This window comes from Quercus lobata, chromosome 1, assembly GCF_001633185.2.
Source record: "Quercus lobata isolate SW786 chromosome 1, ValleyOak3.0 Primary Assembly, whole genome shotgun sequence".
NCBI lineage: Eukaryota > Viridiplantae > Streptophyta > Magnoliopsida > Fagales > Fagaceae > Quercus > Quercus lobata.
The window spans coordinates 19,137,360-19,209,448 of record NC_044904.1 but is presented as its reverse complement, the minus strand read 5'-3'; the positions used below and the strand labels follow the sequence as shown (position 1 = coordinate 19,209,448).

General features: G+C 35.6%; 4 protein-coding genes across 6 annotated transcripts; 2 read left to right on the top strand and 2 right to left on the bottom strand.

Annotated features, from left to right (window-relative positions):
• The first annotated feature begins 150 nt into the window (after positions 1–150).
• LOC115982259 (ubiquitin carboxyl-terminal hydrolase 8) lies at positions 151–14,392 on the top strand. Of its 2 annotated transcripts, none has more exons than XM_031104808.1 (13): positions 151–384; positions 653–931; positions 2,294–2,435; positions 6,120–6,179; positions 6,253–6,348; positions 7,192–7,530; positions 7,692–7,832; positions 7,922–8,092; positions 8,951–9,208; positions 9,332–9,480; positions 10,716–11,270; positions 12,547–12,820; positions 13,858–14,392. In XM_031104808.1, exons 1-13 carry the CDS (start codon positions 287–289, stop codon positions 13,972–13,974), a joined length of 2,679 nt encoding a protein of 892 aa, XP_030960668.1. In that variant the 5' UTR covers positions 151–286; the 3' UTR covers positions 13,975–14,392. The 2 variants fall into 2 exon arrangements, with proteins under 2 accessions (XP_030960668.1, XP_030960674.1); XM_031104814.1 differs by having other exon boundaries at positions 7,213–7,530; positions 13,858–14,341.
• Positions 14,393–40,035: 25,643 nt separating this feature from the next.
• On the bottom strand, positions 40,036–49,210 carry LOC115982245 (putative axial regulator YABBY 2). Of its 2 annotated transcripts, none has more exons than XM_031104790.1 (6): positions 48,717–49,210; positions 46,387–46,506; positions 45,874–45,979; positions 44,957–45,005; positions 44,732–44,807; positions 40,036–40,421 (listed from the first exon to the last, which is right to left on the bottom strand). In XM_031104790.1, exons 1-6 carry the CDS (start codon positions 48,789–48,791, stop codon positions 40,299–40,301), a joined length of 549 nt encoding a protein of 182 aa, XP_030960650.1. In that variant the 5' UTR covers positions 48,792–49,210; the 3' UTR covers positions 40,036–40,298. The 2 variants fall into 2 exon arrangements, with proteins under 2 accessions (XP_030960650.1, XP_030960657.1); XM_031104797.1 differs by lacking the exon at positions 48,717–49,210 and adding an exon at positions 48,182–48,696.
• Positions 49,211–54,084: 4,874 nt separating this feature from the next.
• On the top strand, positions 54,085–55,562 carry LOC115950402 (golgin subfamily A member 6-like protein 6). Its single transcript, XM_031067609.1, has 3 exons — positions 54,085–54,591; positions 54,684–55,130; positions 55,203–55,562. The coding sequence occupies exons 1-3, from the start codon at positions 54,085–54,087 to the stop codon at positions 55,560–55,562; spliced, it is 1,314 nt and encodes a 437-aa protein (XP_030923469.1).
• Positions 55,563–59,494: 3,932 nt separating this feature from the next.
• Positions 59,495–60,558, bottom strand: LOC115950395. The gene is made up of 2 exons (XM_031067602.1): positions 60,201–60,558; positions 59,495–60,084 (listed from the first exon to the last, which is right to left on the bottom strand). Exons 1-2 carry the CDS (start codon positions 60,556–60,558, stop codon positions 59,495–59,497), a joined length of 948 nt encoding a protein of 315 aa, XP_030923462.1.
• Between the last annotated feature and the right edge of the window lie 11,531 nt (positions 60,559–72,089).

Here is a 72,089-nt window from a genome sequence, read left to right as displayed (position 1 = left end):
TTATTATTTAACCAAAAAAATAGAAATAATAATAATAATAATTAAAAATTAAAAACACATGCACACACATGTTAATAATTATTAAAATAAAAAAAATATTTTTTTACATTTTTTCCCTCCTTGAATCCTCTTCACAGAAAAACACTACATTACATTACACACCTGACACCACACCACTTGTTTCTCTCTGCAAATCCGCCATTCTCTCTCTCTCTCTAAAATGATGTACATTTTCCAAATCAACATCTAAAGCTTTTTTCTTTCTTTCTTTCTTTATCTGACTTCAATGGAGGGTCACTCCGATTCCACTCAGCGACCCAACTCGGACAACAACAACAACAACAGTAACAACAACGACCAACGAGTCTACTTCGTTCCCTACAGGTCTCTCTCTCTCTAACTCACTCACTCTCTCTTCACTTCTTTACTTCATTCATGGAATCTATTAACCCAAAACTCCAATTGGGGGTCCATGTGATTTTTCGATATGGTATTTACTATTTAGTTGGGTCTGAATTCCAATGCATTGTTTTCTTTCTGCAACCAAGCTCAGCTTTTTCTTGCTTTGTTTTTTGATCTGGGTGTGCCTGCATTGCTTTATGTGAATTGGGTTTTTTTTTATTTTTTTATTTTTGGTTCATTGTTCTTATAGGTGGTGGAAGGATGCGCAAGATTCAATGCGAGTTGATTCGGATTCGGATTCGCGTTTGGATTCGGAATCAAATAAGGGGGTAGTGTACTCGGCTTCGCCAGCTTCTTCATATGCAGGTCCTATGAAGCTCATTAACAACATATTCAGCTTGGATCTTGTTTTCAATCTGAGAAGAGAGGAGGGTTCAGATTCAGTGCACAGGGAAAATGGTGAAGTTGGTGTCTCCGGCCGGGACTATGCCTTGGTCCCTGGCCAAATGTGGGTCCAGGCACTCAGATGGTGAGTGCTCTTGCTTGCTTGTTATTGTTATTGAATTTGTGTTTGATCATTGATGCAATGCCACTTATTATGGATACGGTTTGAGGGAAAATTTTCAGCTACTCCTTGAGTACAGCGACGTGGTATTAGTAGCACCCTCTATCATGTGAGTGGAGGGAGTATCACGTCGGTGTACTTCCAGATTACTAAATATACTCAATCAGGGTTAAGATTCAAGATGCTACTGATTTTGAGTAATTTAATGAGCTGGCTGGATTGTTTCTTTGTAATTGAGGTACATTATGTTGGAAACTTGATGATTTTGAAAGTGCTTAATGAATTGATTAATTTTCGTTTTGAGCAAGTGCTATATGTTTTGTTTTATGTAGAGGTGACTAACTAATGTCACTATAATTGCCAATTATTTCCCGAGTAATGCTAGGGTGACAATGTTTTTCACAACTGAGATGGCATGTTGTGATTGGAGCAACATTACTTTTACTTGGTTCTGTCATTGACACCACTTTTATTATGCACCAATCATAACAAGCTATGTTTGCAGTTGTGAAAAATATTCTCTCTAGGTTAATTGTAATTACTCTTATTTAGGATTTTTAATTTGAAAGAGTATCACTCTTTTGCACGTTGGTCACTGTTTTCATTCTTAGCATATGGCTATATCGTTTGCTAGATTGGGAGCAAAATTTTTAAAATATTGAATCAAGCTGTTGTTAAATCTCAGACTGCGTGGTGGTTGATTAGTGTTATGTAAAAAATAATGAGTATTTGGAATATTTAAAGTTCTGGTATGAGTGGAAATCCACGTGTGGGATTCTCTCCTCTGAGCTATCTACATTCTAAATTGGAATTTTGTTTTATTTCGTTACATATAGCATGCACCTTATGCTTTCAAATGTTTATGTGGTGACTGTGGTCTTAACAAATAAGGTTTCCTCCACCTGACTGCTCCTGTTTTTTACCAATCAGCAAAAACAGGCATTTGATGAGCATGTGATTTCAGCTGCCAAGGATATAGTATTCTGGATTCTCTTTTGAATTCTTGTTGGGAACCCCATTTTATGGGTTCGTTCCTTTTTTGTTTTGTGGGTTGCTAGCTTTTTCATACTCAATCCATGGCACTAGATCATATTGGTAGATTTATGTTAAAATTTCATTTGATTGATTTAACTGGTGGTCTGTTGAGGCTTAGGTTTTGTGGCATTGGTTAATGAATCAATATGATGAATTTTTATGCTAATGCTTTCTTACAATTAAGATGACATGAATGCCTCCATAAGCCATTGTGGAACATCATTTGTCTGTCTCTAGTAACTGAAGCTGCTTTAGTATCTGAATGTTGGTTTTTTGTACTCTACTCTGTAGGCATAGTGATTCTAAAGTTGCCATGAAAAATGGTAAGAGCTTTTTAGCTTCCGAAGATGATATTACAGATGTCTATCCTCTAAAACTACGACTTTCTGTTCTGCGGGAAACAAATTCGTTGGGAGTAAGAATATGCAAAAAGGTCAGTCTATTCAATTAACCCAATCTTTCCATTTTTGATTCTTTGAGATATGGAACACCAATCCCTATTGATTTTATAATATTTAAACTAAGCAGCAATTCTATGTATATCATTACGGATTCTGGATATTGCTTATTATAATTTTTTTCCCCTTCATGCGTGTGCATAAATGTGTCTATTAAATAAATGCAATTTTGTGACTTTGATATGTTAATTGATATTGGAGTTTATTGAAAGTGTGAAGCTTGAGTTTTCAATAAATGAATAAGCCCTGTAGCTTTGTATTTTGCTGAAAATGTAATGCTTTTGAAATTAATTTCTTTTTGATGGTGAACTTTGATAACATCTCCAAACATCACTTTGACCTTTTTCCTTTTTTTTGATAAGTAAGAAAAGCTTGTATTAAAACCTCAGGAAACAAAAGGACAAACCGAGAGTACAAAGGAGGAAACAAAAAGAAGAAAAAAAGAAGAAAACAAGAAAACAAGCATAGCCAACAATGAACTAATTACAAAGAAGAGAACTAAGAAACAAAGGGATGGAATCACTAGAGGTGAGTCCCCAAGCCCTAGACCAATCAAAAAGAGAGCCACTAAAGTAAGCGAGCAGTTGGTCATCAGTTTTGTCCCTGTCCTCAAAAGTACGCCAGTTTCGCTCCCTCCAAATGCACCACATTAGGCACAACGGAGCTAGATTCCAAACTCTAGAAGAGTGCTTTCCGAGCCAGTTCCACCAGCCGAGAAGCGTATCTGCAATCGAATTTGGCAAGACCCAAGAAATCCCAAAAGATCTAAACACCAGGCTCCACAACTGAAAAGCTTTTCCACAATGAAGAAGCAAGTGATTCGCCGTCTCCCCATTACTACGGCACAAAATACACCAATCAACAAAATCAAAGCCTCTACACCGCAAAATGTCCCCTGTAAGAATCTTTTCCCAAGCTGCAGACCAGACAAAGAATGAGACGTGCATAGGAGCCTTAACCTTCCAAACACCTTTCCAAGGAAAGATAATAGGCAAGGGACATCGAAGCTTATCATAGAACGAACGAACATCAAAAACCCCCTTCTTTGACAGATTCCAAATCATACGGTCTCTTTGCTCAGAAAGAGGTAAATTAGAATCCAGGGAATGAAGGAAATCCTCCACGACACCCGACTCCCAATCATTCGGATTTCTAAGAAGGAGAACCTTCCAACTTCTCCGGGCCTCGATTCCCAGACGCTCGAGAGACGAGGCTACAGATGCCTCCTTATTAATAGCAATCCCGTACACCGCCGGGAAGGATAGATGGAGAGGTAAGTCCCCACACCAATGATCCGTCCAAAACTTCACTCTATCCCCCGCCCCTACCTCGAATCGGATGTGTTTGGAAAACACCTCCCAACCTTTCCGGATACTTCTCCATAAACCACACCCATGAACACCCCTGCCTAATTTGGACGAATTGTTATCCTTCATTTTTACATCTCTCTCTCTCACAGATTCCCTCATTTTTTTGGAATGGTAAACTATTTCATTCGATGTATTTTCTATGTTGAAAATCCATATTACTTGATGTATGGATTTGAGATAATATACCCTTTTGAAATATTTCTGCTGATATGCTTAGCTGAATAACAATGTCTCTATTTTGCTAATCTCTCATCAATCAGGGATATTACAATATGAGTATGGATGTGTTTAACTTTAGTTTACTAATTTTACACTAAAGTGTAAACATGTTTTATTTATTTTTGTTTCTGCATCAAGGCAATTGAGGTAGTATCTTCATGTATGGGATGGTAATATACACTCTGGCTTTATGACATTCAATCTTGAAGTGGAGGTTCTTTCGATTTTTTGTTATTCTTTTAGGGTACGGAGTGCTCATCATCATGAGCATGAAGTAACCTGTTTATTAGTAAATTTTATTACTTACCAAAACAAAAGAACTGGAGGTTATATTTTACTTATCCAAAAAAGAAGTTATATTGCTGAAAACTTGTCCTGTTCAATCACTGGGCTTGTGCACTATTTTTAGTAGGTTAAATGTTGAGGAAACAGATTACATGTAATGCGCTGTAATAAAAGCAAATTACTGTAAGGAGGCTACTGTTGCATGGGTATAGCTTAATTTTTTTGGTTAATTTTCTTTTAATTAGCCTCTTTAGTCTTTACTAATAATGACCTCCCCTCTGTATCTTTACTAGACAGCTAATATTCACACCTCTCTTTCTCTCTATAAAATAAAGAGACAATTCTTGAAAGGAGGTTGGTCTTTTCAGGTTTGTCTCCAACTGAAAAGCTAGTATTTGATTATTCCGTACCACTGATTTCAACCCAATCTAAGGGACTCTTTAGGTTGACCAGCATTTCCTAAACTTGCCTAGGGGCTAAATTTCATAGTCATTAGTCAGGCGCTTCTCCAAGGTTACCAAGCTTTGACTCATGAATTTTTTTTTTGGTTAAAATCAGGCACTTTAATTTGTAAGGGCCTGCATCAACCCATCTTTGATTTAAAAAATCGGACTTCAATGGTGGATGTGACTGATGCGGGAAGCACAAACAAAGATTTATCTTAATTTAGTTTTATTTCTTTTTGGAGTCTATTGTAATTATATTGGTCAATTGTATTTTTATTTTAGGTCCTATCATTTTATTAGGTTTATTAGTAATTTTTTTATTATCTAGTCTAAGACCCTAGACTCTGGCCAACTCTAGGTGTTGACTCCTAGATACAAGACTCCTAGGTTATCTAACTTTATTTTTCTGTTGTTTAATTTTCCTATTGCACTAATTTGGTTTGTCTTATGTCAGACTCGGTTGAACATAGGCTACAGATCTGGAACAAATATCCAGCCCCTTTATAGCTGCCATCCAATACACACACACACATACATAAGGAATTGAGCATTGTAGATAATATCATATCTTCTCCTCTCTATTTTCCTTTATCTTTTTGGGGGTTGGGGGATGGTTTAAACTTTGCAACCGTGGTTTCATTCCACCTTCTCTACTTTTGCTGATGAACCAGCTTCCTAATAGGAGAACACATTTAGCATTGAGTGGCACTATTTTCATGGCTTGGTTCGTTCCATAAACTTACCAGAAAATCAAATTTTAAATTGTCTTTTAACAAAAAACTGATAGACATATGTATGTATGTATGTGTGTGTGTGTGTATATTAATCTTATAATTGAATGTGCATTTAATCAGAAACTCTAACAATTTGACTTATCAAAAAGAAAAAGGAAAAACATAAACAATTTGACACCTCTTTGTAATTGATATGAGATAGAGGATATTTCATATGTGGAACATTGAGTTATTGTGTAACATTCCAAGTTGGGTGCATCATGCCTCATTGATGTCATTTTATATTTGGATTGATTTAGATCTATGTGCACATATGCCTTATCTCAAATTGTAAAATGGGATGGATGGCATTGGGGACCTTGGGGTAGGATACCCAAGGGAAAAGTGGAGATCCTGCCCTTTGTAGCCTGAAATTTCGTGATAATTTAATTGTTAAGCATGGGCTTCTGTCATGACATTTTAGACATTCAAATAGTTTTGGGAATATCTTTAGGATGTTCGAAAATTTTATTTTCTTCTTTTCTCTTACCGTGATCTATGCCTTATCAATGTTGCATATATTTTAATTATGATGCTTACGTTAATATGCTGTTCTTTTGTCTTAGGATAATGCAGGGGAGCGCTTCAGAAGAGCCTGCAAAATCTTCACTGTAGAGTCTGAGCTGGTAATCAAGTATCTTTATTAGAAACTATATTATTTAAATAAGTGAATGGCTTCTAACTTCTGTTTCTATGCAGTTTCGCGTCTGGGACTTTTCTGGGCAGACAAACCTGTTTTTTACAAATGAAAAAAATAAGTTTCTAAAAGATTCTCAGCGGCAATCAGATCATGATGTAAGTGGTTGTTCTGTTTGATGACATTTTTTGTTTAGTTTATAATGCTCATTAATAATTGTGCATCTGACACCACTCTGTATTTATATTGTCACACTGTTTTAGATCTTTGAAAGTGAACATTAGCCCTGTTGTATTGGGAATCTGGCATAGGGTTCTCAAATAAACTGTGGTATGAACTGCTGTATTCCAATACAGTTGGTGATTTATGTATGTTGATGTACTGAGCTGCGATTTCTGGCAGTTTATATTAAAGGCTAAGAGCTCTGTTGATTTGGGATCCTTCAATGGGCATATTCCCAATTAAAAATAAGTATATTGAAACAAGTAGCTTCTTGTATTCTTTTCTTGCTGATAAAAAAAAGTAGCTTATTGTATTAATTGGTGGACATTAAAAAGAATAAGGTTTCAATATATTTATTGTTAATAAGTTGGCCCAATGTCTACTCAGTGACATGTTTCCTTTCATTGGTTGGTGTCTGGTCTGGAACTGTTGACTGTGATCTCCAAATTGAATGGAGCCGAAGTCCAGCACTTTATATGTTAAGAGTTCTTTGCAAATTGTTTGGTTTCTTAACTGTTATACAGAACCAGTGTGCTGAATCTTATGGGTGTCTCATATATTAATGATGCTTTGTTTAATTTCCTGATTCCGAAGTTCAGTGGGCAGTAGCTATTGTTAGTCCAGAGTACTAAATTATTTCTTAGGTTAATATGATATTCTCTGGGCATCTTCATATTGGTCTTGCATGGAATGTTTGATTGCAATGACTGATCTTCTGAATTATTGGCCTTTGTTTCATGTGATGTCCTATTGACTTATGGGCTCTAATGTTTTTCCAGTTGTGTTATGCATCTATACAGATTGTACTGGACTTGCAAATTTATGGGTTGTCAGACTCTGTGAAGTGCAAGGATGGAAAAAAAGATGAGAGTGTGGCAAATTCATCTTCTGGCCCTTCACTAATGATGAATGGTAGTGCTGGCAATATGAACTCTAATTTCGTTCGTGCAAGTTCTGGTGAAGCTGGTTCTTTGGGATTGACCGGGTTGCAAAATCTTGGAAATACTTGTTTCATGAACAGTTCTCTGCAGTGCTTGGCCCACACGCCGAAACTTGTTGACTATTTTCTTGGAGATTATGGTAGAGAAATAAATCATGACAACCCATTGGGCATGGATGTATGTTATCCTTTATTACAGTCCTTTTGAACACATATTATTCTGATAGTAACATGATTTATTGTAAGCATTGTTCCATGAGAAGGTCCTCATTTTGCTTAGAGTATCTGCCTTCATGTTTCAGTCTATTAAGTATTAATAAGTAAGCACTTCTTCCCTAGGGTGAGATTGCTTTAGCATTTGGAGATCTGTTAAGGAAATTATGGGCTCCTGGAGCAGCTCCAGTGGCACCAAGATTATTTAAGTCAAAGCTAGCTCGATTTGCTCCTCAATTCAGTGGATATAATCAGCATGATTCCCAAGTCAGTGAAGTTTATATGTCAAAATAGGGTTTTGGTTTTCTATTTTTGTATTCTTGGTTGTGGGTTTACAACGGTTGTTTTGGACATAGGAGCTCCTGGCTTTTTTGTTGGATGGACTCCACGAAGATCTCAATCGTGTAAAATGCAAGCCTTATATAGAAGCCAAGGATGGGGATGATCGACCAGATAGAGAAGTAGCTGATGAATATTGGCGGAATCATTTGGCTCGCAACGACTCTATAATTGTTGATGTATGCCAAGTAAGTATTTTCTTCCTTTTTATTTTGGCCCCTCTCTGTCTCCCCCTACTTTTGTTGGCTTGTAATCATCATTACATATACATGACATGTGTTCTGATGAACCTCACAGGTTCTTGGGTGATCAATCAAGCTTTATTATTATTTAGTAATTTTGAAACCTATGCTTAGGGTTTTTAAAGTTTAGAAGTTTTATTGTTTGGGACTTATGAAAGACCCTCTCCCACTGGTTTGAGCAGCATCATACTAATGTTGGATGCCGTTGGATCAATTCATGGCTTATGCATATGTTTGGGGAGACTGAGGTGTGATTGGCTCTGACCAAACCTAGGGAGTGGCTAGCAAATGAAAAATGGGAAGTGTTTTTTTTTTTTTTTTTTGAAGTTTGGCTCATAGATAGAGATAACATCTTGCATTGAACATGACATTAAGTTTGTTTGTATTGAAGACTGAAAACTTGAATATCTCAAAAATATTTGGTTATTAAATTTCTTTGAACCAAATGTTTATGAATTTTGATCCAATCAGATAAATCTGGTAACAATGAATATCATATGACTCAAATGAATGGAACTAATTGAAGGATAGCTTGATCAGATCAGAACATAGTTTTGTAACCATTTATCTAGTGATTCGACCCTGGTAGATTGTATGAATACTTAAAACAATAATTTTAATAAATTTGGATTGGATATATTTTGAAATAGGAATGGTTCTTCATATAACCTTGAACAGATCTGATTGCAATTCTTTTGGAGTCCTGGATGACAGTCTTTTGTTTTCCCTTAATTAATAGTTGCAATTATGTTGCCTGTGCGTTTTATATAGGCAATAATCTTGTTGACCTTATTGACATTGCAGGGTCAATATAAATCAACATTAGTTTGTCCTCTTTGCAGAAAGGTTTCTGTAACATTTGATCCATTCATGTACCTATCTCTACCTCTACCTTCAACAACAATGCGGACGATGACTTTAACACTTTTGAATACCAATGGGAATGCTGCACCGTCTCCATATACTATTACTGTGCCAAAGCATGGAAAATGTGAAGATCTTATCAAGGCTCTAGGCAGTGCATGTTCTTTAGGGGCTGATGAGACTTTATTGGTGGCTGAGGTATATTGCTACGTTTTTGGACAGTAAAGTCTTGCATGTGATTGCTGTTTGATTGGTGACTACTCTATATATTGATATCTATATATTTTCATTTTGATCTTTGACCTTTATAGTTCTGTACAGATCTACAACAACCAGATTATACGCTATCTTGAGGAGTCAGCTGATTCATTATCCTTAATTAGAGATGATGACCGATTGGTAGCCTACCGGTTATCAAAAGATACTGGGCAAGTCCCTCTGGTTGTATTCATGCATCAGCGGAGGGAGGAGTAAGTTCAATTTCTTTTCTAAATTTGTTTTCTTTTGTTGATACCCAAGAGTTATTACTTTTACTTGGGGTTCGATTTGCAATCTTAGGTATGAAAAATAGAATTTAGGAGATTTTTGCTTCTGGGTTTTCATTACTTAAGGAAAAAGGTGATAATTATACTTAAAAATGTAACTTTCAGAAATTTGGTAACAATTGTATCTATTTAATATGAAGCAGCATTTGTAAATGCACATGTATGAACTGATATTGTTGCAAATTTAATACATTAATGAAGAAGACATGATATACAGTTTTGTAGTGCAGTTAGTGCTAAATTCACATTTACACTTATTTCTTCACATGATATATACTTTTGTGGTCCAATCATGATATATTATTGATGTAATTTCTTGTAGTTCAGAGAATGCAAGCTTTACATAATATGTTAATATGTTAGGTGCTGGACCAGCTCCATGATATTTTTCAATGGTGTGCTTTGTTGTGTTGACGTGATTATTTGTTGGAAGTCTAATTTAAGAGTTGGTGTTCCTGACCATTCTATGGCCAACATACTGTGGTTTTTGCATCTTTTCCATAATGTACAACTACTGATTTCTATTCTTGAACTGGGAACATGGTGCTCCTCCAACTCTATAGAACAATGTATTTGTTTAGTATCATTATAAGATTGAATTAAGGTAAGTTGACTTATTTATAACTTTTATTTGACAGAAAATTTCTAAATTAGATTTTGATAAATTTTGGAAAATTCAGTTTCAGTTTTTAAAGACAACTGATATCAGGAATCTTGCGTCTAATTCTTTTATTTAGTTTTCAGATCTTTGTAGTTTTAGATTTAGTTCTTTGGTGGGGCTCTTGTATAGCCCCCATGTACTAGGGCTTCCCCTTCTTTCTTTTTAATAATTTTTTTAATAGTTATAAAAAATAAGTTTATGAAGATTTTGAGTGGGTGTGCTAGGTGTACAAGGTGAATGTAGGTGCTGAGATTGAACATCACCACCCTTCTTTGAATTTGAGACTATAATGTTTTCAAATTATGTCAGCCTTTAAGGAAAAGTTGGTAGATTCATCTGATACACTTGGAATTTTCCCTTGTAAACTATAAAACTACTTAGGTTGAACATTTGAGGCAAACAAGCATGTTGTCTCCTTGCATCCTCAATACTACCTTTTTCAGTCATCCTTTGATGTGAATGCTTACCCCTTATTCCAAACTCTATTCAATACTGTCAGGCAATACATCCATGGGAAACTAACTTCAAGTTGGAAGGCGTTTGGAATTCCTCTTGCAGCTAGGCTTTGTGAATCTGTTGATGGATCTGATATCTACAATCTTTATCTAAATTTACTTAGTCCATTCCAAATCCCTGCGGAAGATGCTATAGAAGATTATGATATCTCCAAGGGCACTGCTACTGAAGAAGTTTCAGGAAAAGAGGGTGCCAAAAGTCCTGCTATAGGTGGAGACGTGAGCCCCTCCAATGTGAATGGAGTTGACTCACCATCAGATGTTGAACTGCAGTTTTATTTGACAGATGAGAAGGGAATCGTCAAGCACTCCAAACTAGTAATGAATGAACCAGTGGCAGTGACGGGAGTGTCCAGGTTGCATGTGCTTGTATGTTGGCCAGAAACACAGATTGAACATTATGATACAGGCCTTCTTAGCTCATTACCAGAAGTTTTTAAGTCTGGGTTCTATGCAAAGAGACCTCAAGAGTCTGTTTCTCTGTACAAGTGCCTTGAAGCATTCTTGCAGGAGGAACCTCTTGGACCAGAAGACATGTGGTCAGTGTTTGCATCATTGATTTTTAACCTGAGCTTCAAAATTCTTCTCATGTTGGATATAGCCTGAGTTTTTTGTCTGACATAAGGTTAAAATATATATATATATTTTGATTGGTAAATGGTTTCTGGTTTTTTTTGCTTTTTTTTTTTATTATTATTAGTTTTGTATCATTTTTTTTTTGCTAATATTTAGTTCTTCTAACATTCTATGCTATATTGGCTTGCTTTCTGGTAGAGTGGGCATTCATGCATGTCCTGTCTTAAAATCTAGATTTTGATCTATTCATCATGATACTACCGACCACTTTTGACAGTAGAGATCTCATCATCATCGTTATCAAGAACTGTGCTTGGCTGTTTTTATACACTATTTTGTTCACACTCACTTGCCATTAGCCTCCCTACTTTTAATGCTTTTGACTTGCACTCTTGCCACCTTGGATTGCAGATGAACAAAAAATACTATACTTTATAGATAGCTTTTCCATATTCATTTGACTAACTTTATATATTTATTGATAAGTGCGGCCCTTTATTTCTTATATCCATTGTGTTGCAGGTTGTGCCACTAAGTTATCTCAATAGTTTCATTTATAGCCTGTTTGGAAGTTTAAAAAAGGAGGAGGAGTAGAGTAGAAAGAGGGAGAGTAATTCAATTACCTTATTTGGAAGTTTTTAAAAAAAAGAGGGGGAGGAGTTTGGAGGGGTTTCAACCACCTCTAACCCTTCATTTTTAATTCTCCCAAATTGGAGAGATTTGGAGGGAGAGTAGAGTAGATAAATTATTGACTAGATAAATTTTCCAATTTACCATTTCTAAATTAATAATAGACCAATGTTGCAAGTCCATTTTCAAATAGGGGTAAATTTGTCTATTTTAATAATTTCCTCTCCTCTCCTCTCCTCTTCATCCTAATTTTTAAAACATCTAAATAAGGGGAATGACTAATTACTCCCTTCCCTCTTACTAATTTTAAAAACATCCAAACAAGGTGGTTTCCCTCTACTTTCCTCCCGACTACTCTCCTCCCTCTTTAAACTTCCAAACAGACCATTAAATGTGCTCTTAGTGGTCAAATTATTTGTCTGTTGCTTGACTCATGTTGTAATTGTTGAAATACATCGTACTGAAATACTTAAGAGGTGATCTACTTGAGTATAGTTTAGGTTTTCTTGCTCAGTTGCATATACGAAATTTGCTTTTTCTTACCTTGTGTGAACTTTGGCTTGTTATCACACTCTTTCTAATGTCAGGCTCTCTTTCATCTAATGTTAGGTACTGTCCTGGCTGCAAAAAGCATTGTCAAGCCATCAAAAAGTTAGATCTTTGGAGACTGCCAGAGATTTTGGTTATTCATTTGAAGAAATTCTCGTATAGCCGGTTCTCAAAGAACAAGCTAGAGACTTATGTCGACTTTCCCATTGATAATTTTGACCTATCACCTTATATTGCCCAGAGTAATGGCATGTCATGCAATCGTTACATGCTTTATGCGGTTAGTAATCACTATGGAAGTATGGGAGGCGGTCATTATACAGCATTTGTCCATGTAGGTGGTGTTTCTTCTTGTCCCGTAATTTATTGTTATCTTCTTATAATGAGAAACTTAGCATATATACCATACATATATCATAACTTGTGGAAGAAAAAGTTTGACATTCTATCTGTACTAACATTAGTGGTGATTTACATGATCAGGGCCTTGGTTTATGTGTTGAGATTGCTGTTATGTGAGACACATAGGACTTTAACATCCATATGCAGGGCCTGTCACGTACATCCATAATTCTAAATGAGTGAACTCTTTCACGATTTTGTGTAATATTTAGGAGCCTTCTTTTATATAAAGTTAAATGATGGGATGATGTGACTGCTGGGGATGAATTTTCTCATCACTCAGTACTCAGTTCAGTCCTTTTTGATGAGCATCTGCAAACTTTTAGGATGAGAAAACCTACATTGTATGGATAGGTCTGATATGTCACTCTTTAGCTTTTTGTATCATCCAAGTCCAGTGTCAATTTGTCCTTTTCACACTAGGAGTGAATTACTATGTTAAGGATGCCTTGAAATGCTTTCCCTTTTTTAGAATGTCATTCAGGGTATAAACTCATGTTGAGAGCATGCTGTTGGGTGGTTGGTGTTAGAGTTACAGGCTTATTTCCTTGCAAATGTGCTGTGCATAATCTGATAATTGTTAAGAAGTATCCAGCACCAAGCTTTAACCATATGGTAGAACAACTTAATCAATTTTTATTTTTTATTTTTTTATTTCCTCTTCTTGGTGAGTAACTCTTATGTATATTTTACATAGTCCCTGTTAATTATATTACTTCTATGTCTAGCCTACTTAACAGGCTATATGCTACTGACTCTAAAGGTTTTTCAGCAGCTTCATTTAGCAACATTCCATGGCAAGCAGTAGTTGGGCTTACAAGCATCAAACTGCTTGTAGCATGGGCTTACAATTTCATTATTTTTGTTTAATGAAATTGGACACTATCTTTCATATGATTCATTGTGAAATGATATTATCTGTGGTTAAGCTTCACTCTGAGAGTATTAACAGTCTTTGTTCTGATGTAGCACGGCGGTGATCAGTGGTACGATTTTGATGATAGCCATGTTCATCCCGTCAGCCAGGAGAAGATAAAGTCTTCTGCAGCTTATGTTCTTTTCTACAGAAGAGTAATAGAAGTATGACATCAGAGTAGAGTTATTAATCATTGAGAATCCTATTGAAGCAAGATATCTTCAACATTTTTGGCATCTTATCTTACAAGTTTCATTGAAGTAGTATTCTTTTATCCTTGGCATTGATTAGTTAATTGATAGAGTTTCCAGTGTGAACGAATTGGAGGTTTAAGCTTAGGGAAGGGGCTGAGGATGAGTGTAACATAGTAACAAAGCAGAAATGAGAGACATATTCAAGGGTATTTTTTACACCTGTAAGAATTTGTGAAAGAAAGATCTCTTTAGCTTTAAGTGTAGAAAGTTTTTTTGAAGGGGATTGCATCCAATCCCTGTGAAAGTGTATTTGTTGATATCTTTTATATAGCTGGTGATAGAAGGAATTTTTGGATACGCAATTCATGAAGTCTTGCAATTTGGTGTTCCATTATTTCCTACATTGTGTCATTTATTGAGTTTTGAACTTCCTTTCATTTTTCATTAAGGCTTGTGAGAGGAAAGCTGAGTGCTGTGTAAAACAAAATGAGGGATTAAACAAGTTACACAGATAGCTCCTTGTCCATTGCTTGTTTGGGGTTGAATTTTGATCTACACTTATAAGATATAGATTACATATTATGGGCAGGCCAGAGGTGTGAGGGGAATGTCCGGTAAATTTTTATTTATTTTTAGCTTGTTTAGAATCGCTTACTACTACTCGAACCTTTCAACCCCCGAGTTAGAGAGGTGTGCCAGTAGACAGTCTTGTTTATTTTTAGCTTGTTTAGAATCGCTTACTACTACTCGAACCCTTTCAACCCCCGGGTTAGAGAGGTGTGCCAATAGACAATCTCTTTTTTATTTTTAGCTTGTTTTGAATCGCTTACTGCTACTCAAACCCTTTCAACTCCTAGATTAGAGAGGTGTGCCAATAGACCATCTCTTGTTTATTTTTAGCTTGTTTAAAATCGCCTACTACTACTCAAACCCTTTCAACCCCAGGTTAGAGAGGTGTGCCAATAGACCATCTCTATGGTCGTTTGGCGACTAGTAAATTTAAGGCTTAGACATTGTGTATATCTAGACCATAGCCGATTCACTAACCATACTAAGCAGGTTTATTTTCATCTGAGTACATCATTGTCATCCCCCACTCTTGGTCTTGGTGTAAGTAATTAATTGAAGCCTGCAGCTGTGACAATTAACCTCTATGATAATATATATAAAATCAGAGTCTTTGACTTTTTATAGATTTCTTCCTGACACAAACTTTTAAAAGCTCACATTTTGTTTTTGCACTATTATTCTAACATGTCTTTTAAATTGAATTTATAATTCTATAAGGATCACACCACCACGTTTGATCACAAGCCATGAGGCCAATGGCAACAACTCATATTGCAGACATGTAAAACCATCAGTTTCTTAACCATTTTTCTACATTTGCTTTATTGTTTATCTGAACGAGGAGGCGTAATGTTATGGTTTCATGTTTGGCGTTAGGATGAAAATAATTTTCTACGTTCTGTGTCGTCCTGCTTTGAGTAATTTTTCCTTTTCAAAGAGGTGACAAGATGGGGATAGATTTGCTCACCTTATCCTGCCCAAGTACATATGTATTTAATTATCTATATATATATATATAAATTTGATATATATCATATCTACAATATAAATTTGTATACATTTTCTATGATCATTCCCAAAATATTTGTATTTTCTCTCTTAATACTCTTGCAACTGTCTCTTCCTTTTTACTTTTATTTTTACCTCATTAATGTTAAAGTTATCTCATTAGGAATAAAAAATACTTCCAACTTGTCTTACCCTTGACTCATCTCACACTCGTTGCACATGTATTTTTCTTGCTTTAAAGAGGGAATAGAATATGAACGAGGCAACCTTGATTTGACACTACCCGATCCCATTACTATCCCTATCTCTTTTACAAACTTCCTTTTTATTGGATATTTCTGGAGGCTGGAGGCTATTTTTTTTTTTTTTTTTTACCATAGTTATCTTATTCACAAACTAAAGACTAAAAAATGATTATTATTATTAAAAATCAGATATTTGGGCATCCCTTAAAGATAGATACCTATATTCACGTTTTATCGAGGGTACCGTAGTTTTTGCAATTTATTGTGAAAAGATCTTCCATAAAATCCTCGTGAGAAATACAAAATGGATAATCTAAACTAAATTGTAGATGTTGTGCTTGGGTCAATGAGACATTCCTTGTTTCCCGTTTTTGATTGGACCCTAAACAAACATCAATGAAAATGAAAATGACTCTGTTGTTCTCACAATTCAACAAAAACTACTATTTCCAATTAGTGTTCCAGGTTAATCTTTCATTTTCATTGAGGTTTGAGGAAGAAGAAAAATTGACTGGCAGTTCACATCCAAATGAGAGAGATATTGAGATGAGAATTGAAGAAATGCTCTCCACTGAGTCCACTTTTCCCCACACATAATGAGTTTATATATTTAGTCTGGACCACATCACTTCTCTTTCCATTTTGGTGTAAGATGTGACCAGACCCTCTTGCTTGCTTGTCGTTGTACCATGATACTCAGGTCACAACTCACAACCCCAGTTGATGCTTACCAGGACCACTATGACTTGCTAGCTAGAGTCTTTGGTTCACATTATTATGTGGTCCTCATTTTAATAGACATTCTTTTCAGTGAAATTTGAAAGTAGTCTTCTAATAATTGAACCTAGATTGCTTCAGCAGCGACTTCTGTGTCAAAAAATTGAGAGAGAGAGAGAGATAAATAAACTTCTTGTAATATATATTTTTTTTATAGGAACTTCTTGTACGATTGATTCTGTGTTAATTGTCTCTTATCTCTTCCCATCTATATATATATATATAAATATATATATATATATATATATGTTAATAGCTAAAACTCAGAAAAAATCCAATTAGAATATTTTAATTAGATTCTCAATTTTGCGTCACATGTCTTATTTAATTTTTAATTTTGTATCAAGTGAATTTTTGAGTGTAAAAATTGAAGAGTCCAAATTCAATTAGATTCTAAATTGGATTTCAATTAGAGTCCAACTTTTCGCTACGTGTCCATTTATTTTTTTTAATTTTTGTGGTAAGTGAATTATTTGGTGAAAAAACCGAAAACTCTAAATCCAATTAAATTTTAAATCATATATATATATATATATATATAATATGATAAACCATTACATATTTTAGAAATGTATAATTTAAAAAAGTGTAAGCTAATACTATGTATAATTTGAATCTCTTTTAAATATATATATATATATAATTGTAATTGTTTTTAATTGTCCCTATGCATATGCATGAGACTGCACACTAATATATATATATATATATATATATATAAAGAGGAATCACAACTAAAAATGGCTTAAACAAGACTAATCAACTAATTAGGCCACCTTAGCTTGACCATAATTTGAACTAATTAGGAGTTATAAACTTTAATTAGGATCCTTAATTTCACTCTTAAGCATTAAAATTTCTCAATTTAGTGTCCTAAAAACCAAAATTTCCCAATTTGTGCATAAAACCCTACTCTTAAAGGAAAACGTTATAGGTATTATAAATTTTACTACTAAAAACTTATAAATTGATATAATAATGAATATAATTGATGAACTTCAACAACCTCATAATAAATATTTCAATGGTCTCTTTGTAATTGGTGACACATTAATTTGTAAACTCAATTTTGTAAATTTTGCAGTATTCTCCAGCACTACTTAACCAGTCAAAAATAAAATTCCAATTATTTAATAGATCATTAAAGCATAATACTTTCATCAAATTGAGTGTTTAAATCATTAATTAAAGATCCTAATTACATTCTATGATCAATTTAAAAAAGTAATAACTGAAATATTAAACCCCCCCCCCCCCAAAAAAACAAAATAAGCCAAAAAACTAATCCTAACATTAAAATTTCTCAAATCCAACCAAAGCACTTAAAATTAAGTAAAATTGATATCAAATGTTAAATAATTGGCTAGAGTAAAAATGAAAAATGGTTTAATCCAATCAAGAAAGCAAGGAACCTTGAATTGAGTCATGAACAAGCAAAAATCTCAATCTTTCCTATGAGATTAGGCCGGAATCCAACTATAAATAGCACGTTGTCCCAAGGTTGGGCAACAACTATATTCGGTAGAATGGGCCAAAAATCTATTGGTTTCCTCAAATAGATCAAATAGGGTTGATTTAGACCGATTTTGGTGTTTTGTTTTAATGAGTTTTTATTGTCTTCCTAGTTCCTACGATATTTTATGACAATGTGTGTGTATTTATTTATTCATACTTAGACCAACCAGTCGGTTGAACTCGAACTGGTGAATTGATGACTCAAGTACTCAACACCTAAATTGGTTCGAGTATTAATTAAACAACTTAAGCATGTGACTTGATGGGTTTTTTGTGACCCGTTCAACATGAACATGTTCTTTGAAATTGTTCAAGTTTTTTCATATATTTCAAATCACTTATCTACCTAATTTTTAAGTGTTTTAATTTTAAATAAATACTTTAACATTCAAAATCACAATATCTTCTGTGATTATGTTTTGATTATTTTCATAATTTTGTCTCTTAATTTATATAAATTTATTGTGAAGAATAAATGAAATTTCAATGATTTAAATTATTTTCACTTTGTTGACCTGGTTAAAAAAATATTTTTCTTTTAATAAATTACTTCTATTTCTATATTTCTCTCAAAAAAAAAAAATTCTATTTCTATTTGTGTTGACCTTCTTAATTAATGTATGTCTGATTGTTCTTTTTTTTTTTTTGGATAGGATTTCTGATTGTTTTGTAGACTTTAGTAATTGTATCTTTTGATTATATATATATATATATATATTTATATATTTGTAATAAGTTAAACTCAATATTCTTTTACTTATCATCATCTAGGAATATATTGACTAATCTATATATATATATATATATATATATATATATATATAGACATACGATCCATTCCATATCTTGCCTAAGCTTTCATGGTTTAATCCCTTTGTTAGAAAATTAAGGCTATCTTATTGAGATTGGAGGACCAATTGGCAGGCTAAATTCTCTTATCCTTGGAAACAACGCATACTATGAATAAATGAGTTAAAGGAAGGAACCAATGCTAAACTCTTGTGAATAGGCTTGAAAGGGAGTGAAGTGACTCATCGGTATGAGGCATGAATGCTCTCATAAGGATAAGTAAAACTAGAAGTAGGTTAAAACAGGATTAGGGCAAGAGAAAGGAAAGTAGAGAGCTGCACTGTTTTAATTGACAGAATCTCATATTCTCATATAAAACACACGAGACTAAATCTTGCAAATACCTAAAAGAAATATATTAGTATATTTGCCTGATAATAAAAATACAATAGTTTCAAATCCTACTGTACTTATATAAAAAAATATTAAAAAAATCCCTAGGCCTCCATATTGGGCTTCATGGTGATCTGCTAAGCATTGAGTATTGTAAGTGTATATACGCTTAGCATGGCCTATTGGGCTTAAGCCCAACTTTACTTTACCTATGTAGCACAATACTTACCGTACACACCTATTGCTTGTATAACATTTTCTCAATGTTCTTACATAAAGGCAATTTATTGTACTGTCACAGACACATAGAAATACACATTTTATTCTTTTATTCTTTTTGTCTTTATTTTCTCAACATGTTAGTGTATATACGCCTAGCCCATTAGGCTAAAGCCTAGTCTACTTTACTTGTCCAGAAAATTTGTACAGTAAATTACTTGTTATACACACCTATTACTTATATAGCACTTTCTTATGCCTATATGTAAATGTAATTGTACGATTACATCAATACACATATTATTCTTTTTATTCTGTGTCTTTATTTTTTCAACAAGTATGATGGACAAATTGGTGATGATGTGAAATGGTTGACCTCGGCCATGATCCTCAGCTCAACTTCAGTAAAGGTCGAGGCCAAGCAAAATAAATCAATGATTGAGTTTGAGTAAAGGGCAAGAATTGGGACCAAGCAACTATTCTAGAAAGCAATCCCTGAAATCAAATCAACATTCATTAAAGACATGAACAAAGAAAAACCTTAGTCACCACACAATTCTTATTCTCTAAATAATTATCCCAAACACCAACTTAAGCATCAGAGAATCCTGGTTTATAAGATCACTCATCCTGTATTTTTCTTCTTTAATTTAGGCATTCGTGGGTTCGAAACTTGTGTATCAAGATCACTGCATCACCAAAGCGCAAATGATGTCTCTTTTATCTTTATCAAGAATATGATATGCTATATCATATCATAGATATTCGTCAACTCAATTATTCAACATAACATGAAATCTAATTATTCGGGTAGTTTCACTAGTTCTTTTCCTGCCATCTCCATCTACTGTCCTACACCCATATATTTTGGTGTATCTCTGGGGCAACTCTCTTCCTTACCATGGTAAACCTTGTGATTGTGGCAAACCAATGCTTTTTCGGATGAATCAACTATTTCATTCAACTAAATAGAGAAATATAATACAAGAAGCTGTCAACATATTATACATATATTAGCAAACTGTAGACTAAACTAAACTCAAATTTGAAAAAAATAAAAGAAAAAAAGAACCCTATTCTAGACGGAATTCTTGATTGTTTTAAAAAAAAAACAAAACAAAACAAAAACCACAATGTGTATGATGTAATTCTTATTATATAGTTTTTGATATATCATATAAGTTGGATATGAGCTTTTGTAATATGTACTTTTATTGTGAATGTTTTAATGGTACTAATTAAATTAATTACTTAGTGTTTTAGGGAGAATGCAAATTGAAACGATTTAAAAGTTTTTATTGAAGCTTTATAATTGTTTTAGTTTAATTTGAATGTCCCAAACTATAGAAATTTTTTGTAATTTACCTTAAGTTTTTAATAAATGGTAGCAATTTGGTACAAAAAGAGTGTACTACTTGTTTGATAGAGAAAATAGTAATTTAACACACTAATGGTTTCTAAGACTCTATTATTATAGAGTGCATATTACTTCTTTTTAAAGAGTTCACACTTTACAGCCCAAAAGATAAGTTTCTCATTCCAATCTCATATATATTGCTAAATACATTCTGCCTGGTGCAGAATAAATTTAACTTTCAAATCAGTCTATTTTTAATTGAAAACCAGCATATATAGAAAGGAATGTTCTGGGATAGAGTTGGTGAACCAGACAAAGCTTGCTCCAAGCAACAATAGGTATAGCGGTTTCCCAAGTGGCTGTACTAGAATATTTACCATCTTTAGATGGCAGCCAAATAGCTGAGTCTTCAGTACTCAAAGGTGATCATTTCATGTATAGAAATCTAGTAGGTGACAAAAGTTTAATTGTCTTATATATTTATATATTTTCTAGAATATATTATTAGAGACACCCTTTGTCTTTGTGAGTAGTATTGTCTTCCTTTAATATTGAAAGTCACCTGTCTTTCCTTCCCTCGGTTTACAACATTCTACGTTATTGCTAGGAGGGAGTATTCAATGGCATTTATTTAGGGGTGGTAAAAAAAAATGTTGTTGAACAATCATTTTCAAAACTTCATTGTGACCTAAATTACTTGTTCCCTTTCTATGTGAAAAATGTCATTTTCACACATTTGAAAGGAAGTTTCATGTCCATCAGTGTACGGCATTGATCTTTCAGATTCAAAGGGGCCAACATACTGTTGTTTATGTATAATATTATATGCATTAACGACAAAGATTTCACAAGAAATAACACCTGCCAGTGATCTTTTCACAATGCATGCTGTTACAAAATTACAAAATGTTTGGCGTTAATCAATATAAAATATACATATAGCTACTAGCTACTAGCTAGTGACAAACAACCAAACTTACCAAAACTAAGCATCTGGGAACCATAAATATGTGTTGCTTAAACTCATTTTAACCTGTCAATACAATTTCTGAGTATTTGATTATTGGTTTACGTTGACATTGATAGAAATCTTGTGATACACATGTTAATAAGATATATAGTAGCTTAATTTGCTCGTTTTTGTTGTGTTTGCACTCGTTAGTTTGGGAAAATGACCAGAAAGGAACACCTTGTAACTTACATTTGTAAGCTTACTTGAAGTGACGGAGCCAAAATGTTATTTCAACAGTGACAAGATTGAGTAGAATTAATTCTAGAAGAGTAATCTATTAAAAACAAAATGATAAATAATTAAATAGACATTTAATTTTTCTATAATATTAAGTGTACAACATATTTAATAATATTGTGTTCAAATCGGCTGTCATGTTCTTTAAATTAGTTCAAACTTCAATTGAAGTACTTGCATTGCTTTAAATTATTATAAAATGTGTTGGTGTGTGATCAACTCTTAAACATTCTTTATAATTTACATTTAGTGATACTTGCAAATTTCCGTTAATTAGTCTTTGAATAGCTAATGTAAAACTTACTAATTGAGTTGAAAGGGCCAAGTTTGGATCACTGGCCTGTACGATGGATAGACCTAGGCCCAAAAAGTCCAAAACAATGAATTTGTAGAGAATAAGTTGGAAGACTGGGTCAGAATGAGTTGGATCGCGAATAAAGTGGGCTCAGTTGACCAGAATAGAGAAACAGGTTAAATTGAATTAGAGAAAATCGTTCTCGACATAGTCTAAGGAGATCAGTTCTTATATATTCCTTTCAAGTTTAATTACAGAGTTGGTTCTTGATTGCTACAGTATTTCTCTTGTGATTTTTCAATCCCCTATCCATGGAGGATCTCTTACATTATATAGTTTCCTTTGAACGATCTTGATCATACACTTGTTGACCATTCAAGCTGCTACTCGAGTGCTTGTCCCATCAGACACCCTTTCAGGCCTTCTGTGAGTTGTGGTAGCCAAGGCAGCACTGTTCAGGAGTCTTCTCCACATAAATGCGGCCAGAAAGTTAGTTGCAGGGCATTTTAGTCGATGGTAGCAGCTTTTCCTTAGATGTTTCCTAACTCTCATTTTTCCAGTACGTTTTAATACGCACGCCCCTCTTAGCGGAGTTTCCTATAGGGTCACTTTGAGCGGTAAAATACGCATTTGATCTGTGCTTCGTTTATCCGAGGAGACAATCCTCCTTGAACCACCTTTCTCGACCTCTCCACTTGCATATTATTTATAGAACTCTAAACTTGACATTCTCACTGTTGTTTATTCGTCCTTAGACCAATCAACGTCCTCAGCCAAAGCCCAAGGCCCAATATACAATTTTGGGCCCTTATCCCTACATAAGTAATACATGATACTTTGAAATTGGCAATTTTAAATACACTACGTGGACTTTGTGATATGATGTGGCAATTTGCAACTGGTTTTCCTTTCTATAGTGAGAAGATAAGAGTGCATATTAGAAAGATTGAGTTGAAGGTTGAAAATTTGATTCAAGAGCCTAGATTGTTGATTGGAGGGCACGATCTCTCAATTGGCATTCTATTTTTTGGTTCAACACTCCTAACTCTTGGTGTGATACCTTGAATTGTGCTAATTGGATTGTTTTAGATTTTTACTAAATAAATCATGGATTAATAAGTGATTACGAGAAGTTCCAATTGCAACCTGACTATTCCTTTTGGAATATGTAAGCACAAATGCAGCTAGCACTTTCCTTGGGTTGTTATAAACAATACAGACCAAACTTGGTAACGTCATGTAGCTTAGGGGCACCAGCACAACGTGAACCCTGACAACAAGAATTTAAGTGGTTCATATTGTGATACCTTGAGGTTTTTTCTAACTAGATCTTGAGTTTATAAGTGATTACGAGTAGGTCTATGGCACTATAATGAGCACAACAATCTCTGTGAATAGGGAACAACATCAAGGATGTGTGTAGGGGTTTAAATGAAGGAAAATTTATGGTAGTAGCACCTCAAGACTAATGTTATAAGATTTAGAGAACGTCTAAAGACACAACTTTTATGCCACAATTTTTACAACAACTTTAATGCAGTAAATTGTTCATGCATGTAAAAGTAATTATTTACTACTCTAAGTCGACCACATCAAAGTTGTAAAAAAGTTGTGGTCATACAAGAATTATAGGACTTAATCCGTAATCACAATATTACATGAATTGATGCCGGGATGTCTTAACACTAACATGTCTCAGGATTAAGTGACTTTTTTTTATATGAAACCGGAGAACCACCTAGTTAAGGTCTTTAAAATCTTGTCTATAAATTGGGACTTCATACTCCCATCATAAGGATAGATTGGACCAAACAGAAGCTCTTGACTTTAATAAAAAAATTCAGTAATGAATACTAACTCAGGCTCATTCTTATACACGGCCAGTACTCATGCATATATGTATTCTTCATCTTTCCCCACTTTTTCATTTATATACTTCTCTATGTACAGATTTCCATCATATATACGGTCGATGCACCTCTCACTTTTTTATGAACCCAACAATAACTGGACCTAATTTGCCTTTTTGGGGCAATTTCTGCACTCTCAGGATCCATGGTGATTAGGTCTAACTTGCTCATGAAAGTAATTTCCATTCTTGATAGTGTTGGATCTAACTTGCTTAGTGTAATAATTACTAGTATATCCCAAAAGAGTACCTTTGTTGAACTATGTATAAAACTTTCAACGACATCCTCTATGATTTAAGTTTTTAATGACAAGACTATATATATTCTTCCCTTACTTTTCTGAAGACACTTGAAATTCTTATAACTTCAATGTGTGGTCACCAGTCCAACAAAAATCAAACAGTCATCATTTGAAAAATCCACGGGGACCATCCATGTTTTATAAGATGTGTGGCATATATGTTTAAAGGCCAATGCCTGCCCATTGTTCCAAAAAAAGAGGTACTTTTGAACAACTTGGTAAAGTTAGAGGCTTTAGTGATTAAAGCATATGTTGATTGTTGAAAAGCATCTACCTAAAATTTATCTTTATAATTTTTTCTTAAGGTAAAAGTAGATATATAAATTTTGGGTGCTTTTACGTTCTAAGGTCATCAATTGGACTGTTCGTACATATTAGCTGACCTAGCTATAATGATCACAAGGGAACATGCAATGTGTGAAGAATATAAATATAATACATAATAAAATATTTTGAAAGAAAAAGCCATGGTCACTTGGTTGTCAATGCTTCCAATTTTAATTAACTTAATCTATAAAGATTTATAAAACCTCTTATTTGTACACCTTTCATTAGAATTTTCTATTATTATTTTTTAAAATGGTAAAATGAATAGTTTTGTATAAGAACATAATCACAATAAATGCTTATTAATAACTACCAATTATCAAATTTCATACTTTAGAAAAATTAGAATAGAGAGAAGATTATATTTTGTTGAATTTTTCCTTACATTGCATAGGTTATTGGCTAGTCTATTTAGTATTTATGAGGTAGAGAATTGGGCCTAGCTACCATCCTCGTTAGGATTAATTAATTAGTGATGTTTGATTGAAGTTTGGCCTCGTTCGGATTAATTAGTGAACTTTGACCTACCAAAAACAGAGATTGGTGATAACATGATTTTAAAAGCTAGATCAAACCAATCGATTCAACTATGATCTGAGACCTAAATCAGTCTAGTACAATTAAAAAAATTAAAATAAAAACCGAAGAAATGTCAAAGTGGGTCAAAACTGGTCAAAAGAAAAATTAAACCACCAAAATCGTTTTTTTCCTTGGTTTTGATTACTTTGATCGATTTTGATCCAATTTTTAGTTACAAGAAATTTAACTTATTAAAAAAAAAAAAAAAGCTTATATGTTAGGCCTATAAAAAAAAACTAGCCCAACATTAAACTAAAAAAAAAAGATTACGTCCGCACAAAATAAGTTAGTCTAATTTTGAACTAAAGAATGTTAAGACCGCACAAACACTAGCCAAGACATTCATGTTCGAAATTCTTGAAGGACAAGAAAATATTATGTCCGCTCAAACTTTAGGCCAATATTGAACAAAAGAATGCTAATAAAGCCTACACAAAAACTAGCTAATACATTCATGTTTGAAATTCTTGAAAGAGTGTTTTAATTATAGAGACTGAAATATAGCTATCTCTTTGATAGGCCAAGAATATATTGTCCCTTTGTGATGAATTAATTTATTAATTAGCCAATTTTATTAATTAATCAATTTAACATACAATGTATGTGGCAACACAAACAAATCTCCAATTAAACTAAGTATGCAACGGAAAATAAATTGACACGGTGATTTGTTTACGAATGGGGAAAACCACCAAGACAAAACCCCACCGGGTAAATTTAAGGTCACCACTCCCGAGAATCCACTATTATCAAAACAAGCGGTTACAAGTAAAGGAATCTCAATATCTTATACCAACCTACAGTTGAATTCTTACCCCAATACCCAATTGGACTTGTTCTGTAGTGACAATCTCTCCTTGTAATGCACAGCTTCCAGTACGTAACAAACCAATTGCACGGATCCCAGTACGCGACTTCAATCACCAGCTAGAGAAGGTTGTTGGCTGCAAAGTTCTTCAGTTCATCACATGATGAAGATTGAGAAACTCCTTGGTTACAAAACCCTACAGTACACAAACACAACAGCTTTTTCACAAGAAAGATGAACTAGGGCAAATTCTGTCTTCGGTCACAATTTGCTTGAATAAACTTTGCTCAACACTTTTGTAACTTGCTCCACCTTTGACGGCCCTTAAAATAATCTTTTTATATGTCTAGGGTTGTGAGAAAAGAAAGCATAAACATACAATCATGAATTGGAGTTAAAACAGACCTGAAACTCTGTTTTTCATAAATCTCGACAGATGCCTATTTGTCGAGATGCTGTCGAGCCACAGGCTAGAACAGCTCTTCAAGGCTGGATAGATGAGCTGTCAAGTTTTAATGAACAACACTTTCTGCACTTGAATCTTGGACAGACTTTCATGACTTTAACACTTGAACTTGAAACGAGGTTCTTGAAACATTAAGCATATCCTAGATCTACCCAAATACAAGTAAAATGCGTTTTGTCAAAGGATTAGCCAATTACATAAAATAGTGACATATGTTCCTAACAAGTGATCACATATGTCCTAACAATCTCCACATTTGGCAATCCGTGACAAAACCACAACAAACAAATGAACATATAAGAGAAGTCATAAATCACTCAATTCATATTCATTTGTTGAATACAATAAAATCTATCCTAACACAAACTCTTGAAAAACTTTGTAAGAAGAGAGTTTATGGCAAGAAAGACTTTGACAACCTGTATTTTTGAAACACTTTAAACAAAACTAATCATGGCATCTTAGTATGAAACAAAAATAATAGATTACATACAAAATATAAGAAACATGTGTATAAAGAAATAAAAGAAACAACACATGGTAAGGGTAGGTGAAAAGAAAAACATACATCAATATAAAAGGAATATAAGTACAATATATGTCAAAATAGTCACAAGACCACAATATACAAGATATGATGTATCTGAAATAGAAAGAAAAGAAAAAAATACATCAAGTCCTCACTACATCCCTCAATGTACACACCCCCCCCCCCCCAAAACAAAAATCTCTTATGTTAACCCTCTCCCTAACTATGACTACTCTCATAACCCAAACTACTCCCCATTTTTGTCACGAGTGACAAATGGTAAAGGTGTCAACTAGACATCTTGTCAGAGCTGGAAGAGCTAGCACCTTCATCATCATCATCGTCGTCGTCGTCATCGTCATCGTCCTCAAATGCCTCGGGTGCCATGGGAGGAGGAGAGGGAGACTCTACAAAGCCACCAAGGTGAGCCTACCGTCTAGCAATATGGCCGACACAGGTGTTCACCTGATACAACTCAGTAGATAGTGTATCAAAGCAAACATCCATGCGTTGAAGCTGCGCCATGATCGCATCCAAAGTCACACCTCCCTCAAAAGTAGAGGGAGCGGAGGTGGATGGAGCTGAAGGAGTGGAAGGAGCTACCAGACCGGACTGCCACGAACGAAATTGCGCCTCACTCCATTTAACGGTAGTGTAGCCAATGGCACACATAACGTGAAAGTGGTCGAAAACAGGGAAGGGAATGGAAAAATGGCATAAGATCCTCGTGATAGCTGAAGGAAAGATAAGCTTATCGCGGGTCGCCGTATCCCTATAGACATCTATGATGGAAAGAATGAAATGTGGGGGAAAATCTATAGTGAGATGCTCTAACAAAAGAAAGCAGAAATCTAGCACGGGGCTCAATAATAGAGTTATAATGAGAAAGAGGATGAAGAATAAAAGTCATAACCATGTTCATGAATCTAAGACCTTTAGCAAAGGTCGAACATGGAGTAAACTGATGATCGCCCCAATCAGCGGGATGCTTATAAAATGCAAAAATCATCTCGTCTTTGGACACAGTCCTCAGACACTCACAATCGGGGTAGTCAGGATACTCTACCCTCGGGACATGGAGTACCTCGGATACAATATTCGGTGTGACCACTATGTGTGTACCTCGAACACGAGTAATGAAGAGAGGTACTGAAAAATCAAGTCCATGCATGTTGGAGTAAAACTCCTAGATCAGAACGGATGGACAAGTGATCGGGACGTCACACAGTAACTCCCAACCCCGACTGTAAATGACAATGGGTTAGTCAGTGTCGGAGAAGTCTGACAAAATGACTTGGCATTTCAAATGAACCTCTTGTCTAGGGAAGTTCTCTGAGAAGTCCTTTCAGGCTTGCTCATCACGGAATCGAACAGAGGAGGGGGTGGGATCAGAAGAAGAAGATGCCCTAAAACGAAGAGGGTTTCGAGATGGAGCAGACTTTCATTTCGGTGCCATGACACACTAACATAAACTATAGAGTGAGGGGAGAAGAAAGAAACACTCAGAAAAGTCCCAAAAATAGTTCAAATATATAAAAATAAATTGAATGTAAAGGATGTATGCATGAAAATGAGTGAGCATGTGACGTGCAAAGATAATTGTATCATGGGCTCAACCCAATCCAAACCTACTAGCACACAAGCAGTTTAACATATATAACACACATCTAAATGCATGAAAATATAGTTATAATGCACATGAGATGCAATGCATGAAGATTTTAAAGTATTTTCACAAAAACCAACCCAAAAATTTCAATAACTTCATCAATTTTGAAAAACCCCAAAAAAATTTCAAAAACCCAAAAACCTAGGTCTAATGCATGAAATGCATGAAGAATGAAGGATTTAGACACTTACCAAGTAATGAGAAACTTGATTAAGGCCGAAAATCAACTTAGAATGAAGTTTGGAGTGAGAGAGGGAAGTTTGGGAGGTGAAGAGACATGGACAGATCGAGAAAGATTGAGTGAAATGAAATCTGAATTGCACTGAACCCTTATATAAAAGTTTAGTAAATCTTGATAGATAGAGGTGTCGAGAGGTGTTGAGATTGCTTAAAAACAGTTTTTCAAGAAGAGAAAAACACAGATATGAATGCAATCAAACATGCAACTCAACCAATGATCCAAACAGTATTTTGAATACTCAAAATCATCTCTCAACCAAAAAAAATTTAGCACATGGATCCCAAAAACACACACACACTAAACAAGTCTAACCAATTTTATATTTTAAAAACAAGTCAAGACAGTTTAGTGAGCATACATTAACACATGTAAACCTTGTGATGGCTAAATCACATTGTACATGCACATGTATCAAGAGTAGCAAAGAATATTGCGTGTTGTGTATAAAAAACATTGCAAGATTATATAAGTGTATACATGTTATGACGATTTGAGATATGAGAAAATCATTTTAACCCACACACAATCATAACTGTTTGATGGAAACTATTACCTTTGAGGTAAATCCTATAACTCTCACATCTCTTAGAATACACGCTTGCAATCATATATAAAGCATTTTGATCTTTTTGCTTTTTATTTTTCTTTGCATATTTTTTCTTTTAATAAGCTTATCATGCATGGGCATATAAGAAATAGAAAAGAAATATCCAATGATGTTAAGTATTTTGACATTCCACTTTTACTATGCCGAAGCATACAAATGTCATTTCATGATTGGCGGGCAACAGTGGTGAGATGGTTATTTATGCCTTTCTCTTAGGATTTTCTAGTCATTCCCGTCAAAAAGAGTGATACGAGTAATACAAGAAATTACTTAATCTTACTCATCACAAACAAGAGTCACAAAACTTACTTGCTTAATTGTACATAAAGATGCTCATCTAAGCTACAAGAGATACAAAGTTTTCTAATTTTGTACCAATGTACTAATGTACCAATGTACATAGACACACACTATTTTTATATTTTTCTAATTTTTCAATTTTTTTATATGAAAAAAAAAATAAACAAAACTGAAAACAAACAAAAACATGTTAAACAAAGCAAAGCATAAAATAAGACTGACTCAAAATAGTAAAGCAAAACACTCAAGTAACGTAAACAAAAACAAGAAGAGGAGAGAGAAAAAAATGACATAATCACTTGGAGCCATTTTCCTTCCACACCTTGGAAGAACCTTTCCTTTGAGTAAACCCTTGAACCAGCGGTAAGGGGGAAGAATTGAAACCGTTCAAGTTCGAAAGGAACATGAGGGTTTTGCAAAGATCTCCAAGAGAAGCAAAAAAGGATGGAAACTGATTTTGTTTTCCGATGCTATCATGCCGTTGCTCTATTAAGTGGCTAGCCACTTATAGCAATTAGGTCAAGTATGACCGACTGCTCCATAGTGATGACAGATATGCTACTTCTTCTATTTAGGCTTTTGAGAGTTAGTCTTCTTAGCCCTAGGTTTTTAGCTTCTTTCTTATCCTGTTTAGGGGATGCTCCTAAGATAGATTTACCCTTATCTATGTTCTTACTAGCTAAATCATTTTTAACAACATTCTTCTCAGTTTCAATATTATTAGCAGGAGGAACAAAAACAGTAGTACTAGTAGAAGCAATACTAGGAGAAGAGAAATCATACCCTAAACTAGTTCGATCAGAAACAAATTTCTGAAGACTAAGCATCTCGTCGAGCTTAGTGCTTGAAGTCCTTTCCAGCTGAGCTCTGACTTGGAACAGTTCTGCCTCAAGTTTCTTGGTTTTCTCAGCCATGAAACTATTCTCAAACCTCAGTGCTCCAATAGTCTGATTGGCTTCATCAAATTTTATGGAAAGCTCTTCTCGTTCCAGCTCTACATCACTAAGCTTCTTGGTGGTCAACCTATACATCTTCTCATGCTTCTCTAAGACCTTGTATAACTTTGCATAGGCTATATGGATGTCATCTTGTTCATCCATCTTCTCAAACTTGGACTCTACCAATTCCTCTTTTTTATCCACGTCTTCAACAATCCCCTCAGTAGGATTGACTATGGCAGTGAAGGCATTCAAGATTCCGTCATTCTCATTGTCAGAATCATCCTCAAGCTTGTTGTCACTCAATATAGCAGCAAGTACCTTGCTCTTCCTAATGGTCTTGAGATATGTGGGGCACTCCTGTTTCATATGTCCAAAGCCTTGACACCCAAAGTACTTTGGTCCCGAGGGAACAATGTACTGACCACTATCCCTAGTATCCTTCTTTCCTTTGTCTTGGCTCTTGAACTGAGAAGAACTGGATTGCCTAGGATCCTTGTCAAAGCCCTTTCCACTTGCATTCTTCATAAACTTCTTGAATTGCCTAATGATATAGGACTTTATCTTAGAACTTTCATTGTCTGAAGACTCATCAGTATCACTGCTCTTGGCCTTCAATTCCATGCTTTTGCTCTTACTCGATTTACCAATTCTTATTAAACCTAACTCATAGGTCTGCAGATTACCAACCAGCTCTGTCAAAGGAATCTTGTCAATATCCTTTAATTCTTCTATTGCGGTAATTTTAACATGAAATCTCTTAGGTAGAGATCTGAACACCTTTCTCACAATCTTGAGTTCCGAAATGATTTCCCAAAGTTGAAGGCTGAGTTCACTATGTCCTTGAGCTTGGTATAGAACTCACCAAACGACTCATCCTCCTTCATCTTGATCTCTTCAAAACTTGTAGTGAGCCTCTGAAATTTTGAATTCTTAACAGCTTTGGTTCCCTTATAGGTTGTTTGGAGAGTGATCCATGCTTCCTTAGCAGTTTCAGTGGAGGATATCTTCTTGAACTCCTCATTAGTGACCGCACTGAATAAGGCATTCAATGCCCTACTGTTGAAGTTTTCCGCCTTGATCTTGGCATCATCCCACCTTCTCATTTAGAGACTGCAAGAAAGCTTTCATGCATATTTTCCAGTATGCATAGTTAGTGTCATCAAATAAAGGAGGTATAATGAGAGACTGTCCTCTATCCATGATAAACAAGGGTCAATGGATCACACAGAAAATATTAAAACCTAATCAGAGTGTGCGTGCTCTGATATCATTTGATAGGTCAAGAATGTATTGACCCATTGTGATGAATTAATTGATTAATTAGCCAAGTTTATTAATTAATCAATTTAACATGCAATGTACATGGCAGTACAAACAAATCACCAATTAACTAAGTATACAGCGAAAAATAAATTGACACGGTGATTTGTTTACGAATGGGGAAAACCACCAAGGCAAAACCCCACTAGGTGAATTTAAGGTCACCACTCTCAAGAATCCACTATTATCAAAACAAGTGGTTATAAGTAAAGGAATCTCAGTACTTTATACCAACCTACAGTTGAATCCTTACCCCAATACCCAATTGGACTTATTCTATAGTGACAATCTCTTCTTGTAATGCACGGCTCTCAGTACGTGACTAATCAATTGTGCGGATTCCAGTACGTGACTTCAATCACCAACTAGAGAAGGTTGTTGGTTGCAAAGTTCTTCAGTTCATCACACGATGAAAATCGAGAATCTCCTTGGTTACAAAACCCTACGGTGTACAAACACAGCAGCTTCTTCACAAGAAAGATGAATTAAGGCAAATTCTGTCTCCAGTCACAATTTGCTTGAACAAACTTTGCTCAACACTTGTGCAACTTGCTCCACCTTTGACGGCCCTTAAAATAATCATTTTATATGTCTAGGGTTGTAAGAAAAGAAACTCCAAACATACAATCATAGATTGGAGTTAAAACAGACCTGAAACTCTGTTTTTCATAAACCTCGACAGATGCCTATCTGTCGAGATGCTATTGAGCCACGGGCTAGAACAGCTTTTCAAGGCTCAATAGATGGCTAGCTGTTGAGCTTTAATGAACAACACTTTCTGCACTTGAATCTTGGACAAACTTTCATGGCTATAACACTTGAACTTGAAACGAGGTTTTTTGAAGAATTAAACACATCCTAGATCTACTCAAATACAAGTAAAGTACGTTTTGTCAAATGATTAGCCAATTACATAAAATAGTGACATATGTTCCTAACAAGTGAATCACATATATCTTAACATCTTTCATTTTTTTCAACATGGAACTCAGGGTCAAATTCAAGATTTTAAATTAGCGGGGGTTGGAGTATAAAGAGGATAAAAAAAATAATAAATAAATAAATAAAACTCCAAGCATTCACATAGTATTAAAAAATATTGTTATTTCTAAATACATTAAGATGCAATCATCTACCAAAAAAACAAAAACAATTTTTTTTTTTTTTGAAGTTAGAGCATTCACAATGGTAGTGCTAAAAATTTTGGTTTTTAGCATCTTAAAAAGCTACTTTATTTATATTACCATCTCCCTTTACAATACACCCAATATCAAATGTTCTATTTTTTATCACTTCATTTAAAATAATATAAACAACTCATTAAAATAATAAAGGAAAAGAGAGAATTTGAGTTTTTTAATTGAAGAAAGAGATATAATATATCTTAATAAAATATTTTATTTTATTTTTAGCTTTAGCTTCTTTAATAACACATGATTTTTTTATTCTTTCGTGGTAAAACAGTTTTTTTTTTTTTTTTGCTAAAATACAATCACTATTGTAAATGTTTTTATTATTTTTATTAAGTTTTTGGATTGAATAGTTTCTATTTGGGTTAGGTTGGCTAGGTTGATTGGGAAAAAGATGGACCTAAGGTTTTGGAAGGGGGTTCAACTAGAAAAATAAAATATATAATAACTATATATATATATATATATATATAAATTGGACCCAGGGGGCCTAGGCCCCCACCTGGGTCCGTCCCTGATGGAACAGAAAGTCTTTCTTACAAAACTAGTCTCACATTGGAAAAAGAAAATGACATTAAGAATGTCTTTGCTTACAAATGTACAATTTTTTTTTCTCTCTATCTTTCATTCTTTATTCTTAGGAGCAAAAAAAATTATCCAATTAATTTTCAAGAAGTAAGTTATTACTTATAACTAATGTCTCTTCTAGCTAGGTTCAAAAATAAGAAATATCTAAAGTATCTTGGGGTATCACAAGAAAAATATAAACCATATAAATCTATTCTATTTAATTATATTACTAAATAATGGTGAATCATTTTTTAAATAAATTAAATTATTTACCACTGGTCAGACCAGAAAATAGAAAACAATCTATTTTTTTGTCAATCCTTTGTCAAGTTCAATTTTTAAAACCATGGATATTAATGCCTATGTCTGGCAGTAATTTGAATTTATTGAATATCATTTATTTTGTCCTAGACTTCTGGTTAATGATTTCTTGATAAAAAAAAAGGTACAGCAAGACCCAGTTGAAGTGTATAGAGGGTTATAGATCTTAAAAATTTTAACTAAATGTAGTGGGGGCAAAAAGGGAAATCCAAGGATTTTTTAAGTCTTATTTGCTAGATAATACATCACCTTAAATATAGGTATTTTCCCCTTATAATAAGTGGAGATGTAGGTTTTGAAACTAGGTTTTTTTTTTTTTTTTTTTTTTTTTTTTTTTTTGTATAAGAAGATCATGGAATACTTCTAATCTACAAAGCTCTTGATTCCTTAAATGTGGTTTCAAAATTTGGTGAACAATCATAATTCATTTGAATCCACTTATGAAGAAGCAATCTAATAGCAGTTTGACCTGAAAACATAGGTGAACAAAATTTCAAGTTAATTTAAAAGTTACAAAAAAATTAAAATTCTTTTCAAAGTAAAATTTATACTAAAAAAAAGTTTAAAGAAATTTTGAAATGTTTATTTAATTGAATGAAAGATGTATGATAAGCAACTTGAAACATTTCATGTTACATAATGGCGTAAATGCACTTTTAGTCCCTACATTTTATTTTTACTGCTTTTAGTCCCTAAATCAATTAACGCGGGACATTTAAGTCCTTGAAGCACCATTCTGTCACCAAACCAACGAGGAAACTAACGGATCAATAAAATAATAATAATAATTCACTGTAGCACTGACACATCAACATATAAATTTAAAAATTAATTTATTAATTTTAACTAAATAAAAAAAATAAAAACAGAATTAAAAAATCATGTTCAAACCTTGCCCAAAATAAAAACATGTGTTCTTCCCCGTTAATCATGTTCTTCATTTTCTTCCCAGTAAACCTTGCCCAGAAATTTAAAAAATCAATATTTTTGTTTCTTTTCTTGCATTTGCTTAGCAACCAAACATGCAAAACACACAGCAATCTTCAAATGAGAACAAAACCCAACAATCACAAAAATACAAATCTCCTATAAAATCAATCTCCAACAAAGAACCAAACCCAAATCTCCAATAAAACAACCAAACCCATAAACCCAACAACCAGACCAATCTCCAACAAAGTAAACCTTAACCTTCAAACCCATAAATCTTCTTGGGAAACAAATACAAAAAATCTAGATTGGTTGAATTGTGAGAGAGAGAAAATGAATTGTTGATAAAGATCGGGTCAGATACCCACAGGAAAAACAAACCAAAACCCCCAAAATTCTCAAACCCAAACAAAATCATCAAATCCAAAAACTCAAATGTCTCCCATCGTTTTCTCTAGATCAAGAATCCATGGCATCCATTATTAAAACCTTGAAGATCTGCCCCTTGCTTTGCTCTTTGTTGGTCGAGGGAGAACCCGAAGGGTGAAAGGGCTGGGTTCAGAGATGGACCTAAGGGCAAAAGGGCCGAGTCATTAGGCACAATGCAAGCTTGCAACTCGGCGAACTCGTCCACGCCTTTCCGAACTTAGACTAGAATCGAAGTCTCTTTCTTCTTGAACGACTCGTGCAAAGTCTTCTGGACTCCACCTTTTCCTTTCTTGAACGCCGATTTGGACCGACCCGAGTTTCCGATTCGAAGCTCCTCGACTATGTCTCCGGTCTGGAGAAAATCGCCAGTCCACTCGTCAGCGGTGGAAGTACCATTAAGGCACTCGATGGAGAGGACCGTCAAAGAAAAAGAAATAAGAGAAAGCCAAGAGAGGAGTTTGACCTGAGAGGGAGAGGGAGAGAGAGATCTAGGAAAATGAAAAATGAGTTTGGCACTGTGTTTGAGTTTAGTGTTTATTGATAATTTTGTGTTTGGTTGACAAGAAAATTTAAGAATAATTGAGAAAGTTACTACAAGTTTTTTTTTTCTTAATCTTTAAATCATAATTCATGTGAATTTTGATTTTTAATTCTGTTTTGATTTTTTTTATTTAGTTAAAATTAATAAATTAATTTTTTTAATTTATATGTTGATGTGTCAGTGCTACAATGAATTATTATTATTATTTTATTGATCCGTCAGTTTTCCCGTTAGTTTGGTGACGGAATGGTGCTTCAAGGAATGAAATGTCCCGCGTTAATTGGTGTAGGGACTAAAAGTGGTAAAAAGAAAATGTAGGAACTAAAATGGAAAAAAATCAAAATGTAGGGACTAAAAGTGCATTTACGCCTTACATAATTTAAGTGATGAACCATATTTACTAGAAATGCACATCTATAAGTAGATATGCCTTTAAAAAAAATTATAAGAAGACATGTATGAGTTATTGTAAATTAAGATTTTATTGACACAGGTACCACAACTTAACAGCCAAATTTCATCTGAGAGAGATAGGGTAAAAAATTAATAACTAAGTTTTTTCAAAATGATTAAATTGCACTTTTTTTTTTTTTTTTTTTGTGCTGAATAAAGTGATTAGATTGAGAGAGACAAAGTAAAAAAATTAACAACCAATTTTTTTCAAAGTGATTAAATTTCACTTTTTTTTTTTGGTTGAATAAAGTGATTAGATTGCACTTATACGATTTGTACCACCTGCTGTTACAAACTCATGGGTAGAAATTACCCTTGAAAACCGGCTTGTAAGGGAAGGGTACTCAAGAGCTTATAAACACATGTTTAAGTTTATATTTAAGTAATGTGGGACATTAGGATCATAACATATGACCACGCAATCCACAATCGACATCCATGACAGCTCACACTAGCAACACTAACCCGATGGTATCCTTTTCTCTTTTGATGACTCCACTCACCTATCAGTTATTTTAATCTAGCTTTTAGGTCGTCTTCTCCGGGATTCAACTACAAAGCCACAACTTATTTGATCCCATATTCAATAAGTTACGTCCAATTACTCGAAACTATAGTTGGCTCTGATACCAAATGTTACAAACTTATGGTAGAACTCACTCTTAAAAACTGGCTTGCAATGAGAGGGTGTTTAAAATCTTATAAACACATGTTTAAACTTATATTTAAGTAATGTGGAACACTAGAATCATAACACCCTCTTCAATTTAAGATATTTTCATTTCAGGTGTTTAAAATTTTAACTTTATACATAATATTTGATATCTTTTTTCAATTTAACCTTTCTATCTAATTTCATAATTAATTGATGCAGCTATTAAATGAAAGATAAGAGTTAAAAAAATAATTAAAAAAAAAAAAGTGAAGAAGATAATTTGGTTTGACATGATGTTTATTTTTATTTTTCTGAATATTTTTAATTTTTTTTTCATATAAAAAGGACTGAACAATGTATACAATAAATTTCAATAAATGTTTGCCTCCCTCAGAGTTTCAGAACCTCACTTATTGATTGGAAAGAGGATGCAATTTGCACGGCCCCTAATTATGCGAGCCAGGTGAGTGGGGTAGTATTATCACCTTATCTATCCATCATCATCATCGATCATCATAATATATAATACCAAAATATTCTTACACGCGTGGAGAGTGGGAATTATGGGAAAGTATCACTCTAACCAGCTTGCATTGATGTTAGGCTTCAACAAGAAAGAAGAAAAAAAGGGGGTTAAATCACAACCAGACTGACCTCTGTCTTTCTCTGCTTGCTGTTTCTGTTACTATTGCCAGAGTCTCTTGCCTCCCCTTCTCTCATGTAATATGTATATGTGACATGACAGTCCGATTCAGACATATTTATTGTTTTTATAAAAAGCTAGGGAAAGTTAAATCATTCATCTATCTTTTAGACATGACCCACTCACAAAGAGCCACCACATACATCCAAATTACCAACTACATGATTTGACGTTTCAGATTCTGTACTCTCAACCCTTTTCCCAGCAAACAATGAAACGAGAAAGAAAAAAGGAAAAAAAAAAAAAAAACCCCATTACATAACAAATGGAACCGTATCTCTTTCTCTCTCTGGGTATCATTTCACACCCATTTTTACTATACCAAGTTGATTCCTGCTAGCTAGCAAAACACAATTGGGTTTTTTGTTGCCACATATCACAGTTCTGTCCACTTTATCATATGCTTTTGCTTTGGGTATATATATACAACAAAAGGTAACTGTACAAGTGGTGGTGATATACCATGCACGACTTACCAGTCAACCTGCAAATGAATCACACACACACTTACTTTACTTCAAATCAACGGAACAAAATGCTCACAACCATCACCCACTGTGTCACTAGGTTTTCACCTCGTCAGCATGACAAAAGCAATATGCATTGGTTTGTGGGTCTTGTTAGTTGTTAGGCAATTGGAACTGTAAAAAAAAGTTCTGCCTCAAGAAAAAGAAAGAGAGAGAGAGAGAGAGAGAGAAATGAAGTAAGTAAAACTAAAAGCGTTACTGACTTAGCTATTAGTTATGCAAAGTTGCTTGAGATGCACTTGTTTGATAATTTGAGACTTGAAAAAGACAACTAGTATAATCAATTAAAGTGTTAATGACCCATTAATGATTAATTAAGAGTTTGCGGCTATTATATTGTATAGTTTAACTATTATTTTTCCTTTGGTAAGAGAGTGATTGACGTTTTACACAACAACCGACTGTTTTGGTTGGGTAGAACCTAGGTTTTCATCTTAAACTACAGCTTTTTTTTTCATTTTGTTTTTGTTTTTACTCTCTATATTTTACTTTATACTAACTTTTGAAAAAGCAGATTGATTCAACAAGGTATTGCACTAGTCAACAATCTGTGAATTGTGATGGATATATGTAGATGGCTTTCAAAGAATATTTGTTTGGTTTGGTTGGCCAACCTGAGCCTTAATAAAAGTTGTTTTCGTAAATCCCAAGGTTGCGTCGTCCATGTCTGTCACTCTGCATGCTTCTCGTGCCCTCAAATTCGGTGTTTAATTTCACTATCATTTAGTTATCTATCTTTCTTTTTTTATCATATTCATATATATACTATAAAATATTTTATCTCTGCTATCGATCAGTGAACGTGACAGGTGAGTGAACACATGCAATGCAAGAACTTTATCTATCATCCCCTTCATATTGCTTCACAAAGCTTCCGAGTATTGGACGGGACATGAGCTAGACACGTGGCGTTTTTGGACACGTCCCTTGTCTGTATACTGCGTAATACACAGTAGCACTAATGTTGCATTCTCTCTCTCTCTCTCTCTCACTTTGAGGACCACGTAACCCTATGTGTTTGTTTTTTTTTTTTTTTTTAGAAGTATGTGTTTGTTCCATGATCCATAGAGTTATGGCTTAATTCTTAACACATTTTGAAATGTGGGTTTTGTTATTACCACCATTTTAGCTTTTGAGGACCACGTAACCCTATGTGTTTGTTTTTTTTTTTGGGAGAAGTATGTGTTTGTTCCATGATCCATAGAGCTATGGCTTAAATCTTAACACATTTTGAAATGTGGGTTTTGTTATTATCGCCATTTTAGCTAGAAGAGAGAGAGAGAGAGAGAGAGAATTGTGTTGGTAAAAAAACAAGCGCACATTCTTCGATGAGATATATAATGTATGCTTAAAAGATATGAAGTACAAAGATAATAAATGCAATCACAAGAATAGCAGTCATCATTTCCAAACAGTTAGAAATGGAAAGCACACGATAATAAAGATGGTGGAGGTTCAAATAGGGGCATCCTGTTTGGTTAGGAGACTTTCATCAACCTCATAATAATTTCAGTAGTTACATAGCACAGAGGAACTAGCATGCTACTCACAGGGTACCATTCGGCTTTAGTAGAATCCATTAGACTTTTGACTTCCCTGATCTGTTCCGGCTAATGCCTGGTCCAACTTTCCCTGCTTGTTATTGCCATCCAGCTTTAGCCCAAAGTGAATGTGAGGAAAATGTGCCCACTGCAAAGAATACATTAAAGTTTTTAGCATCTTTAACATCATATTATATATATATATATATATATATGGATCCGGTTAATGTATGTTCTAAGGTATCTATTTTTGAAAAAAATTTCTCGAAAATTGAAAAAGTTGTCAATACTTTTTTGATTTCCAAAATTTTTTTTCCAAAAATGAAAATTATTGTGTGCCCTTAGGGTACACGTTAGTAAAATCCTATATATATATATATATATATTGCATTTTTATCAGTCATCACATTAGGAGTTGCTTGACTATGTTAAGTTTAAGTGAAGTCCAACCTGTAATATTTTTAACATTTTAAATGGGATCTAGAACAGAGACAAAGTTCAAAATCAAAACTAATTTTGATAGAACAAACTAAGTGTGGTATATGCCAATGCAAATGATAAATATAGAGTAGTGACAAGTGACAACATTGGTAATGATTTGAAGAAAAAAAAGATACATGAAATTTACAAAAAGCAAAGTAAATTTCGTCAAGCAATCATATTCATATGGCTAGTTTCTCTTTGTCTTGGTCTTGCTAAGAATATTCATTGCGTATTCAACAAGAAGATGCACTTAAGAACATCTTAAAGCAAGTGAAGTACTGGCAAAAGGTTTATTTACTCATGCTATTAGTCCCTCTATGAAAACAAATGCCATACAATAAATCATTTGGCACTGCCTTCATTGTATTCGACTTGATCATCATGTCTACAAATCAATGGGTATGATCCAATTTTACCAACTTTGGTTAAAATTAGTACCAGTGACATCATGAGGGATCATACCCATTAATTGTTAAACAAATGTACCCTTCTAATGTACAATGTAGTCAAACGATCATAAGAGGTGCAGGTAAACCTAAAACACAAGCTTACTTTTATTAATGCATTGAACAACATCATATGAGCATTAAATCTAACATAAACCTTTTGTCCCCCCTAATTTCTCACATAATTTGAACTGTTGACCTCACACGTAGGTAATTTTTTTAAGTTTTAACCCCCAGATGTGATTTAGCCAACAAGCAAAATGGCAAGAGAAGCAAAGCTTGTCCCATCACTGTGTATATATATGATTAAGAAAAGCAACTTGGATTCTTCTATATTTCGTGATTTAAGATTTTTTTTTCTTCACTCGTGTACAAAGTGTTCCGTCATTTAAAACGGAACATTAGATACACATTTAAATTTATAATATTTAATCTAAGCATTAAATTGATTCAATTTTGATAATTTTCCTTGATAAAGTTTAAGAGAAATTCTATGTACAATATTGTGCTGCATCATCCGGATATCTTATTTTTCCAAATTCCAAGTAAATAGAAACATTGAGATTATGCGAATTCCAAGTAGAGTTACTCGCTAGCTCTACGAGCTATGCGAGTTCAATGGATTGTCATGTGATATTTATTAAAGAAGACTTCATGTTAATAAACATTATACTATAGGTTATCAATATTTAGTGATCTTGGTGCAGCAGGTCCTTAAATTTGTGTAAAGGGGTTATTTATTTTTAGGTAAATTACCCCCCCCCCCACAAAAAAGCTATCTTTTTATTTTATTTTAGCAAAAAAAAATAAATGAAAATCTATCACCCAATTTATTATGCACTTCTTAAACCTTAAAACTAAAAAATTAACCAAAAATTAACTTTATTTGAAAATGAAAATAATCTCCGATCGTTATTAATTTCTATTAAACTAAAGATAAATTTATTAAAACTATCACCCAATTTACCATGCACTTCTTAAACCTTAAAACTAAACAATTAACAAAAAATTAACTTTATTTGAAAATGAAAATAACCTCCAATCGTTATTAATTTCTATTAAACTAAAGATAAACTTATTAAAGAGCCCTAACTTCAGTCTTAAACACTCTAATTCACATAAACAACCTAAACATTCAAAATTGGAAATCCCTCTGATGTAAAATAATTTAATTTCATATAAATCAATAACGAAGGGAGGTTATTTGCAATTTTTGGGTAATGTTAGCGGGTTGATTACTTAGTTTTAAAGTTTAGGGAAATATTGTAAATTAAGTGATATTTTGAGATGGTCTTTACCCCTATTTAAAAAGATCAGGACATCGAAACCTATGATATGGTAGAATTTAATGCAATATGCAAAAAGTAATATTCAAAAATACCACTACACCATCCCCCCCACCCTACCCCCTAGTACATGATCCAAGAAAATCTAATACCCATACAATCAATATAATACCAAACTCTAGTAAAAGCACGTGATTAGATAACTAAAAAACACTTATCAGTATTTTTATAAAATTAAAAATTAAAAAATTGGTTTACCTCCGGTACTTTTTAAAAATGAATCTTTTTTTTTTTTTAATGAGAGACTGTCACATCATCCACTAACTAAATAAAATGTGGAAATTAAAACTTATTATCATTTGCCATTGTATATTTAAAACAAAAGAACATGTCCAGTTAAAAAAGTATTGAAGGTAAACCAAACCAAAAAAATAAAATGTGATGTAAGTGTATATCTATTAACTCATCACCCATGAATTCATTATTTTTCTACTCTTCCCGTATTGATGATTTCTAAATTTTATAATAATAAAAAAATTAAACAAACAAAAAAATGCTGTGAGAGAGAGAGAGAGAGAGAGAGAGAGAGGCAATATTGATATTGAAGAGCAACTCGGCCTTAAATAAAGGCAAGGTCATCGATTGGAAGATTTTGTAGGGAGAAGAGTGATGGGACTTGTTGAGGTCGTCGATGACAAGGGGTATGGCCACAAGGTTGGCTCGACTTCTTGAGCTTGTTTGCATTAGTGTCTCTTTGTTGATGGCTGAGAATCCAAGAGAGAGATGAGCAGGAAAAGAAATAGTAGAAGAGAGAAAGGGGGATTAAGGGGAAGGGGGGGGGGGTTCATGTTGAAAGGGCAAAGTACTTTATGATTCGAATGGGTTAGGTTTACGTTGTGAAAAATATATGAGCCGTTTGGTAACCTTGTTCTAGCAATGTTGTTTGTATTTTTTTTGAAATACGTATGGGTGAAAAAGTGTGTGGAAATGCATGTAATGTAGTTTAAAAACTGAAATCATGTTGTTAAACTACTCTACCAAACGAGGCCTATAACTAGAAGGCCACAACCGACCACTCACTCACTCGAAACCTAACCATTCAAGTTGAGCCAGATTAGCAAGTTGTCGATCATCTATAGTGGTGCCAATGATATGTGTTGTTTTATCAATGAATTCTTGCAAATTGCTCCCAATGGGTGTAATACCACCATAATGAAATTCAAGGGTTGTTGGCCTTTTTTCATTGGAGTGAATTTTATAGATTAATCCTACATAAGTGATGTCAGGTACATAGCATTCTTGTTTTATGAAGTTTAGAAGAGGTGATTGATAAACAGTCTTACCTCATTGTTTTAGATAGTAATTAATCCTACGATAATGATATTTGTAATATACTTCCAACTTATGATAAAAGAACCCTAGAATTAATAAAAAGGTTGAATATTGCATTGCTAGAATTGGTGTTAAGGGAAAAAAAAAATGAAAAGAAGAAGAAGAAGACAGAATTAATATAAGTTTTCCATTAATATGACTGCCTAAGGTAGCGGAACTTATATAGGTCATAATATAACAATGATGGACCACCCCTCTGCCCTCAATTTATTAATTCTTGTAGTGTGAGTGTGACCTTTAGAGTTTGATACATACATTATTTACAGTCATTATGACATCTATGAAGCTAGGTTGTTTGGCTATTCCGTATGAGTTCACTGATATAACTTAAAACCACCGGCATTCATTATAGTTTACTACTTAATTTGTTTACCCTAAAGACAGAAATAGTAAGTACCTAAAAATGTGGTAGAATATTGCTTAACTTACAAGATTGTACTTGCTAGCTAGAGCAACAAAAGGTCAAGATAAGAATTTCTTTAAATACATAATGGCCTCTTTTTCACCATGGTATAAGGCTTTAGATAGAACTATAAGGCTGGAAAAAGAGAGAAAGACAAAAAGGAAAAAACTATAGAGCCCGACATATAATAGATCTGTTTGCCTAGGCTTATAAGTGGACTTGTTTTTTAAGATAGCTTTTGAACAGTTTTTTGAAGCTTCATTTTTCTTTGTTAGGCACAGTGTATGTACCTTTACCTAAATTATTCTTTAAGTCAAATAAACGAATAGATTTAAACTATCCCAAGTGAACATTGAGATGGTTAAGGTTTTGAGAGTGGATTTGTATTTCATTTTGTCAGGCAGCAAGTAAATTAGAGCGATCTAAATGGTTTTTATTCACCACTCACATTCTTTGCAGCTGTACTAAAAGCTTCCCTGTGGCTGATATCAGGATTACTAGCCTTAATCCTTTGAATTTCCTCCCTGCAAAGTGCAACAAATAAGTTACATGCAAACTCAAGGTATATGCATGTTACTAATCTCTCAATTTCAAGACCAAATCCAATTCCTACCATCACTCATAATCAAGTTAGTCTGAGAGAGAGACAGAGAGTAAAAACCATTTTACTTACTTAATAAACCTGTTATATGCTGAAGGAACCCGTTGTCTCTTCTCTGGGGCTGTGATGTACAAAAAAATTTAAAACACAATTTAGATTGCTTTTATCAATTGTAAGTACAATGCTTTGAATACAATTATAGGCATGGGAATTTGTTGCATAATGAACACGTGTATGATTAGTTTTATTAAGCATTGAATATTGACTGACTATAATCTTAGATATACTGGGAAGCAGTCCAAAATTTCATGGTCTCTTAACATTCCATCTGTTAACCTATGCTGTGGTCCATTGCTCCTTTGTTTTTTAGGCACCTAGTGCAACTTCTCAATCACGCTCCATCTGTTAACACATGCTGTGTCCTGGTGTATTATTGAATCTGAATTAAATTCGCATAGTCTAGACCTCTAAAGGTAGCCTATTTATTAGAGTTCTTCGGGAAAACAAAATTGGAACTGTATAAGACAATGAAGGTTCTTAGGCTACCTCTGCTATGAATTAATGATGAGTCAAATTAGTTAGGTAAAGTCACCATCTTTGGAGGGTCTGTGGATGAGTAGAGACTAAAATCATGTGCTTAATTTGGGCACTTAGAGATTTGCAAAACTATTAAACTTATAATATATGACCCATGGCCTCGATGATGAAGTGGTTCTGCCTGCTTATGTACTTTTGCCAGTTGGGTAGAGACACTGTGTACAAAGCTTTTGTGGCCATCATTAATTAAGCCTAAGAAGTTGGTTACACATTTAAACTTTATTGTATTATACTACTTATAGTATGTTCCTACAAATATGTTTCATACCTATGAATGTCTATATATGTATACACATTAGTACGTAGTTCATAAAAAAAATGTATACACATTAGTATAAACTAATTAATGAATATATATAGAGAGAGAGAGAGAGAGAGAGAGAGAAACTTACGGCGAATGGGGGCCATTCTGGGTTGTTCATGCTCTACAGTCTCAAATGCAGAAAACTTATTGCATTTGGAAGATGACCCACAGTCATCAGAGCTTATGTGCTGCTTCTGCTCCAACAAGAGAAATAATTAGACCACCATATTTACACTAGCAAAATCTTTCCCCTTATTGTTTGCTTAGGGAGAGCTTTGACTATGATTTTTTTAGTCAAAATTACAACTTAGCTTGATCGGAATCTTGGAGCATTTTAAAGTACTAAGTTATATACAAAAGGAAATTAAGTCCTTTCTTAGACTAACTAGCAAATTAAGTACTAAAAACATTCTAATATTTTGGCAGAGAGAATAAAATATAGTCACCCATAGCAATCTCCAAGAGAAGCTCTAACTCAACTGGCACATTCTCTTTTAAGTAGAGGGTGAGATCATAGTTTTCAAGACCCGTTGAGTGACTCAACAATAAAAAAACAATTTCCAAGAAAAACGATTCCAAAGGATTTTGATAACATATATACCTGGGGATCTTGCGGAGGAGCTGCTTGAACCGTAGCTCCCATGTTAACTGACAGCAAATTAGCACAATGTCCGCATCTTACAGTCACCATGTTGAACAAACTGTTGCATGGTACACTAACCTGCCAATACCCATTTTGCAAAACAAAAACAAAAAATCATTTCTGAGATAAAAAACCATGTTTTGGAACTTTTGTCTTGTGTAACTTTGAAGCCCCCAGCTGGCTCTCACTATCTCTCTTTCTCTTTCTCACACACACACACATCCAAAGTATATGGAACCCAAAATGTTCTACAAACAGAAGTACACACCATCACACCGTATTAAACCCTAACCCAAAACCTAAAGCATTACACCAATAAGTCAAGAATGTGGAGCCTCAGCCATTTATGACATATAAAGCTCCCAAGATTTTTAAAAAAAAAATGAACAAGCAGTAAAGAAATTCTTACAGATCAACAACTAGCTAAACCGCACCTTCTAGTCTATGAATCTAGAAGGAAATGTTAAAAAATATAGAAGAAGAAGAAGAGGAGGAGGAGGAGGAGGAGGGATGGATATGCATAAATTTCAGCAACTTGATTATATATCACTTTCATTCATCTTTTAATAATATTTTTTTTCTGGGCAAGAAAAATGTTTTGAATTCACTCTGCAAAGAGGGCAGCCACAGCGCTAATTAGCATTGACCTCTAGAACTAACAGGCCTCACATGGGTGATAACTATAAGGACTTCTTGCCCTTCATTCATTTTAAAGTCTCAGACTTTCTCTCTCTCTCTTTTCCTTTCGGTGCGTCTCCTGACTTTTCTGCTCACTGACACCCGCAAGCAAGATTATGAAAAATAGAAAATATAACTTTTCTACTAAAAAAAAACAAAAACAAAAACAAAATTTACAGAGAGAGGTAGATGAAAACGACGTGACTGGAACGAAAACCATAAAGGCCATCAACCATTAACCCACATCATCATGAAACAGACTAATTTACTGCTCTTTACAGTGTTTAAGAAATATCACAGTTTTTTTTCCTTTTATTTTTCAAAAAGAGAGAGAGATATACATTACATAGGAGAGAGATGCATAAAAGGGGTGGTTTGAAAGAGGCATCCTATGATGAAAGAGAAAAGCATTTGCTATGGCTATGATTTTCTTTGACAGTTCTATCTCTCTCCACAAAATTCTTGTAGAAAAGAAAGCAAAGTACTCATTTTTCACCAGAAGCAAAATGCGAACATGAATCTATGCGAAAACTTTGATATCTTTGATCATAATAATGCTTCGCTGGCGTTGTATAGGTGGGAACAGAAGCACCCACCTCCAGGAGATAGCATACCAGAGAGAGAGAGAGAGAGAGAGAGAGAGAGATCATACAATGAATGAAGTAGTGCATCACGAGAAACAGTGATAAAAGCTGGGTAATTACTATCCTAGAAACAGTAATTGACTACTCTTTCATTGTAGAGTAGCATGAAACTGTGTTGAGGTCTGCAAAGCTAATTCAAAGCCTCCGCCTTGACTTTTACCGTGACTTTGGAATTGGGAAGAAGATAACCCTAATAGCCTAATATCAACCTAGCTCTTAAAGTTGATATATATCTTCGTATATCTAGCTGCAACCCTAGTTGGTCATAGCTTCAAAATGCTTTATATTTGAAGATGATAGGGATCGCTTTCTTTAGCTGGCAGCAATCGCTTGTCACTGTTGAATTTTTTTTTTTTCTTTCACTACCAAACTTTGTGTTGCAGGAGTGCGAGGTCTAGAACTAGAAGATCATCAAAAAATTTTCATAGTACCTGAACTGTAAATTGCGTTTCTTCATCTACTCTGGGCTTAACATCCCAACTCATATCTAAGCCCGGTCTCAACCGTACATGAATTTCTCCTTGTTTGCAATGGAATCTTGATGCATATATGGAAGCTTTGAGGGAAAACCCAGTTCAAATTTCTCATAAAATATAACACATGAGACAAGAATCTTTGGTTAATTCCATGTAAATCAAGAAACCCACGAAAGATTTTCAATTGGGATGGAAAATTTTTACTAAAAATGGAAACTTTTAAAAGCTTAGGATACAATGTAAAAACTACAAAAGCACATCTTGCATCTAAATTCTTGCAAGTTGTTCTAAGCTGGGTTTGGATTTTATAGCTAATATAGCTAGTCAGCTAGGCAGCCCAAAAAAAAAAAAGCATTTTGATGATAATCATAAATCGAGCTAATCAGAGAGCTCGGTTTGGTGGATTCAGTAGTGGGAAAAGAAAGCTAGTTTGGGAAGGATTAGAAAATAGAAAGAAACATAAAGAAAGAGAGAGAATTGAGGGCTGTACCGCTAAAATGGTGTTGCAGAAGTTGCAGTGAACATAACAAACACGTTCGGAGGATGCCATCATGTCCAGTGACATAGTTTTTGAGCTCAAATTGTGAATTATATAGCTGGATCAAGGAGAATTCTTTAGTTCTTCTATAAAGAGAGAAAGAAGAAAGGTGAACAAGTATATAGGAGGAGGATTGTGATCAATCAATAAGATGGAATGGGAACAAAGACAAAGAGAAGAAAATGTTTTTTTTTTTTTAATATTTTGGAGAGAGAGAGAGAGAGAGAGAGAGAGAGAGAGAGGTGTACAAAAATCTCAATGGTAAGGATATGAGATGACTAGTCTGGTCGGGAAAAACAAGTGAAGTGGAACTGTAGGAGTGGGGATAGTGGTTTTTTTTTTTTTGTAATGTGAAGAAAAGATGGTTTATGGGAAAGGTGGATTGTGGATTTATGGGAGAGAGAGAGAGAGAGAGAAGAGAGAGAGAGAGAGAGAGTGGGGAAGGGTGTGTGGGGGTATGTGTGTGTTATGATTGAGAGAATGAGTGGGTGGGAGTGACCCATCTCTAACCATCCTGGCTTTCTGTAGCGGACGAGGGGGGCGAGTTATTAATTCTTGGAATGTTTAGAGATTATCACAGAAGTAAAAAGAAATTTCTGGGAATCTGAGTCGTGCTTAATTAGAGCTTAAGTTAAATAATAGTGGGTTAATCCCATGTTGGAAAATAAGTGTAAGTAAAAGAGGTTTAAAGTCTGTACTCTGTATCTAAGAGTTAGGCCTTTTTAGATATACACTAATGTAAGTTTCTTTAAAAAACTTTCTTCCCATTAGGTCTTTTTAGATATACACCACTGTAAGTTTCTTTAAAAAACATTTTCTCATTTCCCGTGTGTGTGTTTAAAATACTTAGTATTCGCTTTAGTTTTTACTAACAGGCGCATAGTTTTGTAGTTGAATTGACACTTTTTATGTATAGATTGCTTCTTTGTTTAGGGGGAAAGAATTCAAACTGTATAGTTAGTAGCACATTATAATTATCTCAAAAAAAATTCTCTTAGGATATATATTAATAAACTAATTTAGAAAACATTTTATAAGAAAATTAAAAAAAAATAACTAATTTTTTTGACAATTTTTTCAATTTTTCATAAAAGATTTTTTAACATTGATAATTAATGTATGTCCTAACAGGACATATTAATTTTTACTACTAATTTTATTATCAAACATTTACTTATTTAAAAATTTACTGATCAATAATCTGATAAATAAATAATTTTTTTTTTGTTTAAAAATTACTCATCAATTTGTAAAATTTACTAACATCATTCATTTTTTTATCAACGGAGTTGGTTTATTATATTTTTATTTTGTTGTACTTTTACCATATTCCTTGACATTTTTCTAGCAAGTTATTCTATGGACACACACTCTTGCACATATTTAACACAATTTGCACATTTTTTTAATGTGTGATTTGATTAGACCACTTACACATAAGAATTACCACAAGTATTTCTGAAAATTAATTCAATTATTACTTGACATGTGTACTAGTTATAGTAAAATGTGTGCAAAAATATATCTCAAGAATTTTTATTTTGGGTTAAATTTGTTGCATACAAATTATTTTACATACCTTAAAAAAATAACTGAAATTTTAATCTGGGGATGTGTAATAAACACTGCTATTTTGTTTTCTAGCTTCCATTTTCAACTTCAGGCTAGACATCTTACCAGAAGGACTGTCCAGAGTTCCAAATACCTATCATGTTGGCGAACCAAGCTGTCTTAGAATTATTAATCTCAATCAATCTAGTCAATTACCAACTGTATGCATTTCGGTCTCAAAAGTTGTCAAAAACCTACATTGTCAAAAAAAAAAAAAAGGTTGTCAAAAACCTACATTTTCAGTGAATACAGCAAAAAATTTTGAAACTACATCAAGTCAAAACATATTGGTTATCAAAAAAAAAAAAAAAGCCGACCTTTTCTTTTCCTTGTAATGAAAGTCATTCTATTATTATAATTATTTATTTGATTAAAACTAGCCACTGATCATGACTTCTTTGAAGTCCTTTCAAAAGAACATTACTTTTGTCTATTTGTAACAAGCTAATATTCTCAGCACGAATTCCTAGTTATTGATAGGCCTGACTGGGAATCAAAACTCAAAACAGAATAAGTTCTAAGTAAGAGACATGCTATGCTACTACACAACTTGAAGAAAATGAGTATAAATGGTAAGTTTAAAAGTGGCCCAATTTCATGCTAAGAAAGAAAAAATAAAATTATATTGAAGTGGGAGAGGGGATTTGAATCCAATTTCTTATCTTGGGGAGAATTGAATAATGCCATCGACAAGGTTCTTGGCTTTTTTTTATGCTCACATTTATTTGATTATATGCCAATCTTTATAATCCCCCAAAAAAAAAAAATGTCAATCGTTATTTTATAGATATATATATAGAGAGAGAGTTGGGTTCAAGTTACACCTAGTGTAACTCTATTAATATTACACCACTTAATAAATTGTTATTGAATTCATATTTTGAAAATCTTACCACTGAATTACATGTTTTATATGTTTTTAATATGCATGCCAATTTTTATGCCAATAAGATGCTATTTACTATTCAATTCATAAACTCATATTTTATGCAATATTGTAAACTACAAAAACTTGAATTTAAACAATTAATCGATGACATGGCTATTGATCTTTGAAACTTTGCAAATATGGAAAATATACAAAGATAATGTAATCCAACGGTTGATTTTTCAAAATTCATATTCAATTAAAAAATAATGAGTGGTGTAACATTGTTTAGAGTTATATCTAGTGTAACTTGAACCCAACCCATATATATATATATATATATCATCTTTACCTCAAAAAAATACTATATATTGCCAGTGGTTACCTTATTGTAATACTTAGCAAATTAAACCATATTTAAGCACCCAATTTTATTTATATTTTTTCACTCAATTTTTTAGAGAGTTTCAACATATGACGTCTGTAAGGACTCAATTTGTAACGATCCCAAATTTCAAATTTGTATTGGGTTCAAACGTTAAAGGCCCAAACAATAAATTTGTAGAGCATGGATGTCAAAGAACTAAATTAATTCCAAAAGAAAAACAATTACACTTCACGTTTATAGATGGATTAACACCAATATAATGATCAATTTCTCCTTGAAACAAGTTAAGTTCTTTATTTCGTAAGGTTTTCTTCTAAATACTACTCGTTTAGAAGTTCTGATCCCCTTTTCTCAATGCATTCTTCCATGTTATATACTGCCCTCTTGGTGTCATCTTCACCACACACGTGTAGGTTGGGTTCAGGGGATCCCTTCCTATCCCATCCAACACCTTCTGAAACCTCCAACCAGCAGCTGTAAGGCTGCTTCATCACTGCTCAGGCATCACCTCCACATTAATGCGGCCAGAGAGTTGGTTGAAAGGCAATTAATGCGGAGACAGCTGTTGTTAAAGATATTTGTTTACCTTTTCTTTCTTACCATTGGTCCCATGTCCCACCTTTAGTGGTAATGTAGCTCTGAAGTGTGTTTGTAACAATATGGCGTTCAGGTCATCCTCGGACACATATTGCCAAGAAGGATTTTGTCCTCGGACGAATATTGAACTCACCTCACATGATATCTACTCTTCTTTTCATTTGGTTACCCTTATAACCTGATATGGGCCTCCTTGGACAGTTTTGTGTTCTCGGATGGGCCACAGGCCCAGTTAACACGGTTTTAATAATTATTGATTAACCGGCCCCCACAATAGCCCCTCAAAATCTTGCTTTTCGACTCCTCGGGAGAAAAGATTGATTTTGATGCCACAAGCCCATACCCTTTTATGTTTTGGGCATGCTCCTGACGCTTCAGCATCCCGAGCGTGGCAGCATTAAATTTTGGTGACGCCCTTGTCTCCCACGTTCAACGGTAAGATGTAAATTGAACAGTAGGGGGTCTATCTCGTTTCGCGAGCGGGAACTTTCCCGCTCATAACATTTACACGACTATAAAGGAATTCTCAAATCAATTCTTTTTCTTACCTTCAGCGATCACACAATTCTAGAGCTCATACACTGAACCTATCTTTATCCTTTTTCATCGTTTTTCTGGCATCTACAAATACTAAAATCTTGTCCGAGGACCCTCTTTCAAACCTGTAAGTTTTTTTTAAAACCTTTACCACTTTCATCTTAAACTCGTTAATTTCTCTACTAAATCCTTTAGGAAAATGGGGAAAAATGAGGGTAAGTTTCGATGTCTTGTTGAGTCTGAGGAAAGTATGAGAAATTTCTGCTCTAAGTATAGAATGCTCTCAACAGTGGGTAAGAGGTACGTAGCCCAAGGGGAATGGGCCGATACTAGAAAAACAGGGGAAGTGGTTATTCCCATGATTGCCTTCATAGAAGGCGGAATGACCATCCCCATGGGTAAGATTACTAGGAGCTACCTTAGGTTCTTTAGGTTATCCCCAACTCAGTGTGCCCCAAACATGTTTAGGGTCCTGGGAAGTATAAAAGTTTTGAACGAGAGAATGGACCTAAACCTGACCCATCATGACGTGAATTGGGTGTACAACCTCCACCATTTGAAGGGGCAGAAGTATTATCTCAAGTCAAGATATCCCAAGGTGAGGCTAATTCAGTGCCTTCCCACTTCAAACAAGAATTTAAAAGAGGATTTTCTTATCTTTTCTGGGGAATGGCATGATGGTCTGCCATGCCCCACAGAGGAAGGAACACCAGGTGGGAATGCAGTCATAGATTCATAATGTTCAGTTCATACATATTTTTCCTTTTTTTTTTGTTTTGAGTCTTAGTATTCTTATCCCTAATGACGCTTCATTTCAATTCAATGATTTTGTAGATAGACATTTCACCAAGCCCAAACTTAATTTAGTCAACAAAGCAAGTTTGGATAGGGTATTGAAAGCCGAGATATACATGAACGAAGCCGACGACCAACTCCGGGCAGCCCATTTAATCCTCGGCTACACTCCCCTCTCGTTTACTTTCCAAGCGCCGAAATGTGTGATCAGAGCCCACGATCCTCAGCTTCATCGTATTAGTGTTGCCTACAAGGGGTTCATCGTTCCAGAAGGTATTCCACTTCCCAAGGATACATCCCGCACTGAGCCTTTTTTTGTGGCCACCATCTCAACAGGAGCCTCTTCATCCCAACCTGTCCTCAAAGAAGAGGAAGTAGAAGAGAAAGAGGAAGACGAAGAAGAAGAGGAAGAAGTTGTAGAACTCTTAGACTCCTCGAAAGATTTTTGGGTTTTTGATCAACCTATATGCTCCGAGGAAGATCTTGACGAGATGGGAATACAGAGGAAGCCCTAAAGAAGTTTAATGGAGTTGATTGAGAATCAGCCTGGAAAGAATGCGCCGGCAAAATCAACGCAATCCCAGATTCCTTCTCTTCCTACCAGGTCTCCTACTCTTGCTCCTCACCAACCTTCTCATCAACCTCCCCAGCTAGTCAGAACTGATGCTGCCGAGTTAAAAAGGCGCAGAGAGCAAAAGGGGAAGGATGTGGTGGATGCTGGCAAGTCCCGTCCGACCCGGGAGGAGGATGCCCAGCGAGCTACAAAGCAGCAAAAAACTAGCCACCCGGCTCAGCGAGGCCAGGAGAGGTCTAACATTCAACTTCCTGAGCCACAAGCATGGTTGCCAGCACCCATGCACGGTGGGGAGCCTCTACGAGATGATGCATCTATTAGGGACTTCAATGGTGGCTTTGGGTTTCACATGGCCTCGGCTATAGAGGAGGCTTTGTTACTCCCAAGAGACATGGCCAAAATAAAAAATGTAAGGAATAATGAACTCATCCTCAATAATAAAAGATATTTGGGAATGGTATAGTGCTAACTCTGTTCTTTTTCTTTTTGTGATCATTACTCACTGATGTGTACTTTTTACTGACTATAGCGTTAATTTCTTCCTTTTAGATTATCCAAAACACTTTTAAGCTGGATGAGATACTCAATAGCTGCTACAATCAGCTAGAGGATGAAAGGAAGAAACAGGCGATGGCTGTACAAACTTTGACAACATCCGAGCAAGACTTGGCTGCTGCGAAGAAGAAATTACTTGTTGAGGAGCAAGCTTGCAAGAGCACTGACTCAGCCTTGGAAGGCTTTCAAAAGCAAGCCGAGGACCAGGAAAAGCGCTTACGTGAAGCAAATGCAGAACTAAAAGCTACCTGGGAGCAAGTTGCAGTCCTTAAGAAGCACTTGGAGGAAACCCAAAAGCTGAGGGAGCAAGCTGAAAAGTCCAGGGAGGAAGCTGAGAGAGCAAAGGCTGAGGTTGAACAGGCAATGAATGAGGCTGAACAGAAAGGCTATGAAATCGGTGTGGCTGAGATGGAGGAGACACTAAGAGCAGAGGTGCCAATGGTGTGTCGTATCTACTGCGCCCAAACTTGGGATGAAGCCCTTAACTGAACTGAGGTTGAGGCTTCATCCAAGTTGAGGAAGCCAGAGAACGTGTTCTACCCTGAAGCAATCTACACCTCAGCTTCTCCATCCAGTCAAGCTGAAGACACTCTCTCAACCATTAATCCTAATGAGGAGGTTTTGCCTCCAAGTCTTCCTTCTCCTGGCCAACTAAAACCAGCTAAAGGGAATAATGCCCCTCCAGAATCCTCCTTGGACAAGACTGCAGTTGCTTCTGAAGCAGAGGTGGCCTCTCAGGGCTTTCAACAGGATTTGACTTCCACAGTCATGCCAGCTGGGGGAGCTACTAAGGATAAAGAGGGAGTCACTACCTCGGAGGCAGATAAATCAGCCAACCAAGCTCCAAAGCTCCAAATTAAGTTGAAAAAATAGGACTTATTTTGTAATTTGATTAGGACTTTTGTAAGGATATTTATATTTATTTGCTTATTGTTATTGCCGTTTTATCTTATTTTTGTACTTGTTCACTGTGTTATCTTAATTTGAATGGATTCATTTTGACTATCTTTTGTTTGCAAGAGAAAAAATAACTTATAAATATTAACAATTGGTGATTAAAAATGAGTGATAAACATTAATACTATGAGGTCTCAGGGAGACATTTTGGATATATACACATTCTTTTTAATCAATTGAAAATTTAGGGAATGTTCAAAAGTTGGATAAAGTTGGGTTTACAGTACTTCAATTGTACATTAGATGATGTTCATAGGCTTCTGTTTAATACTCCAGTAGATGTCATAGGGCATTAATTTTCACTAAATTTGTGGTCCAAGGACCTGACATAACTTAGTTTCTGTTTAATACTTCAATAAATATCATAGGGTATTAATTTCCACTAAGTTTGTGGTCCGAGGACCTGACATAACTTAGTTTTTGTTTAATACTTCAGTAAATATCATAGGGTATTAATTTCCACTAAGTTTATGGCCCGAGGACCTGACATAACTTAGTTTCTGTTTAATACTTCACAAGATGCCATAGGGCATTAATTTTCACTAAGTTTGTGGTCCAAGGACCTGACATAACTTAATTTCTATTTAATACTTCAATAGATATCATAGGGCATTAATCTCCACTAAGTTTGTCGTCCGAGGACCTGACATAACTTAGTTTTTGTTTAATACTTCAATAGATGTCATAGGGTATTAATTTCCACTAAATTTGTGGTCCGAGGACCTGACATAACTTAATTTTTGTTTAACACTTCAATAGATGTCATAGGGCATTAATTTCAACTAAGTTTGTGGTCTGAAAACCTGACATAACTTAGTTTCTGTTTAATACTTCAATAGATGTCATATGGCATTAATTTTCACTAAGTTTGTGGTCCGAGGACCTGACATAACTTAGTTTCTGTTTAATACTTCAATAGATGTCATAGGGCATTAATTTCCACTAAATTTATGGTCCGAGGACCTGACATAACTTAGTTTCTGTTTAATACTTCAATAGATGTCATAGGGCATTAATTTTCACTAAATTTGTGGTCCGAGAACCTGACATAACTTAGTTTCTGTTTAATACTTTAATAGATGTCATAGGGTGTGGAAACACAAGATGCATGATCAGCATAAATTAAAGGAAAAACCCAAACTAGACTACTTTTATTAATAATAATACCTCTTGAGATTATTTACATTCCAATGATGGAGTACAGCTTTTTCATCTAGGTCTTCCAGATAATAGGCTCTTATTCCGGCTACTGAAGTAATCTGATAAGACCCTTCCCAATTAGGCCCCAATTTTCCCCAAGCTGGATTCTTGGTGGTTCCCAGAACTTTCCTCAACACCAGATCTCCTACGGCTAACGGTCTCAGCTTCACATTAATATCATAGCCTTACTTGAGTTTATGCTAGTAGTAAGCCAATTGGATCATTGCATTCTCCCTTCGCTCTTCGATCAAGTCTAAACTTTTTCCAACATCCCATCGTTACTGTCCGAGGAAAATGTACTAGTCCTTAACGTTGGGAATCCAGTTTTCAAAGGGATGACGGCCTCGGCTCCATAGGTCATGGAAAAAGGAGTTTCTCCTGTTGACCGTCGAGGCGTTGTTCGATAGGTCCAAAGAACATGTGGCAATTTCTCCACCCATTTTCCTTTTGCATCATCCAACCTCTTCTTAAGTCCACCGACTATTACTTTATTAACAGTTTCAGTTTGCCCATTCTCTTGAGGATAGGCTGAAGTGGAATATCTATTCTTTATACCTAAGTCTGAACAGTATTGTCTGAAGGCCTTACTATCAAATTGAAGGCCGTTATCCGAGACAAGAGTGCGCGGAGTTCCAAATCGCGTGACAATATTCTTTCAGATAAACCTCTTAACATCTACGTCTCTGATGTTAGCCAAAGGTTCAGTTTCGACCCATTTAGTGAAATAATTCGTGACAACCAGCAGATACTTTTTGTTTCCTAAGGTTTTAGGAAAAGGACCGACAATATCCAGTCCCCATTGAGCAAAAGGCCAAGGGCTGGACAGAGGGTTAAGAATTCCTCCAGGCTGGTGGATGTTTGGAGCGAACTTTTGACACTAGTCACATTTTCTAACATACTTCTGCGCTTCCTTCTGCATATTTAGCCACCAATATCCTTGAGTAATGGCCCGGTGTGATAGGGACCTTCCGCCTGTATGACTTCCACAAATGCCTTCATGCAGCTCCTCTAGGAGTGATTCTGACATCTCAGGATGTACACAAAGTAGGTACAGCCCAGAGAAGGACCGTTTGTATAACTTTTTGTCCTTGGATAACCAAAACCAAGTAGCTTTTCTCCGTATTTTCTCAGCATCTATTTTCTCTTCGGGCAAGATGTCACTTTCGAGGAATTTCAATATGGGATCCATCCAACTCGGCGCTAAATTGACTTGATGAACCTGACATACGTCCTTTTCTGGTGGGGTGGGGGTATACAAATCTTCGCCGATTATCACTCAAGGAAAACTTCGTGTTGAAGAGGTGGCAAGGGTTGCCAGGGAATCGGCATGGGTATTTTCACCTCAAGGGATATATGACAAGTCGAAAGATTCAAATTTCGTTTGCATGCGCCTAACTTGACAAAAATATCCCTGCATTCTTGGATCTCGGGCTTCTAGTTCTCCCTTCACTTGGCTGACTACCAATCTTGAATCCGAGAATAATTCTGCTATATTTCCACCCATTTTCTGGACCATACTCATTCCCATCAATAAAGTTTCGTATTCTGCTTCGTTGTTAGTAGCTGAAAATCCCAACCTCAAGGACTTCTCAATGATGATCTCTTCAGGGGATATCAAAACTAGCCCCAATCCTGCCCCCCGTTGGTTTGCTGCTCCGTCCACATATACCCTCCAGGAGGGATCGCCTTGTGTGGAGATCAGACCAATCGATTTTTCATCCATATCATTTTGCTTCATGTTAGCTTCTTCTGGGCACTCGGCGAACTCAGCTACCAGATCGGTAAGGACTTGGCCTTTCACAGAGGTACGAGGCATATACTTGATATCGAAAGCACCTAGGATTGTGCCCCACTTAGCAATTCTCCCAATGTAATCTGCACTTCTAAGTATGGACTTGAAAGGTAGCTGAGTTAAAATAACCATAGTATGGGCCTGAAAGTAATGTGGAAGTTTGCGTGTTGCATGGACCATCGCCAAGATGGCCTTTTCCAATGATAAGTATCTCACCTCGGCTTCATAAAGGGACTTACTTACGTAATAGACTGGTCTTTGGAAGTCGCTGTCCTCTCGTATTAAGACAAAATTAACTGCATGAGGGGCAACTGCCAGATAAGCAAACAGCACCTCATCCACCTCAAGACTAGACATGATAGGCGACCTGGACAGGTACTCCTTCAACTGCTAAAACGCCACAGTACACTCTTCGGTCCATTCAAATCCTTTCCACTTATGCAGTAGAAGGAAAAAGGGATGACACCTCTCAGCCGACCTGGAGATAAATCGGTTCAAAGTAGTAGTCATTCCAGTCAGTTTCTGCACCTCTTTTGGATTCCGAGGTGCTTGTAAATCGTTGATGGCCTTGATCTGATCCGAGTTCACTTCAATTCCTCTGTGAGTCACCATGTATCCCAAGAACCTCCCGGAGCGTACACCAAAAGAACACTTTGAAGCATTCAGGCGTAGCTTATGCTTTCTCAGTATTCCAAAGATGTTCGTGAGATCTTCCACATGCTCGGACACCACCTTACTCTTCACTACCATGTCATCAATATAGACTTCAATGTTTCTGCCCAATTGCGGTTCGAACATTTTAGTCATCATCCGTTGATAGGTAGATCCTGCATTTTTCAAACCAAATGACATCACTTTATAATGATAGTCCAATAGGGGTGACAAAAGCCGTCTTCTCTTGATCGTTCAATGCTAACGGTATTTGGTGATATCCTTGAAAGGCATCCAAAAAACTCATCCGGGGATGACCAACGGTTGCATCCACCAATTGTTCTATCTTCAGCATGGGAAAAGGATCCTTGGGACAAGCCTTATTGAGGTCCGTGAAATCCATGCACACTCGCCACTTTCCTTTCTTCTTCTTTACCACCACCGTATTGGCTAACCATTGTGGGTAAAAAACTTCTTTGATAGCCCCAGCCTGCTTGAGCTTGGCCACCTCACTTCTAACAGTTTTAGTGTGCTCTTTTGATGGTCGTCGAGGTGGTTGTCTTTTGGGAATAACGAAAGGATTCACGTTGAGTCGATGACAAATGAAATTCAAATCTACACCTGGGGCTTCATATGGGCTCCATGCAAACACATTTACATTTGCTTTGAGGAATTCCAGTAATCGCTCCTTCTCTTGCAAAGGCAGTTTAGCCCCAACGTGGAAGAATCTTTTCGAATCATCAGTAACAATTACCCTCTCCAAATCTTCACACTTTACCTCGTCGGCTGGTCCATCTAAGGGTAATGCTGGGGTTTTAATTGCTATAATCCATTATCGGCGGTAGTCGAGGTCTCTGCCTCTGGCCGATGTTATATAGCCGCTACCAGGCACTGCCGAGCTGCAACCTGGCCTCCTACTATCTCCAATACTTGGCCTCCAGATGGGTACTTCACTTTCTGATGTAGAGTAGATGAGACTTCTCCCAGGGTATGAAGCCAAGGTTTGCCCATAATAACCGTGTATGGAGAGAAAACGTCTACAACAATGAAGTCCACCTCCACCACATCCATACCGGTTTGCACGGGTATTTTGATCTGTCCTTTTGGAGCGACCATCCTTCCCTCAAAACTCACCAGAGGGGATCTGTAGGCTGCTAAGTCATCTGGCTTCAGATTTAACCCCTTGTACAAATCTGGGTACATTATATCAATAGCACTACCCTGATCAATCATCACCCTTTTGACATCGTACCCACCAATTCTCAGCATGACCACTAGAGCGTCATCATGGGGCTGTAAGGTTCCAACCTTGTCCTCATCCGAAAAGCCCAAAATCAGGGGGACGTCCACCCTGGCTCTCTTCGACGCTTGGCAATGATCCTCGGCCGAAGGTCAGAACACTGACAGTACCCTGGAAGGACAAGATCTAGTCCTCCTTGGGGCGGCAAAAATAACGTTTATCGTACCAAGGGAGAGTCTTGAAGAAGTGTCCCCACGCATTTCTGAGTCTGCCTGGCTTACCCTACCACTGGAATGATGCAAAAGTTGCTTCAATTTCCCCTCTCGGACCAACTGCTCCAAATGGTCCCATAAGTTCCTGCAATCCTCCGTCGTGTGCCCATGATCCTGATGATAGTGGCAATAAAGGTTCGGGTTGCGTCTCTTAGGCTCTCATGCCATCTCTTTTGGCCATTTAAAAAAGGGCTCATTCTTTATCTTCTCCAATACCTGCTACATCGGCTCCCGAAACACTACATTAACCACCTGGGTGTCAGCAGAACCTGATTGCCCAACGAAGTCTTTCAGAGGTCGGTTACTATTGTAACGGTCCAACCTAAAATCCCTCCTCTCCTGAGGGATTACCTTAACCTTTCCTTTTCCCTGAAATTGGTCTTCTTCTACTCTTCTGTACTTATCAATCCTATCCATCAATTGGTGTACACTGGTAACAGGTTTACTTGTTAGAGATTTTCTTAAATCATGCTCGGCTGGAAGGCCAGTTTTGAAAGTACTTATGGCCACATCATCATGCTCTCCCTCTATTTCATTAAATATTTCCCAGTATTTATCTGAATAAGTTTTGAAAGTCTCGCCTTCTCGCATAGACATAGACAACAAGGATCCCAAAGGCCGAGGAACCCTACTGCAAGTGATAAAGCGTGCGCCAAAAGCCCAGGTAAGCTTTTTGAAGGACTTAATAAAGTTGGCCCTTAAACCGTTGAACCATCTCATTGCCACCGGACCCAAATTTGATGGAAAGACCTTGCACATCAAGGCCTCATCCCTGGAGTAGATAGCCATTTTTTGGCTAAAATGGCTAACGTGTTCTACTGGGTCTGACCGGCCATCATATAGGGTGAATGTAGGCTGGTGGAATCGCCAAGGAAGAATCGCATCTTCTATATTCCTTGTGAAGGGTGATTTGGAAACTTGGCTTAACGCTTTGTTCATGGCATTGTTCCCCAAGCCCTTGCTAGGTGGGCTTTTGTACCTATGTCGATGGCTGTGCTCCTCTTCATAGGAAAATGTCTCACTAGGCGGAGTTCTGGATTTCCACCTATAACTAGCTCCATCCGTCTCCTCGTACGATGGTTCGGAGCAAGGTGGGGAACGTTCTCACCGGGTATGGTGCAACTCTCTCTTCAACTCGCCAATCTCACGTTGCAGGTTCCTGTCATTTTTTGCATAGGAAACATGACTCTTCCCATGAGAGCGACTTTTGGTGGTATGAGTTGTGCACACACTCCCCTCACGGCCTTCCCTCCGTTCGAGACTCTGGTACGGATTACCATGCTAGGAGCCCCTTGACTTTGCTTGGTGTGGGTTGGCATCTATCTAATGTGGTCCTGCTGCGTAGCGATGTGGACCTGCTTCCTCCATCATGAACGTTTGAACCGGATTTCTTTTAAGTTAGATCAAGCTCTCCCCACAGACGATGCTAATTGTAAGAACTCAATTTGTAACGATCCCAAATTTGTATTGGGTTCGAACGTTAAAGGCCCAAACAATAAATTTGTAGAGCGTGGATGTCAAAGAACTAGATTAACTCCAAAAGAAAAACGATTACACTTCACGTTTATAGATGGATTAACACCAATATAACGATCAATTTCTCCTTGAAACAAGTTAAGTTCTTTATTTCGTAAGATTTTCTTCTAAGTACTACTCGTTTAGAAGTTTCAATCCCCTTTTCTCAATGCATTCTTCCATGCTATATACTACCCTCTTGGTGTCATCTTCACCACACACGTGTAGGTTGGGTTCGGGGGATCCCTTCCTGTCCCATCCAACACCTTCTGGAACCTCCAACCAGTAACTATAAGGCTGCTTTATCACTGTTCAGACATCACCTCCACATTAATGCGGCCAGAGAGTTGGTTGAGAGGCAATTAATGCGGAGGCAATTGTTATTAAAGATATTTGTTTACCTTTTCTTTCTTACCCTTGGTCCTATGTCCCACCTTTAGTGGTAATGTAGCTCTGAAGTGTGTTTATAACAATATGGCGTTCAGGTCGTCCTCGGACACATATTGCCGAGAAGGATTTTGTCCTCAGATGAATACTGAACTCACCTCACGTGATATCTACTCTTCTTTTCATTTGGTTACCCTTATAACCTAATATGGGCCTCCTTAGACAGTTTTGCGTCCTCGGATGGGCCACAGACCCAGTTAACACAGTTTTAATAATTATTGATTAACCGGCCCCCACAACGTCCATTCCTAATAATAACTTTTTATCATTAGATCAAGATATTAATCGGTTTTTTGTATAGGTGAAATTTAAACTTCAAATCTCTTATTTTATTACCCAATTGATATGCGATATTGGTTATAACGTGGAGTCACACGGACATATGATTTAGACATTGGTAAACTGATTTGAATTCAAATGTAATAGACTCACAAATAAGTAAATTATATATCAAATAAATTTATTGCCGGAAAATCATACGAGAAAATTGAATGTAAGGGAAAAAAAATTATTATTGTGACTTTAATATAATTTATAATTTTTCATGTCAATAATATACCCCAAATATTTTGATTTGATTTTTTCAATCTTGTTGCGCAATAACACTCCCAAATATTAAATAACAATATAGAGAAAATAAATTAACAAGCATGCACACACAAAATGAAAATAAGAATTTACGTGGTTCAAAAAGATGTCTACATCCATGAATAAAGATTGGGTGAACGTTCGATTATAATTATAAAAATAGGCATATTATGGTGGCATAAACACTCTCACAGTATCACAAGATAAGAAAAATCTTGACTGCAACGTGATTTGAAACCATTAAAGGAGTACTTGCATCAACTTGTGTAATAAAAAAAAATGAAAAAATATTATTTAAATAAAATAGAATGTAGAATAGATAATCTGATATGAGTATTTTAGAAAATTCAATAAGTAAATTAGAAAAAAAGTGGGTTATTATAGTAAAGTAGACAAAAAATTTTAGAAAAATCAATGTAAATGTTTACACCCAAAGATTTATGAGGAGATGGATAATAATAAGTGCCTCTATAATTTGTTATAAGTCCTAAAACATGGAACCAAGGAAAGGGGGAACTCTCAACTCTTAACCCTCAAGTCTTGAACTTAATTCAATAACCATATTCATTATTCTTATAACTTGGAGTAATCAATTATGTATTCTTATTTGTGTAGATCTTTGAAATAAATATATCCCCCAAGTAAATTCACTCTAATTTTGTCATACTGCACGTCAATATACTTTTTCTTACGCATGATTCCTCACCAACAAAATTGTACTCTAACTTTGTAGTACAACACTATCTTGTTTAGAACCAAACTCACAACTAGTCTTCAAAGCCAAACTACTTTTGATACCTCTATTAATGCCATGTAATTTTCCATGTGGTAGAATTCTTATACTTCCAGCATATTGGGCCACCAGCAAACACAAACACCTAGCCCATCATGGAAATCCAATAATCAAAATCCTTTAGCAGAATGACCCATTCACATAGTCTGTAGCTTTTGTATAAACTCTTTGATCAAAGATCATATACGGTAGTCACAAATGGCCTACAAGATATCTAAAAAATCCATTTCACTACATTCCAATGTTTTTTCCCCCTAGATCTATCTTATGCTTACTAATCACACTAACATGCATGAAAAATATCATGAATGGTGCACACCTTTGAGTATATGAGACACCCAATTAAGTTAGCATATATCACTTTAGACATATACTCTGATTCTTCAATTCAGGCATAATTGTGAGGACAATATAAAGTAGACGACAAGTGTGTACCGACAAGTCTTGCATCGATCAGCCAAGCTATTCCAGCACCTTAAGATAACCATAATTTACCAGCCCATCTAGCACAATGAACTTCTATACCAAGGATCTTCTTGACAACTTTAAAATCATGTCTGTCAAATTCACTAAATAAGAAAGAGTTCAACTTAATAATATCTGGCTTACTACTCTTTCCAATGATCAAAATATATAGCAAGAAGCCAAGAATGATATAAGAACCATCAGCAAGTACTTTATAATAAACAAGTATTCATACTCATAGTGTTGTACCCACGCGTCAACATGAAAGAGTCAAACCATTTGTACCATTACTTGGAAGACTACTTCGAGAAGTGTAATGACTTCTTAAAAAGACAAACTTTTTTCTTTCTTTCTGGTTCCTTGAAATTCTGGGTTATTGCATATAAATTTACTTTTCCAATTCTCCTTGGAGAAATGTTATCTTCATATAAAGTTGCTATAATTCTGTGTCATGCATTGTCATGTGGATAAGTTCACAATGTCTTCGCCTTCCCAGGTGACATATAACATTTTTCAAACTTGTAGTTGGGTTAGCTTCAACTTTCTAACTTTTTAGGGTAGGGGGAGAAAGAAAAGTAAAACAATTTTCCTTATAGGGAAAAGTAAACAAATTAACATAAACTTGAGAAAGGAACCTATTAATAAACTTAATGCTAGACAAAGTCTTAGTTTCAAATATACAAATGTGATTGTTTGATTTGACAAATAGAAGTAGAATAAAACTTTATGCATGTGTACACGATTTTTGATACTATCATTTCTTCAATTTACAATTACACTAAATTTATTTATCACTGAAAATGATAATACTATTTGTGTGTTATCGATTGATGCAGCTAAGAATTTAAATTTAAATAAAGAATATAATGGATTGCACTTAAGATAATACTATACCTAAGTTTATCCTAAAAAAATAACTGCATGCATAGTAAATAAATTGGGGATGGCAAAAATGCTCTACACCACCCTGCTATTTCCCCCACGTACAGATTTTCCCCGCCTTGAACGGGTGCAGGTTTTGTTCGCTCCTCATCTTTTCTTTCCTTTTTTTTTAGAAATAATCTTGACTTAGCTTGAATGTATATATGAATGTTTTATTTGGTGTATATTTAATTTTTTATATATGCATATCCTAGTTATAGTTTATATTTTTGCATACTTATTCAATTACACTTGTCTCCAAAACACTTAGTCTCCCTTCCCTCTTGGTATTCTCAAGATATTTCCTTTTATGTTTCAATGATCATCGTCAAAATACTTACCCAATGCAAATTTTTCTCATCTCAAAAAGAAGACAAGACATCCATGATCCAACTCTGTCTTGTCTCCTTGTCATCTCTAAAATTAGTACCACTTCTTAAATTATCTCATAAATGGTCTGTGCCAAAAAAAAAAAAAAATTAATATAAAAAATAAAATTAAAATTAATAATGATATTAATCACATAAGTGGTCAGGCTCATTAATTTGAACCGTACAAATTATCAAACGAGGGGGGGAAAAGGAAGAGCCTACTTCAACTGTTCTTAAGATGGGCCAAACCATGCCCCAGCATGGTGGAAATCAATTAAAGCCTATGGGCCATGTTAGACCAGGCCTGTTGACCCTCCTGTCGAGCCTAATTCATTTGATTCATAATAATCGAGACATGGCCCAAACCCCAGGTTCTTCTTTTTCTTCTCTCTCTCTCTCTCTCTCTTTCTCTCTCTCTCTCTCGCTCATGAAAATAAAGCCCTTAATCAATAGCATTTACTCAAACCAAAAAATAAAATGGTACTTATCTAGTTGTGACTTCTTGCAGCTATGATCAACAAGTGTAAGTAATCAATAGCATTGTTCATTGTAATAGAGAGAATAAGAACAAATTATATAACAGATTGAAGATCAACTGGAAACATTCATGGAATAGACCTGATTATAATTAGGTAGATCTATGAATTTCTTTAAATAAACTTAATTAATCACTGCCATTGTTTGACATCATGAACTAGAGATGCATATTTGTGATTATTCTTTATAGTTGTATTAACATGTCTTTTGTGGATTTCATTTTTTTACTTGATTGAAATTTCTATCTTGTTATTTATAGAGTCTTTGCCCATATGAGTATATTTAACTCGAATACTAGTGAATAAGATTTATTGATCTAAATACACCATTAAGTTCTAAGAGACCAATTGAGGAATCAAGCAAGACGCTTAACATTCTTCAATTTCATCTTAGTTTCATAACTTAGATCATGGTGTCACTATAAATTGGTGTACAATTTAAAATGAAACTCCTTTTTTTTTTTTTTTTTTGAACTGTAAAGAGTGTGATTTTGTTATGACCCGAGATAATGTGCTAGATAAATTTTTTATTGCATTAGAAGCATTTAAATTTAGGCTTGGTGATAGATCTTTATTTGAATAAGGTAGTAGTAGACTAGTATTTTTATTTGCTTGTATTTAAATTGATCCCTATGTTTTAGGATAGGATTTGTTGATGAGATTATCTCATCCTTGGCTATATATGTGCTTTGAATGCATTAAAGAAAATAAAGCCAAAAATGCCTATTCTCTCTGTCAAGTTCAAGAGGCTAGTCACCTCAAATCACTACCAAAAAAAAAAAACGTTCTATAGCCACGTTTTTAAAACGCAGCTATAGGTCAGAAAAACGTGGCTATAGGACCATTTGGCCTATAGCCGCATTTTTTTAGGCCGCATTTTCAAATGTGGCCTAAACCCTATGACTATAGGCCTGAGGGGTCTATGACCGCACTTTTTCAAACGCAGCCTATGACCAGGACATTTGGTATTAGAGCATTTCGATCCACATCTCCATCAAACCAACTTTTTTTCCAACTTGATTCCAAAATGCCACCTAGCCCACTTGCCAAAAAAAAAAAAAAAAGTTCTATAGGAATCAATTTTTGCATCAAGCTCAAAGTTCATCATGTCTGCCACATATCAAAGTTTCGATCCCGAGGAACAACAAACAATTTCAGAGCTTGTCAATGGAATGTTAGAGATTCTCAAGGACATGTCCAAAAGCATAGCAAAGATGGAAGCAATGATACAAGATTCGTGAGATCAAATGATAGAGGTCTTAGATAAACAATCCAATGTAATTTGGGAAATCAAAGAAGAATCAAAAGTTCAAGGATCCTATGAAATTTCAGTGAATCAAAAGAGTAATATGTTGGAGGATGCACCTGCCATACAAATTGCATTTGAAGATAAAAATATTAATGAAGTGAGAAAGATAGATCAAAGGGATCTTCTTGTGATTTCAAATAAGCCTAGGTTAATTTCAAAAATTAAATTTGTCATTCCTGGTGAGTTCAAGGATGTGAAAATCAAGACCTTTTTGTTCACAAAAATGCTTAAAGAATTGGTGCAAAAATATCTATGGTCCGAATTCTTATCCTTCAACTATTTAAAGTTTGAGGTCGAGTATTCTCTAATCAATATGAGCAAGCATCAATTTTCATATCTTAGAATCTTGAGGACAAGATTCATTTGAAGGGGAAGGGAATGTTATGACCCGAGATAATGTGCTGGATAAATTTTTAATGTATTAGAAGTATTTAAATTTAGGCATGGTGATAGATCTTTATTTGAATAAGGTAGTAGTAGATTTAGTATGTTATTTGCTTGTATTTAAATTAATCCCTATATTTTAGGATAGGATTAGTTCCTATGCTTTAGAATTTGTTGATGAGATTATCTCATCCTTGGCTATTTATATACGTTGAATGCATTAATGAGAATAAAAGCAGAAAATTAGCCAAAAATGTCTATTCTTCCTCTCAAGTTCAAGAGGCTAGTCATCTTGAATTGACTAATCTATCTTTCAATTATCTCAGTTCACAACAAATTTAAGTTGAAACCATCTTATTAAAATTTAAATTATAAAGATCTAAATATAAATTATTAATAGTTTTTTTATATATATTACAATGCTATACCAAATCCCCATTTGAATAATAAATTTCTAGCACAAAATAATTAAAATAGGCTAAATTACATGACACTCCTTTCAAGGTTTTTTTTTTTTTTTTTTTTTTGAGAAACAAACTATCCCCTAACGTTTATATAAATGACACTCGTCCCTCAAGGTTTGTTTAAGTGCAATAGCTAAGTCTATACTCGAATTTGACATTTAGGTGAGTCGACTCATGGTGTGGTACGTAGTGGGTTTAGTAAGCCCAGTCAAAATGGCTCCTGTGGGGTACAGGAATTTAAATAAGGTAATTACGCCACGTGTCATACCCATGGCCAAGGAGGCCATTATCGTGCCGAGGAGGTCACACCCTCAGATAGTAAGGCTACATCAATGGCACGTTACCAGAGGAGGTCATACTATAAAGAAAGAGTTTCGGCGAAAGGGTTAGCCCTGACATGACTGAAAGGATGGTGGCTGCCACCACATTTAATGCATCTCACCAAACCTCCTGGCTGCATTTATGTGGAGAAGACCCCTGAATAGTGCCGCTTTGGCTGTCGCAACTCACAAGGGGTTTGGGAAGGTGTTTGATAGGACAAGCACTCAAGCAGTGACCTAGACGATCAACAAATGGAGAGCCAAGATCATCTAAAGGGAGCTACATAATGTAAGAAACCCTCCAAGGAGAGGGGATCGGAAAATCTGTAGAGAAAACACTATAGCAACAAGAACTAAAATTGTATCCAAGTCTAAAAGAACTATATTCAAGAACCACTCTTCTTGGACTTCGTCGAGGAAGGATTTCGTTGCATAGAGTTTGTCTTTCTTTGCTTTCTTATTATTTATAATCCACTGTGTGTTTTGCTTGATCCATGGAAGTATAGCTTTTAAGCCCACTCTTTACAAATTCGTTATGTTGGGCTCTTTGGGCCTGAATCCTTCTACCTTTTGGGCTCAGGAACCAAAACACTCCCCTTACAATTGGCGTCATCTGTGGGGAGAGTTTGAGCTTTAGTGAGATCAACGTCTAGCTATGGTAGGTTAGGGGTCCAACCAGGAAGAGTCTGTTGGTTCTCAACGTCAGGACCAATTTCTCAATCTTGAATGAAGGAAGGACCACGAGGTCAGTGTGCACACCACGCATACTAGTAGGAACAAGTCTTAAGGCGAGAGTTACATCTCTCATGAGGAGAATACCAAAAACACATCTGTGGGGAGAGTTTGAGCTTTAGTGAGATCAACATCTAGCTATGGTAGGTTAGGGGTCCAACCAGGAAGAGTCTGTTGGTTCTCAATGTCAGGACCAATTTCTCAATCTTGAATAAAGGAAGGACCACGAGGTCAGTGTGCACACCACGCATACTAGTAGGAACCAGTCTTAAGTCGAGAGTTACATCTCTCATAAGGAGAATACCAAAAGCATGCAGTTAGAGATTGATCGTTTTCGCAAAAGGCTACGTCGTGAGCGACAAAGAAGAACTCCTTCAGATTTTGACCCTTCTTCTGACAATGACAAAGATGGTAGCTATAAGCCCAAGAACAGGACTTCTTCCAATGAATCTTTTTCATATGATGAGGACCGTCATTATAAGTGGAGGAGTAAAAGTCCATCTCGCAAAGGCCTGGGCAATGATACTATGAGCAGGGCTCTTAACCAGATCTCTAAATCACCGTTTACGCATAGAATTGAAAGGGGAAAACTTCCTCGGTGGTTTACCCAGCCAACATTGACCATGTATAATGGCAGAACGGACCCTGTGAAGCAAGTTAGCCACCTCCACTAGAGAATGGTTGTTCACTCCAAGAATGAGGTCTTGATGTGCAAAGTGTTCCCATCCAGTTTAGGGCCTGTGGCGATGAGATGGTTTGATGGCCTTGAAGAAGATTCCATTAGCTCCTTTAAGGAGTTTACTAGGGTGTTTGGGGCTCTTTTCGTGACTTGCAGTAGGGTTCCCAGGCCCTTAGACTCCCTGCTATCTATGATCATGCAAGAAGGGGAGACCCTGAAAATGTATTCTAATAGGTATTAGGAGATGTTCAACAAGATAGATGTGAACTTTGATGACGTGACTATAAGAACTTTTAAGGTCAACTTGCTCGCCTAGCACGATCTGAGAAAGTTTTTGACTAGGAAACCAACTAGGAGTATACATTAGCTCATGGACCGTATTGATGAGTATAAGCGGGTTGAGGAGGACCAGTAGCAGGGAAAGGGGAAGGCTAAGGTGGTCCCTCAGGATAGAAGGGATCTCAGGTCAGATAGGTACAATAACAACCAACCTTGGAGAGATTTTACAGGGCATTCTAAATCTACTACTACTTAAGTAGTTAGTACTGTGTTTCGAGAGCCAGTACACCAAATCCTTAAAAAAATTAAGAATGAGCCATACTTTCAATGGCCAAACAGGATGGGGGGAAACCCCATGAAGCGCAACCAAAGTCTTCATTACCAGTACCACCAGGAACAAGGGCACACAACCGAGGATTGCAAGACTTTGTGGAGCCACTTAGAGCAATTAGTTAAGGCGGGGAAGTTGAAACAATTCTTGTAGCAACCCAATTGACAAAGTGATCAAGCAGGGTCGAGGGCTCAGAAAGATGCTTTCGCAAGACCACCTTTAGGTACAATCAGTGTCATTCTTGCTGCTCTAGGAAGGACTAGTTCTCAGCCATCCAGGGTGATGTCTGTAGCTCGGCCATCTGCAGATGGCTCGTCCCCTAATCCAAGGAGGAGAGAATGGAAGTCAGGCCGGCTTTAAGCTTTTTGGATGAGGATAAGGTTGGGACCTTGCAGCCACATGATGATGCCCTGGTGGTCACCCTCAGGATAGGTGGGTATGATGTGAAGAGAGTGTTGGTAGATTAAAGTAGCAGCGTAAAGATCATGTACCCTGACCTATTTAAAGGACTGAAGTTGGGGTTTGAGGACCTCACCTGCTATGATTCCCCTCTAATAGGGTTTAACAGGAAGATTGTCTTTCTAAAAGGCCAAATCCGACTACCCGTTTAGACAAGGACAGAGGTCGTGGGGGTGAACTTCATCGTGGTAGATGCTTACTCCCTACACTGCTATTGTGCCAAGGCCTTGGCTTCACACCATGGGAGCCGTACCTTCCACCCTGCACCTGAAGGTGAATTATCCGTCTAGGGATCGGGTTGAGGAGCTGGTAAGGAGCCAATCTATGGCCAGGCAATGCATGGTAGCCGCGATTAGACATCAAACTGGGGGTGAGTCCTCAACCTCTGTGGGGCGAGACTTATAGCAATCAAAGATGTCAATGCTGTCCATGGAGGTAGAGGAAGAAGGGGGAAAATGCGAGCAATTGGAAAGAGTTGTCATTGGCGACGATGTCGATAAGTTCTTTCAGGTCAAAGTTTAACTGCCTCCTCAGAAAAGGCAATAGTTGATAGATTTTCTTAGAAAAAATATTGATGTGTTTGTATGGAACGCCTACAAAGCCCTTGGGGTGGATCTGGATTTCATTTGCCATCATTTGAACTTCATTCCCTCTACCATCCCCAAGAAGCAACCACCTCGGCGCTCATCTAAGGA

What these genes read in the sequence shown, in the direction of transcription:
- LOC115982245 (XM_031104790.1), bottom strand. Translation starts at nt 48,791, where the DNA reads ATGTCACTGGACATGATGGCATCCTCCGAACGTGTTTGTTATGTTCAC. An exon ending in TCTGCAACACCATTTTAGCG is followed by an intron (nt 46,507 to 48,716) that starts GTACAGCCCTCA and finishes GGGTATTGGCAG; the next exon opens with GTTAGTGTACCATGCAACAG. An exon ending in CTCCTCCGCAAGATCCCCAG is followed by an intron (nt 45,980 to 46,386) that starts GTATATATGTTA and finishes TTGTTGGAGCAG; the next exon opens with AAGCAGCACATAAGCTCTGA.
- LOC115982259 (XM_031104808.1), top strand. Translation starts at nt 287, where the DNA reads ATGGAGGGTCACTCCGATTCCACTCAGCGACCCAACTCGGACAACAAC. An exon ending in TAATTGTTGATGTATGCCAA is followed by an intron (nt 8,093 to 8,950) that starts GTAAGTATTTTC and finishes TTGACATTGCAG; the next exon opens with GGTCAATATAAATCAACATT. An exon ending in ATGCATCAGCGGAGGGAGGA is followed by an intron (nt 9,481 to 10,715) that starts GTAAGTTCAATT and finishes CAATACTGTCAG; the next exon opens with GCAATACATCCATGGGAAAC.
- LOC115950402 (XM_031067609.1), top strand. Translation starts at nt 54,085, where the DNA reads ATGGAGTTGATTGAGAATCAGCCTGGAAAGAATGCGCCGGCAAAATCA. An exon ending in ATAAAAGATATTTGGGAATG is followed by an intron (nt 54,592 to 54,683) that starts GTATAGTGCTAA and finishes TCTTCCTTTTAG; the next exon opens with ATTATCCAAAACACTTTTAA. An exon ending in TAAGAGCAGAGGTGCCAATG is followed by an intron (nt 55,131 to 55,202) that starts GTGTGTCGTATC and finishes GCTTCATCCAAG; the next exon opens with TTGAGGAAGCCAGAGAACGT.
- LOC115950395 (XM_031067602.1), bottom strand. Translation starts at nt 60,558, where the DNA reads ATGCTGAGAATTGGTGGGTACGATGTCAAAAGGGTGATGATTGATCAG. An exon ending in AGTATTGGAGATAGTAGGAG is followed by an intron (nt 60,085 to 60,200) that starts GCCAGGTTGCAG and finishes CATTACCCTTAG; the next exon opens with ATGGACCAGCCGACGAGGTA.